This window comes from Arachis stenosperma, chromosome 10, assembly GCF_014773155.1.
Source record: "Arachis stenosperma cultivar V10309 chromosome 10, arast.V10309.gnm1.PFL2, whole genome shotgun sequence".
Classification (NCBI taxonomy): Eukaryota; Viridiplantae; Streptophyta; class Magnoliopsida; order Fabales; family Fabaceae; genus Arachis; species Arachis stenosperma.
Window position 1 is genome coordinate 33,957,456 of NC_080386.1, and position 72,089 is coordinate 34,029,544.

At 35.6% G+C, this 72,089-nt stretch overlaps 5 protein-coding genes and 1 non-coding gene across 9 annotated transcripts in view; 3 read left to right on the plus strand and 3 right to left on the minus strand.

Moving 5' to 3' along the window:
* LOC130954938 (uncharacterized protein At2g39920-like) overlaps positions 1-748 on the minus strand; it is a 1,740-nt gene extending 992 nt beyond the window's left edge. Inside the window, exons 1-2 of the mRNA XM_057881707.1 lie at positions 547-748; positions 1-247 (exon numbers count right to left, since the gene is read on the minus strand). The exon at positions 1-247 is cut by the window's left edge and continues 198 nt beyond it. Coding sequence (XP_057737690.1) covers positions 1-247; positions 547-610 — 311 coding nt within the window. The 5' untranslated portion in view covers positions 611-748. The remainder of the gene's footprint in view (positions 248-546) is intronic.
* Positions 749-21,943: 21,195 nt separating this feature from the next.
* On the plus strand, positions 21,944-25,866 carry LOC130955603 (uncharacterized protein At2g39910). Its single transcript, XM_057882497.1, is given in 10 exon segments — positions 21,944-22,156; positions 22,236-22,619; positions 22,793-22,961; positions 23,292-23,378; positions 23,543-23,733; positions 24,174-24,369; positions 24,836-24,900; positions 25,422-25,486; positions 25,489-25,522; positions 25,612-25,866. Coding segments are annotated over 10 exon segments (1,392 nt in total). The 5' UTR covers positions 21,944-22,115; the 3' UTR covers positions 25,772-25,866.
* An 82-nt stretch (positions 25,867-25,948) lies between these two features.
* On the minus strand, positions 25,949-37,847 carry LOC130955604 (probable sugar phosphate/phosphate translocator At3g11320). 2 transcript variants are annotated; one of them, XM_057882498.1, is made up of 6 exons: positions 37,610-37,847; positions 37,188-37,426; positions 28,918-29,394; positions 28,255-28,358; positions 27,918-28,146; positions 25,949-26,515 (listed from the first exon to the last, which is right to left on the minus strand). In XM_057882498.1, exons 1-6 carry the CDS (start codon positions 37,659-37,661, stop codon positions 26,369-26,371), a joined length of 1,248 nt encoding a protein of 415 aa, XP_057738481.1. In that variant the 5' UTR covers positions 37,662-37,847; the 3' UTR covers positions 25,949-26,368. The 2 variants fall into 2 exon arrangements, with proteins under 2 accessions (XP_057738481.1, XP_057738482.1); XM_057882499.1 differs by having other exon boundaries at positions 37,606-37,715.
* A 6,635-nt stretch (positions 37,848-44,482) lies between these two features.
* On the plus strand, positions 44,483-45,789 carry LOC130955579 (uncharacterized). 3 transcript variants are annotated; one of them, XM_057882470.1, is made up of 2 exons: positions 44,483-44,711; positions 45,233-45,789. In XM_057882470.1, exon 2 carries the CDS (start codon positions 45,242-45,244, stop codon positions 45,473-45,475), a length of 234 nt encoding a protein of 77 aa, XP_057738453.1. In that variant the 5' UTR covers positions 44,483-44,711; positions 45,233-45,241; the 3' UTR covers positions 45,476-45,789. The 3 variants fall into 3 exon arrangements, with proteins under 3 accessions (XP_057738453.1, XP_057738455.1, XP_057738454.1); XM_057882472.1 differs by having other exon boundaries at positions 44,514-44,704; XM_057882471.1 differs by having other exon boundaries at positions 44,517-44,711; positions 45,238-45,789.
* Positions 45,790-46,400: 611 nt separating this feature from the next.
* On the minus strand, positions 46,401-49,270 carry LOC130955578 (proline transporter 1-like). Its single transcript, XM_057882469.1, has 7 exons — positions 48,997-49,270; positions 48,543-48,767; positions 48,354-48,448; positions 47,954-48,143; positions 47,637-47,761; positions 47,333-47,548; positions 46,401-46,905 (listed from the first exon to the last, which is right to left on the minus strand). Exons 1-7 carry the CDS (start codon positions 49,091-49,093, stop codon positions 46,528-46,530), a joined length of 1,326 nt encoding a protein of 441 aa, XP_057738452.1. The 5' UTR covers positions 49,094-49,270; the 3' UTR covers positions 46,401-46,527.
* A 12,936-nt stretch (positions 49,271-62,206) lies between these two features.
* LOC130958999 (small nucleolar RNA R71) lies at positions 62,207-62,314 on the plus strand. Its single transcript, XR_009078097.1, has one exon. It is a non-coding gene; the product is annotated as a small nucleolar RNA R71 (small nucleolar RNA).
* The last annotated feature ends 9,775 nt before the right edge of the window (positions 62,315-72,089 follow it).

Sequence of the window (72,089 nt, forward strand, 5' to 3'; positions counted from 1 at the left end):
TAATTGCCTTCCAAGTTATTAAGCTCAGCATGCAGAAAATGCATCTTGCAATAAATGTAATAATCATTCACATTCTGAAGCCTAATAACTCCACTGCTTTTACTTTGACAAGATTGCAACATAATTGTCAATGAAACCACCAAAGTTATTAACAGAACTCCAACGGTCACAAGCGAAGCGACGAAGATTATGGCGGTACAGGATGTCATGTAAAATCTTGATTCTAGCTCATAATGGCTTCCAGATTCTGTAACAAGCAAGAAAGAAAGAAAAAGTTGAAATTCCTAGAAAGCCTATCATATAACAACTAAGAATCTAAGATATACACGTTATTTAAAAGCTTAATTAACCAGCAAAAGAAGAACAAGATAAAAGTTTTAGTAGCTTACAATTGATGACCACCATAATTAAAAAATAAAAAATAAAAAAGGTACTAATTAAGTAACAAATGAAAATTACTGAAGTTGAATTGTAATTCAAAGTACTACAAACATTAAGATATCTATGAGAACTATCTGAGATGAAGAAAGATGGTTAATTACCTACCCGAACTATCTGAGAGATTCCTTGTAGAATATTGCTGCTCCATTTGATGGCCATTAGTAGACATAACTTGAAAACTTTAGAAGCTAACCTCTAACCTACAATTTAACAGAAGATTTGATCACAATTCATGCAATGAGATAAGTAGTATTCAGAATGGAAAGCAAAACATATATTTGAAGGAAAAGTGAGGTTAAGAAAGAAGAGCACCATTTATAAATTGCATTGTACTAGAATGTACGGGGAAGATATTGTTGCAGGAGTCACACCAACCCATCAGAGGAAGCTTCCTATGATGTTTATGTGTTTTTCCTTTGTTTTGTAATTTTCCTGCTTGATTTTCGTGTGTGAACGGTGAGAAATAATTTTTTTTTAGTTCTAGTCCAATTATTTATTCATTTTGTTAAAGTAGTTTTTCTCATAAAAGCTGTGTTATAATTTTAAAATTCAGTTTTGTTAAGCCGAAAATAATTTTTGTGAATAATGAGTTTTAAAATTAAAAAGTAAAAAAAAAAATTATTTTAAATTATCTCTTAAATTTAAATATTAAGATAATTATTTGCATATTTAGAAAACTGTACATGAGTAAATAGAATAAAAAAATAATTATTAAATAATTAAAAATTAATATAATTATTTACGTACCTATTGAATTGAATATTTGATATATCTATTGTTTACAATATTTAGAATTCAGTCTCCAGATATTTTTTATTTTCAAAAGTAAAAAAAAAGTTTGGTTTAGTACCTTACTCCCTAAAATCTTTCGATGAGTCGGTTTCAAAACGCCAAGCTATTAATGGAAAGGACTTAAAATCAGATTTTTATCAAGTACTGAAGAACGACATAAAACAAACATACTACTTTAGTGTATGAAAAAAAATCAAAATAAAATAACGGAGATACTTAAACAAAATATCAAATGACCAAAATATAACAGTGTATTTGATTTGTATTTTTTGTTTTTATTTTTAATATTTTTTATTTTTAAAATTTTATAATAAAAAAAAGATAAAAATAAAAAATATAATTTTATTATTTTTTTCTCTTTTATAAAATTTTAAAAATAAAAAATACTAAAAAAACAAAAAATACAAATACAAATTAAACGTACTATTTTTTTTCTCTTTTCTCGTCAAAGAAAAAATAATTACATTTGGATGTAAACCAAATTAAATATCTTTTATAGCGGGCCAAAAAAAAGGTACACTTTTTCATACATAAAATATATTTAAGTCTTAAAAATATTATCACTATAAAATACAAAAAAAAAAGAATTGGTAAACTTTCTAATAAGTTACTCTATGCATTTTTTTTAACCTTGTTAAACGAGTTAGATTAATTCATCTAAATTTAAAATTCAAAAGAATAAGATTAAACAGATTTAGTAGGTCAATAAATTTTAAAATTGGCTCATAAATCTAATCACACAATATATTTATCTTTTGCTTCAAATAAAAATCTCATGCTCATTTGACACATACATTTAAAGTATACTTTTTGAGATTTTAAAAATCTTTTCAAAATTTTTTAAAAATTTTAAATATACAAAATATATTTTATCCCTAATTATAACACTAACTTGATGAAGTGATAAATATTAAAGTAAATAGTCATTTTTGACCATGAAAGATTCGGACGCAGATAAAATTGACCATAAAAGATTGAAACTAAAGTTATACTCATATAAGATAAGTTTTGTCTGACAAAAATGACCAATTATTAATCAATTAAAGTTTTCTATAAATTGAATCTTTGCATGATTAAAGTAATTGATAAAAATTATTAATTCGAAAATTCAACATCTTCAAAGCCTTAATTGTTTTTTTATATTAATTTCACAACTCATTTATTGTTTGTTTTCTTGAATTCTCTGAATTATTGTTTTATGCTATTTGTTTGAAACTCACAATATTCGTTTTTAACTTGTTTAACTAGCCTAATCACTTAATTATTATTGATTGATTCATTAATTTTTGTGAAATTGATACTTACTCACTTGAGTTATTATTTACAGAAAAGCTCTGCATACAAGTCCTAATGACTTGTATGGTTTACAAGTTCATTAACAAATAAAACCCCAAAACGCGCTCCAAGGGTTACGTTATATACACGCGCTATATAGGGATCCCACGTATATCTAACTACCAAATTTAAAAGATTTGTTTCCTTCTTCGTTTTTGTTATTTGCAGATTTGCTCGTTCTTCTTCTCGTGAAGCTTCCCCTGGTTTCTTCGATCGTTCTTTTCCTCTCCTTTCTCACTCGTTTCTTCTTCGTCATTTACGTTAGTTCCTCTCTCTGTAACTCCAGCTTCGTTTTCTATTTGATTTTTCGTTTTCTGAAATCAAAGTTTGAACTCGTTTTGAAGATAATGGATGATTCAACCTCAGATTGTCAGCTGAATCCAAGCGAAGTGGACTATGAATTTGAATCTAACAAAGTTCCTGAGGTTTGATTTACATAGGATTACTATGAATTTTGTTGCAGTAATTTGTATAGCATTGTGTAGGTGAATAATTCGTGAACATTGACTGTCAAAATAATGCATGAAGATAAATCTGTGGATTGAATGTAATGTATTAGTTTTGATTAATTTTCTGGAATTTATAGCAGACGATCAGGTGTAGATCAGAACTTTTTTGGGTGTATTTTTGAGGGAAGTGTGGGTGTATTTACAGTTTACTGGTTTTTCTGTTATTTTAACTGAGTTGTTGTGGTTTGGGTGTATTATATCAAACACGATTGGGTGTGTTTCTAGTTTTTGACATGGTGTATTCTGCAGCTTGTGTATTTACAGTTTATGACTTTTATTGTCATTTTAGTTGAGTTGTTGTGGTTCGGGTGTATTATATTAGACATGATTGGGTGTATTTTTAGTTTTTGACATGGTGTATTCTGCAGCCTCTCTCTGTTGTTGATGACCAGTTTGTTCCCAAGGTTACCCTTGAAGATGCTGGAAAATTTTGCAGGAACTACGCCAAGGCTGCAGGTTTTTCTACAAGAGTTCGGAGCACAAATAGGAAGGGAAACGAGATTAAGAATCAATTGATTACATGTAGTAGAGAGGAAAAATGGAAATCTAAAATATCTCCGACTGAGAAGACGAATCCGACAGCCGGTTTAAACTGTCCTGCAAGAATTTATATACACACATTGAAGGATGTCGGTGCTTGGATCATTTCAAAGGTTGTGCTGGATCATTCACACCCCTACTGTCCAAGTAAAGCAGAGATGCTCAAACAGCACAGGAAACTAAGCATGTACATTCGTCGTACAATAGAGAATAACGAGGAGGCCGGTATCAGACCAAGCAAAACCTACCAATCATTTGTTGCGGCTGCCGGGGGGCACCGCGAGTTAAATTTTATCGAAAAGGACGTGAGGAATTACATTACTAAGGAAGTGCGGAATGTTTTTGAATAAGAAGATGCAAAGGAATTCGGAAAATATTTATTAAGAATGAAAGACAAGAATCAAAATTTCTTTTTTGAGCTTGAACTCGAGGAGGATCAATCGATTAAGCTGGCTTTTTGGGCCGATGCAAGAAGTAGAGCTGCCTTTGAGTATTTCGGAGACGTCATTTTATTTGACACCATCTACAATACAAACAGGTAACAAACTGCCCCTGTTTATGATACTAAATTAATGTATTTTTATGAATCCGCAGCAGAGGTGTATATTGGCTATTTTTTGGGTGTATACGAAGCATGTGTTGGGGTGTACCTAATGATTTTGCATTCTGCACTATGGTAATTTGTTTCAGGTATAATTTGGTCTGTGGTTCTTTTGTCGGGGTGAATCACCACGGTCAGTCAACACTTCTCGGATGCCCTTTGATGAAAAACGAAGAAATTGAATCATTCAAATGGTTATTTCAATGTTGGCTTCGTTGCATGGGAGGAAACGCTCCGAAAGGGTTTCTCACCGATCAATGCGTATCAATGAAAAGGGCTTTAGAGGCCTGTATGCCAACAACAATTCACCGTTGGTGTATTTGGCACATCATGAAGAAGATTCCAAGCAAATTAAACGGGTACAAGGGACATGCAGATATTGAACAAGAAATGAGCCAAGTTGTTTGGAACTCTCATAGCAAAAACTCATTCGATAGGAATTGGAATGATTTTCTGCTAAATTTTGGTCTTATGGACAACAAGTGGCTTTCAGGTAATGTTTGTTTAAAATCTGCAGCAGAAGTGTAACTTGCATGTTTTTTCGGGTGTATTTATAGTCTGTGTTTGGGTGTATTCTGCAGATCTGTATAAAGACCGTCATATATGGGTTCCTATCTATCTGGATCACCACTTCTGGGTAGGGATGAGAAGCACCCAAAGGAACGAGAGCATGCATTCATTTTTTAACAAGTTTATCACCCGGAAGAGCTCGCTTATTCAGTTCGTCAAACAGTACGATAATTGCCTCGGAAGCAGGGAGCAAGCAGAGAGAGAATCAGATGTTGCAGAGTTTCATATGGTCATACCGTGTGCAACCAAATCCTCTATTGAAGCTCAGTTTCAAGATGTGTACACTCATCAAAAGTTTAGGGAAGTCCAAGCGCAATTCAGAGGAAAGGCGAATTGCATCACCAGATTAACGAATTCCGCTCTAGGCTATTCAGTATACGAAGTCGGAGAACAAGTTTCCATCTCAATATTCAACAAGTTTGTGATTACTTACGACTCAGTTGCAGCCGAGGTAAAATGCCAATGCTTATTATTCGAGTCGAGAGGGATACTGTGTTGTCACGCACTAAGCGTGTTAAGCTTTGAACAAGTAAGCCAAGTGTCACTTAGATATATACTGGAACGATGGAGCAAGAAGGTAAAGAGGCGACACACACACATCAAGAGCAGCCACGATGAGCCACTGATGGAGCCAAGAAGCAAGAGGTTTGACCAATTGGTTTTTCGTTCGCAAAATATTTGCGAATTTGCATCCGAATCGGAGGGACTGACTGCAATTCTGTACCGTGTGTACGATAATGCCATGGCTGAGATGGAATCATTAAAAGCCAAAAGGAAGGGGACATCTTCTTTATCCCATGAAGATGCCAACTTGGAATCCGTTAACGAGCTTCAAAGCCCGCCAAGGATCCGAACAAGAGGACGTCCAAAAAATAGGCTAGGTTCAAAGTTGGACAAACAGATTGCAAATGCCACAAAGAAGAAGAAACGAAAGTTTTAAGCGAGGTAAAAGTAATGTTCTTTAAATTTGTGGTGATTGAGTTTATTTTTCTCATTAATAGTTTAGCTAATATGTGAGTGTTATATTCAGATAAACCTGTTTGATGCTGCATCAGTGGTGCATTCAAATTCCAGCCAATATCAAGGACATGTTATGAATTATCAGTTTAGGGTAACAGCAGCAGGGGATAACTCTTTGGGTGTATAGTTTTATAGAATATGGGTGTAAAAGCACTGTTCTTTTGGGTGTATTTTTGTGAATTCATATTTTACATTTTAAGTGTTTAGGGTTCAGGGTTTTAGTCTCAAAGCATCATGGGGGGATAGATTTCAGGGTGTATATTCAACTTTATTTAGGTTTAAAAAATCGCAGGTTATGGGTGTATATTTGATTTGATGTTTTTCTTCATATTTTAGTCCCTGTAATTCATACATTTTGAATACAGCACAGACAGTTTAACAGCACAGACAGTTTGGGTGTATATTTTCAGTAATCTTGGGTGTATATTAAACTCCCGTTGGGTGTAAAATTTATAATCTGTGTTTAGATCTGCCTTGATGTTTTCCTTCATATTTAACCACTTGTAATACAGCTTTTGAATACAGCACAGACAGTTTAACAGCATATATAGTTTAACTATGGAAAAAAATTTCATTGAATAGAAGTTGTTTATAAATGGCAATTTTTTACAGCATTTGTTCAATTTACAAACTAGCTAGCAGTTGGATTACTCATTTTCTATATCAATAGAATTTATCTGACAAAACGGACTCAATAATACGGAGGATGGCTTCGACAGTCTTATTGCATTACTCGCTCTAATTGTTTCATCTCTCTCTTTACTCATTTCATTGAATAGTATCCGCGAAGCATACTCCACTCTATAGTGGTCCACCTCGTCCTACAATTAAAAAGTATATTTTGTTTAAACAGCAATATTAATTCAGTAAAGTAATACAGAGTTATATAGTTCTAAAGATAGTTACCTGTTTCCAATTATCCCATTCATACTTCTCCCTTTTAATGTTTCCCGACTCAATTAACTCAAACCACTTCATAACGTAGATAGCGCAGTCATATCTGAAAATAAAGAAAATAAATTTAAATCTCATTTAGGAAAGTTTAATGTTCAGAGTCATAAATTTATACGTTGATTTTTGGCCTGATATATTAACGTATGATGTTTTAATTTCCTTCTCCTTCTCGCCTTTCTTCAGAGGTTCCCCGCCGGCATATGCTCTTATTCTTGAAATTACATATCCCTTAAATACCAAAACAAATCAGTAATACACCCGAATGAAATACACCCAAATGAATGCAAACAATCATTATTTAGAACATACTAAAGATATAAAATACACCCAAATGAATGCACTAGATACAACCAACTGAATAAACAACATACACCCAACATGATCAACAAAATACACCCAAATGGTTCCACAAAATACACCCAAAGGAGAACACAGAGCCAACTTGCAGTGAATTTATTAAGCTGCTTTCTCTTATCGCTTGGAGCTTTCTTGTGCAGCGGGTCAAGTATATGAAATCTCCACTTTCTTGTATCAATCACCCATAACCACTAATGATCCGAGTGGCAAACAGGTGCAAAAATCTGAAGGATTGCCATATTTCAACAGTGTGTTATTTTATTTGGCATATAAGTAAAGAACGGTACTAACAAATTTTACAAATGAAAACTTACATATGGATGCGAAGTTAATTTTTTTGCATCTATGAAGGGAATAAAACTTGGGTAGTCTTCCACCCTGAATTCTTTATTGATTTTAGGTGATATGAATTCCCCGTTTGGGTGCTTCGAAATGGCCATGTTCTGCAAGAATTGTGAAACAACAAATATAATACTGAAAATACACCCAAGTGAATACTATAAATACACCCAAACGACTACACAATTTACATCCAATTGAACTTAAAAAATACACCCAAATGAATACAAAGAATACACCCAAAATTCATAGAAGTAACACTTACCACAATATCGGGGGGGGGGAGACAGTATACTTGTTCTTGAAATCTTTTATCATTTGTCTGGTTGAGGATGAGGCACATGGCAGATACAATCTAGAAATATATGCCGAAATCAATTTATATTAATAAACATTGCAGTAAACTTTGGTGTAAAAACATTAATGTTATTCTAATATTACCTCAGCTTCTATATAAGTTGCTGCCTGGAGTGATGCAATGTGCATTTTTGTCAAAATGTATTTATCTTGGGCCATCAGAGTGCACATGTTCTCACACTCGTTAGTTGTGCCATCTGCGTATGTCTTCACTCGCGTCCCCAGATGTAGCACTTCTGTTTCATATCATCCGTATTCTGATTTATTCCCGCAGGAGTTTCAAACTTCCCAGAACTTTCTCCCCCAGTCTCCCTTTGAATTTGTGGACTTTTACTTTCTTCTTTCGCTGCACTTTTTGCTATTTTTTCTACCAAATTCTCTAATTGTTCTAGCAAATTTGCAGCTTCTGGAGATTTTGCCCTTTCTGCCTCCTGCGTTTACACTCCCTCCTGCGTTGATGGCATCTGGAGATTTTTATATTCTTCTTGGCTTGAATCAGTGAGGCCAAGGCTGAATGATGGCATCTGATCTATTCTAGGAACATACGATGTTGTCCGTGCCATCATCAATAGGGCAGCAACGTCTTCTGTGGCTGAATAACTGCGTCATCATGTATAACGTATTATAAGAATAAGAATATACGGATGATAAGTAAAGATTGATTTTAGTCTGATGAACTTACATTTTAGTTGGAGCTGGGAGAAGCGTGGATGTGCTTTCTTCAAGTTGTTGGGGGGGTTCAGGAGTGCTGCACAGTTACACACAAATTAATCATGGCGTAAAAAAAACTATTCAGGAACAATATACACCCAAACTGTTACCAAATATACACCCGAACTGTAACCCAATATACACCCAAACTCTAAACAAATAATACTATTTCTTACGTTTTTGTAGTTCCTTCAATTTGTAGAAAAGGGGTTGGTTCAAAATCTGTCTCAGGTGTTTCTTGAAATTCCGGCACAGTGGTTGTTTGGGACACTGGCACAAAAACTTGAATCGGAACTCTAAACAAGAAGAAAAATGAAAGGTTAACAACGCCTTTGAAAATAATAAGGTTATAAGGTTGAAATATTCTTGAAAAACTCACATTGCAAGTGCTTCCGACGGTGTCTATTCCCTCACAACTATCATATTCGAATCAGCCGGCTCACTGGCTGATTGTTGAACCAGACTCAACCTAAAATACACCCAAAGAAAGTCAATAAATACACCCGAACAATTCAAAAAGAAGACAGTCTTTGTTTTTTGAGAACTTACATACTTGCAGTTTTTGCTTTTTTTTTTCCTCCCTTTTTTTCTCGAATAAAATAATAAAGGGCTTTTTTTCTAAAAAAAATATATACATAATTAGAAGTAGAAGGTAATAGAAGAACAAAAGTAACGGTTATTTGAAAGAGAAATTACATGCTCTCTGCCTGCTTGTTTACACTACTTTGTTCTGTGCGTCCTTGAGAGGAAGGATCATCACTTCCCAAGTTCACATCCGATATTCTAAACAGATTTCATGTTATTCAGAAAAAATATGATACAGGTATAAAATAGACCCAAATGAATGCATAAGATACAACCAACTGAATGGACAATATACACCCAACACAACAAACGAAATACACCCAATTTAATAAACAACATACACCCAACTTGATCAACAAAATACACCCAAATCATGATAACAAGATTTTATTAAATAAAGCTTCTTACGTTTCGGAGGAGACATAGTGACCTTCTGTCGATCGCAGGTCAGCTTTGTTCTGCCTGCGAAACAAGAAACAATTATTAGCAAAGAAAACACACTAAAATCTGAAATATACACCCCAACAAGACATACCCCCTCTGCAGCAGATTTTTCATCGATTCCCCTTAACAATTCATCTAGATCTTCACTTCCTATTTCATATCTCTCACTACATTCATAAAAGAAGATGTTAACAAAAATAATTATGATGATAGACGGTAATATAGCTTACGAGGTATTGTACCCATCATAGTATTGATCTTCTTCAGGAGATGAATGCTCAACAACAACCTTTTTCTTTTTGGATTGTGTTCTGTGTGGAAAAAACAAGTATGAATTAGAAATAAAAAATTAATTTTATTACAGAATATTATCCAAAGAAGTGCTTACTTTTTTGGTGTTCTTTGTGTCTTTTTCTTTTTCTTTTGCTTCTCCACCGGTGATGATTCTTCGCTTCTATAAGTTAATAAGAGACACTTCAGTTAATACACGAAATCTTTATAATGAGGCCAAAAGAAAGGAGTAATAATTTCATAACATTACTCATCAGTTGATTCAGATTCTGAATCAGAATCTGAATCCTCTTGACTCTTCTTTCTTTTTCTGGAGTCCATTCTGGAAGGCAAACAATCATTATTTAGAACATACTAAAGATATAAAATACACCCAAATGAATGCACAAGATACAACCAACTGAATCGATAATATACACCCAACTTAGTTAACAACATACACCCAACTTGATAAACAAAATACACCCAAATGGTTCCACAAAATACACCCAACTTGACAAAGAAATTACACCCAAGTATGGTACTTACTTTTTTTCTTTTTTGCTGGGTTATTTTCTTGGTGAATTCTCTGAGTCTTCTTGAGTCTCAGACTCAGAGGTAGAACTGTCACTGTCAATTGTTTCTGTCTCCGAAGACGATGTTGAACTCGCCTTCCTTTTTTTGTTTTTTTTCTTTTTTCTCTATTTTTTCATTTTCTCTCTTGTTTCCGCCATCTTTACAATCCCCTGAAACATTAGATATTTTAGTTAGCAGCATTCAGGTAAATAAAATACACCCAACATATTACGTTTACTTACCAAAATTTCCTCTGTTTCTGCACTCATTCTTTCGACCAACTGCTCCTTACTCCAGTTGGCAATCCAGGGTTTTGGCAGTCTTTCAGCCTTCTTCTTGCCCTTGTTTTTAGAAAGATGAAAGTAAATTATCATCAGGGCAAAGAGGCAGCCATCAATTGCTTTCTTCCTTTTCTCCTTGTAGTCGGTTATGCCTTTGACCATAAAGGTCAAAACATGCCCCCCCCCAGTTTCGCTCCGTTATGCTGTCCATCTCAAAAATTGGGGCCAAGTGCACAGGCGAGATTTTGTTTATTGTCGTTGGTAAAAGGAACGCCATTTGTATATGGAGGATGAAAATCCTCTTAAACATTAGACGTTCCTCTTCATTACCAACGCCAATATCCATCATCTCATCTGTAAGACTTTTGAGGGTCTTACCCTAAAATCTTCTAAAAATTACTTTGTCATCCTCAGAAAGTTTCTTATAATCGACTTTCTGAGGAAATAGATCTCCTACAAAAAGAAAAACAACAAAGTATCAAAGTCGGTTCAAATACACCCAAGCATCAACTTAAATACACCCAAGCATCAGTTAATATACACCTATAGTTTTTAGCGAGTTACCTGTTGCATTGATGCCAAGCGCATCACCTATTTTTCTTGGTGTTATTTTAAAAGAACCATATCCCATTTCCAGTCTGTTCTCCCCTAGTTTGAAGTTGTTAGCTAGCTCCCTTAACACTTGGTGATGCACCCTTAGTGGTGGGATGTGCATCAAGCCACTGAATCCCAAATCCCTCACAATTGTTTTCTTTTCCTCACTCATATTTCTGAATTTATCACTTAAGAGATGTGTTGCACACTTAAGGTCTTTTGTTTGCTGTAAACAAAAATAAAATTATTGTCAGATATAATTCTATTATATAAAACTGATTTCATGTAAGACATATATTTGTTCTTACATTTCTTCCAGGTTGGTTTCTCGCTGCCATTTTCTCTAAAATGAAAAATACACCCAAAGATATCAGTAAGATACACCCATATATATGAGCCAGATACACCCATTGATAATAGTAAGATACACCCATAGATATGATTCAGATACACCCATATATATCAGTCAGATACACCCATAGATATGAATCAGATACAACCATATATATCAGTCAGGTGTCACTCAAACATGCATCAATATCAAGCAACATTACAAGGTCAACCAATATACACCCAACAAATTGAACCATATACACCGATAGATATGATTCAGATACACCCATATATATCAGTTCAGAAATATACACCCAACATTTTATGCCATATACACCCAACAAATTACTGCATATATACCTACCAAACTACGGAATATACACCCAAAAATGAGTTACAAGAACAGTAACACCTACAAGAACGAAGAAGAACAGTGTAACATAGAAGCAAGAATAACAGTAAAACCTAGAACATTAAAAAATATAAAATGAGACGTAGAGCAAAAAGAACAGTAAAAACTAGAAGAACGTAGAAGAACAGTAAAACCTAGTTCGAAATCTGGAAAATATACAGGAATAGTAATGTAACGTACCTTGAGTATTATAGCTTTGTTTACTCTGGAGATTCTTGATCAAGAGTTTTATGGTGTGTTGATGGAGTTTTCGAATGTTAGCGACGAGTTGTATATCTTGAGTTTCGAATGTTGCTCGAAAATGGAAGGGTTGCGTTTTCTCTGAATGGCTTTGAGAAGTGGAAGAAGTGGAAGAGTCTTCCATTAAGGGGTGGTTTATGCGAAGAGAAGCGTAACCGTTTGAGTGGGAGCACGTGATGTTACGCTCCATTCAATATCAATACACGCGCGTGTGGAATGTTTGTGGGCTGGGGGCTTGCAACACTTGTAAGGCCTTATTGCTTGTATGTGTAGTAGGCCCGTTTATATAATGTATATTGACGAAATATATTAAATTTATTTTATTTAAATATTTTTTATATATTATTTAAATATATATTTTATATATTTAAAAATAAATTAAACATATTTGATATAATATGTTGAGTAAATAGTCATTTTTGACCATAAATGATTCGAATACTTACAAAATTGACTACAAAAAATTGAAACTAAAGCTATACTCATATAAAATAAGTTTTGTCTGACAAAAATAATTAATTATTAAATTTTTGTTTATAACTCTATAAATACCCTTGATTTTTCATCTTCCTTTATCTCTAAATCCAATCCCTAACTCTATCAATTTAAGCCCTTCCTCTTCTTCTACCCTCCAACCTTTTTCACTGTCACAATCTCCTTTCACCACCTCCATTCTCTCACCCTCCCTTCTTTGTCAACTATCACTAACTCCAACACCACCACCGCTTCATTTCCTTTTCCACCCCTCCCCTCCACCACTCCCTTTACCGCCGTTGAAGATTCTCCTCAGCTCCTCTAAAGAAAAAAAATTTTTCAAATTCAAAATCCTGTTGTACCTGCTATATATGTATTATCCATCATAAATAATTATTTTGCTTGCAAATTGGAATCCTGTTACAAAAATTTGAAGTACAAGTAGAATTAAAATTTTTATATTAATTTTCAATCTAATACATTATTTGATCGGCATTCAAAAGTGAGAAAGAAACTAATAACGTTCTTCTCATCAAACCTATTATTAACATGCAGATTGGTTTCTCCAGCAGCGGCGGCAATGATGGAGACAAAAATCCATTCATGCTAAAGACGTATGCACTGCGGTACTGGGACAAAGTCATTTAAAACACTTTCAAAGCCATCCTTCCTCACCTCCAAGGCCTCACCACTAACCGCCATCCAAGCCGCTAAGTATGCCAAACTTGCCGCCACCAACGCCCTCACCACGCGCCTCCTTAAGTTCTGTTCCACCGCGCACCTTCTTTGCCTCCCTGACATCAAGCCCAATTTCTCCAAGAAAGACAAGAGCCAAAGCTTCACCGACTTTGAAGACGGCCATAACTTTACCAACTACGGCATCGACAAAGCCGAAAGCGTCAACGACTTCAAGAACTACTCCGACGACTTTGGCAACCCCGGGTTTAACAGTTTCGCTCCTATAGCTGCAATTCCAACGGCGGAAACGAGACCTTCACGGGCTACGGTGAAAGCAACAATAACTTCGAACAATGCTTCAACACCTACAGCAAACTTTTTGGAGGCGGCATCGGCGAATTCACACAGTATGGAACCAACACAAACGACCCAACCCTCCAGTTCTTGTCGTATGGCAAGGAAACAGGCGAAAGGCAAGAGCATTGGGAGTGCGATAGAATCATCGATACTGGGATTTTTCAATTTGAAAGGTGTTTTCTCTTTGGAGGAGCTGAGGAGGATCTTCAATGGCGGTTGAGGAAGTGGTTGAAGGGGAGGGGTGGGAAAGAAAATGAAGCGGTGGTGGTGTTGGAATTAGTGATAGTTGACAGAGAAGGGAGGGTGAGGGAATGGAGGTGGTGAAAGGGGATTGTGACGATAGAGAAGGTTGGAGGGTAGAGGAAGAGGAAGGGGTTAAATTGATAGAGTTAGGGATTGGATTTAATGACAAAGAAAGATGAAAAGTTAGGAGTATTTATGGAATTATGAACAAAAATTTAATAATTGGTTATTTTTGTCGGACAAAACTTATCTTATATGAGTATAACTTTAGTTTCAATTTTTTATGGTCAAAAATGGTTATTTACTCTAATATGTTAATATATATTGTTTACATATATTATTTACATGTATATAAAATATAAGATTTGATGTCATATATTATTTAAATGTGCGAAATATATTTTATTTAATGTATTATTAAACTTATATTGAATAAATGTTAAAGTAGGACATGTTTATTTTAAACAGAACCAAAAAATTTTATATATTTAAATATATATTTTAATATATTTAAGTATATATTTTATATAATATTGAATATAATCAAATATATATTCAAAAGTATTTTAAATATTTATTTTACATATATAATATTAAAAGTATTTAAAATATTTTAATTTTGAACATAGATTTAAATGTATCTAAATTTTAGTATTTAAATATAAATGTATTTTAATTTTAATATGTATTTTTAATATTTAAATAATATTATATGTAATGTTATTTAAATATACTTTTATTTATTTAATGTTAGTTAAATATTGGATATATGTATATATATATAATATAATAGTTATTTTGTTTTAGAAAGAATAAAAATAGAAGATAGTTCATTGATACGCAGGCCATGTTGTTGGGTTTTCCAATGGCTTAAACATTGCTCTATACACTTTTTTTTATCTCATCCATCCTGTTTACCTCATGAACATATTGTTGTCAATCAAGTAGTTGGTTCGCACAACACGCAAAGATATAACAACAAGGAATTTGATCCGTCTAAAACTCACCACAATCACAATGTCGTCGATGGAGATTCACTGCATACTCCATACCGCTGGACATATCGTGCACCTCAAAGACCTCGTTCTGCCTATCAAACAAGTTAACTTGGATGTTCTCCACTACTTGCTTTTTTAATTGAAGTCTGTTGATCGTATATTCAGAGAATACATGTCCTGCATTCTTTCGAGCCTCAGCCTCAGCTCTCTTTCTAGTGAATAACTCATTTAGTCTGTAAAACGTTACTTTGACAAGTGATGTGATAGGAAGATTTCGCGCCCCCTTTAATACATAATTGATGTACTCTATTGTGTTTATGGCCATATGACCCAGCGATATCCATTATCAAATGCCAAAATATACTACTGTCATGGGATCCGATCGAGCCACTGAGTGTAAGCCTCATCATGCTCACATAATCTTGCATACTGTACAATAAATTCACGCACAATTCTACAATAACCTGTAAAAGAACAAGAAAACAAAAATAATAAGTATCACCACATAACATGAGCGTCAGTATTTTATTACAATTTACATAATCATATTTACAAATCAATTTCTGTAGATACGGTGTCTTGAAATTTTTCAAGAAGTTGGATGCTATGTGCCTAACACAAAACATGCGGCTAGCTCTCAGAGGCTCCCATGATTTATTACTACGTGCTATTGCTGAGGTAATAGAGTCGTGTCGATCAGAGATAAGCCCAATACCATCCCGAGTCACCACATGTGTGTGCAAATGAGTAAAAAAGAAGTGGCACGCATCAGAAGTCTCACCCTCAACAACGGCAAATGCAAGAGGCACAATATTGTCATTACGATCTTGAGAAACTACAACTAAGAGAACTCCTTTGTATTTACCATACAGATGTGTGCCATCTATTTAGACGATTAGTTTGCAGCTCCTAAATGCTCTAATGCAAGGATAAAAGCTCCAAAGCACCCGTGTCAGTATCCTAATATCCTGGGCTCTGTTTGTTTGCTATCTTAACCAGCAATAGACAGAGACACAAAGACACAACAACACATAGATATGAACATACACAAAATTTTTATCTTGTTTGGCAACATTATATATAACAGTACACTGGTATACACAAATTTATCAAAATGACAAATTTATCATCACCAGTAACACCATTGTATCCATAACTACCATCATCTACAGACACTATCACTATCTACTACCACCATCACTACCACTATCAGATTTATCATATTCATCATAATCTATAATTACCAAAAAATCATTGATAAATTTTTTAATAATAATCATTTATCTCCAAAAAAAAAGAAAAAAGACAAAGAAGACAGAGGCAATAATCACAGTAACTATAACCAAAATTAAAAAAAAAATCACAAGAGAATGAAAGAGATGAAGGAGACGGTGAGAGAAGGATTAGAAGAACATGTTATGATTTTCTGGGCACGAGCGTTGGATGGTGACAATGACTTGTTGTGTCGAGAGGGTTGGACGCTGCTGCAACTCGCTGTGAGTTAGACAGTGTTGTGACTCTGTGTCGCGAAGGATGGACAGCGAGGGCGACAGATCTGGACGAGTGGCAGCAGCGATGCAAAGGCAGCACAGATCCGAGAAAGCCAATAACAAAAGAGCGTGGAGGAGACACAAATTTAAGAATGCAACAAAGAAGAGTTTGGCGAGAGAGAGAGAGAGAGAGAGAGAGAGAGAGAGAGAGAGAGAGAGAGCACCATCGGAGGAGGGAGGCATGGTGGCAGCGATGGGATCTATGGCAGAGGAGAAGAATCTGGAAAAAGGTAGAAGACTGATGGAGAAGGAAGATGGAGTAGAGAAAGGGGTTAGAATAGGGTTGAGGTAGGCTGGATTTTGCAATTAACTACGAATAAAAGTAGAAAAAGTTGTGTCTCAGTGTCTCAACTTTAAAGAGAGACACTGAACACATGTATTCTGTGTATACCACCATGTCCATTCAAAATTCGTGTCTTGGTAAACAAACAGTGGACGTGTACCATCGTTTCTATGTACTAGCATCCATGTCTAAGCAAACAAACGTAGCCTTGGAGCACCTCATCCCCTTGGTATGTTGGTGTAGTTTCGATCTCAACTGCTGCTGATAAATCCTTTTTGTATACCATTGTTTTAAACCACGATGACAAAGTTTCATAAGAAGCTTTCCAACCACCAAAATTTTTTGCAATTGCCTTTTGCTTAGCTAGCCATGCTTTGCGGTACCTTATCATATAATTGAATTTCAGTTGCGCTTCAGCAATCACAGATTTTACCTTTAAAGATGAATCAACTTCAACCAATGGCTTTATCACCTCTGCAATCATTTCTGAGTTTAGCTTGGCATGATCTTGAGAAATTATCGTTTTGGTGCATGTGTGACTACTATTATACCACCTTATAACCCAACAAAACTTTCTCTTAATAAGACTAGCCTTGATAAGTAATGTTTTGAAAACCAGACCGAACCGCCTGGTCGAACCGGTTCAATCAGGAACTGGCGTATAAAATGGTCCGATCTTTCTCCTAAAACCGCCCTTCAAATCACTGAAAAACCGCTGAACTGGCCGGTAACTGGCCGGTTGGACCGGATCAGAAATTGACCGGTTCTTCTGAAACAACGCCATTTTCGTTGTTTAAAAAAAAAACAAAATCTCTCACCACCACACAAGTCCCTCACCCAGTTAACCGCCCTCCCCCAAACACCACTCCGTTGATACACACACTCCTCACAAACAAGCCTTAAGGAACCCTAAACCCAGCTTCATCAATGGAACCGTCGCCGCCATCCGTGGTTTTTGGCGTTTCCGCGGCCTCCTCCTTCCCCTCTCCCAAACCCAAACGGCCAGACCTTCTCTTCTAACTCGACACGTCGTCCATTCCCCCGGTGACTTCATTGTTTGAGGCTTCCAGCTGCTGCGCCATCGTGTCTTTGTCATCTTGCCGTCGTCGTCCTACTGTCAGTGGAAGGTTAGTTGCATTGTTTAACAATTTCCTTTGATGCTCTGTTGAGTCTGTTTCGGTGTTTTGAATTTGATTTTGATGGTCTCTAATCAATTATTTGGGATTTCTAAAACTGAAATTAATTACTTTGAGATCAGTGTTTTGAATTTGAAATTTATGATCAATGATTTGTTATCTTATGCTGATGTGCCGTTTAGGGGTTTTTTAGTATAATGTTTCTGAATTTTTGTTGAAATAGTTATTGATTAAAGGGTTTAGGTGTGATTATTTGTTGCTGGTATTTACTTTTTTTTATTGATTCTTTTTTATTTTTGGTTATGTTAAGTTCTGCTTTTGGTATTTGGTAATTTTTGTTGCTGATACTTTTTATTTTTGGTTCTGTTAAGTTATGCTTTTGGTACTTGGGTTTGATTTTTAGGCGGATTCGTATACATTCAAAAGGGAATAAAGTAAACTACTTGTCAATCTATTTGTCTGTTGATGATAATGCTAATTTTCCTATTGATTGGAGCAAAATTTGTCAATTGACTAATGGAAAGGAAATCATTATTCAAATTTTGTGCTGCTACTCATTGATTTTGTGCTGCTGCTATGTTTTTAATTTCTAAAAGTTTTGTTGAAATTTGGTTGCTGCTGCTAAACATAGAAATTAAATAAATACTGAAAATTTTATGCTTCTACTCATTGATTTTGTGCTGCTACTGTTTTTTCAATTTCTAAAATTTTTGTTAAATTTTTTTGCTGTTGCAAAAAATAGAAATCAATTCATTATTAAAATTTTTTATTTTTGTTTATCTTTATTGATTTTAGGTTTAGTGTGCCTACTTTATGCTCTGTTTAGTCTCTTGTTAATGCTGTTTTTGATTAGGTCTATCCTTTGAGAGCTGCTGTTTGTGTGGTCTGCAACAAGTTCTTGCAGATTTTGATGATTGATAAATCTTTATGTTAGCATTTAATATTTGATATTTTTTAACTATTTAAGTTGAGTTTGCATTTTGATAAAATTATATAGATTTGGCTAAGGATATTTTATATAGTGTTTTAAATTTGGAAAATATTTTAATATTTATATTAGACTATAATTATATTTTACGATGTTTATTTATAATTTATTTATTATTTTATTTTAAAATAGTTCTTTCAGTTGAACCACTAATTAGACCGTTTAGACCAATAAACCAATGAACCAGTAACTAAAACAGTTTGATAATCGATCCGGTTTTCAGAACCTTGCTGATAAACCAATCTCAACTCGTTCCATATTGTATACACTTAGCATAAAATGTGATTGGCTCAGATTCACACACTAGATAATCCACACCCCTATGAATGATATAATCTTTAATTGCTGCAATCACAGTTTCTATAGAACTAAACTCCATGCCGATGAGAAATTCACCATCCGTAACAACAACAGAGTCTACACCAATAATAATAATAATAATAATAATAATAATAATAATAATAATAATAATAATAATAATAATAATAATAATAGATGACTACTTATCTACATAGACAAACTCAGAAAATTATGATGCATTCATAGCATCTAGATCCAAAACGTGCATAAAAGAATGATTTCCAGATGGATGTTGGTTTCTAGTGCGTTTGTCACATCTGCAACGTCAGGCTCAGCTATGATATCATCTTCGTCTACATCTTTAGTTGGACCAACAATATGATAAGTGCCCTCAAATTCCTATTCGCTTTCAGTGTTATAAACCATCCAGTGGATGTTAGCCTCGGATAAATCAACCTCAACTAATTCTTCGAACTCAACATATAACTCGATAACTGACACTTGTGCTCATGTTTGCTAGAAGATCAAAAACATTCATTGCATACTTGCATCGTCAACCATATACATTATTTGAAACTAAACAAAACTACCAAATACTAACACAAGCTGTCTATAAAGAATATTTGTAACTCTCTTTAATATTTGACTATCAATACATTAACAAAGTATACTCTCAAATTTCTCACATTTATTTTAAAAGGAATAACGACATCGTATGAATTTTCACATACAAAACTCATACCTTTAGATGTTTGGAGAAATATTTGGCCATTGTAATATTTTCTCAAACTAACACATCCCTCCATTTTTATTCTCTTACTCTTTCAACGAAATAAATACTCTCACGCTCACACTCAACTTAACAAATTTGTTCCTCCTTTTATAATATTCGAGGTATATTTTTTAATCTGAAAATTATAATACGCCTCATGTGTAATGTCAATCCGCTCCCTGCGTCCTGACAATACGCCCCTTGTATTGTCAATACGCCTCTCTTGTATTGTAAGTTAAATATTAAATTAATACAATACGCCCCTTTGTATTATCTTTTTAAATTTAAAAAAAAATATAATATTCCCCCTGTATTGTGTTTCTGTATATTTAAAAAAGTGAATAGGACAAATAAGTCCTTAACCTTTTGATCCATGGACATTTAAATCTCTGAAGATTTGAAAATACATTTAAGTTCTTGACCTTCTTAAAACTTGGACATATCGATTCTTGGGTATAATTTGCCTCATTTTAAAAACTCTTCCACGTGTGCATCTGTATATCGGCCATGTCAGTACAACGGAAGTCAGGTTTGATTTTTTCATTGGGTCTGGCAGACCCAAGTGAACAGAGAGATCGATTTGTCTAAGTTTTGAGAATGTCAAGGACTTAAATATATTTTCAAATTTTTGGAGACTTAAATGTCTGTGGCCAAAAGGTCAAAGACCTATTTGTCCTTTTCTCTTTAAAAAAAAGAAAAATATAGGAGAACAATGTATATAGTAAACAACGTGAACAACAGTTTAAAAAAGAAGATAAATTTGAAATTAAAAAACATATTTTAAAATTTGAAAACATTAGAACTAGCACCTAAGCCACTATGTACGATTACACATCCATATATTATACGTTTTGCACCCCACCCCCTCAACGGCATCAGTCTCTCCCGCAATCGTCATCGTCATTGCCACAAAGGTCTTGACACCGCCGCCCCCCTCACCGCTGCAGCATGTTCTCTTCCAACCCAGGTAGTGACATCGTTTTGCACCCCTCACTGGCGTCGATCTCTTCCATCTCCGCCAACTATTTCTCGTTGGATGGTGCCATATCGCGCTAGAAATTCATGGTGTCGCGATAGTACCAACATTTTCTCGACAAGACCACGCCGCACATGCTCAGCCACTGGATTGGTTCCTTGACCATCGGTTGTATCTATGTTCTGCGCGTATACTTGATCCAAGACTTCTATATCGTCTCCTACAGCCTCGAAATCTACATACTCAACCTCCTCGTCGGCTTCCTTTTCCCTTAGGTTGATCTGGAAATTTAGGAACTCTAGGACGGTACAACTCTCCCCACCAGGGGCTCCAATGAGTTCCATCCCTTCGTTTGCCGCCTTCCTGAGTTCAAGTTCTGGTATTCAATCATGGCTAGTTCATGATGGTCATTTTAGTAGGTATGCAGATGATTATTTTAATTCTTATGTTGATGCTTATTTGATTGGATTGGATTTAGTTATATACAATTAAAATATACTAAATATTCAATTCACTAGATATGCAGATGATTACTTTTATCTTTAAGTGGATAGTTATTTTCACTAGGAGTGAGTGATGTCGGTGATAGTGCGTGGCAAGCCAAGCAGCGGCAATAAAGAGGAGCCTGACAGTGCTATTCATTTTTAGTCTGGAGCAATGCTGATGAGGGTCTTTATTAACGAACCAGTGGTAGTGAGAATGATTCTGGAGACAACGATAGAGCTGATGGAAAAAAAATTAGTAATTTAGTAAATTAGATTATAATAAATGGTAGTTTTTTTTAACTTCATTGAACCAAATTTCCAATCTATTAATATATTGTTCAGATTTTTCATTCTCTACTCGATAGAGCTGTTAAAAAAAATCAGACTAAAGCAATCCGCCTCCTACCTACAAATTATTAGTCCCCAAAAACTTTGTAAAATACATGACATCCAAATAATAAAGCATCGCAGCTAAACTAATCCAATATCCAAAAATATGAGCCGACTGCTGCTTCTCATCGGGGAAAAAAAAAAAAAAAACCTCGTTAGGGAGCAGCAGAGTTAAAGGCCCGCCGTCGTAAACGAACCAGAGGGGGAGAGAGAGCATCCACCAAATGTCGGATTCACATTCAACTCTCCGGGAGCTTCTCAATCGGTCGGATACTCTCTCTCTCTCTCTCTCCTTTATTGCCGTTTTCTCATACTGCAATTTTCTTTTCTTTAATTTTTATTAGGTTATCGAACGAAATCGCGGAGTGCCTCGCCGGAACTCCTTACACTGCTCCTGAGAGCTCCTCCGTCTCCGTCAAAGCATTCCTCCAACCACTCCTTCTTCCGCCGCCGTCCGATGCTTCCAACACCACCACTGCCCTAAGCGATTCCATCAAGAACTTCGCCCTCGCCTGCACGCTCTTATCCTCCGCTTCAACCTTCAAGCCCTTCACCTCCGACCAATCCACGCTCCTATCCTGGATCCCCACGCACCTCTCCTCACTCGCCGCGGCCTCCTTCCTTGAATTCTCCCAACAATACGCTGCCGCCGCAGCGGATGAGGGTGGGATCTTCGATAACGTTGCCGAGTTCGGGCTGAGTTGTGACTCGCTCCCGAAAGAGAAGAGGTGGTTTTAAAAATTATTATTTTATTAGTCAGTTAGATAGAGACTAATGTATTAGTTGAGAAGTTAATTTTCTGTTATTAGTTAGTTGGAGACCAAATTGGAAAGTTAGTTTTCTGTTAATTGTATCATTGGAATCAATCATTCACTCTCTTTGGGTAATTTTTTGTTTGAAGGTTGGTGGTGGAGCTGGTTCCTGAGGTGTTGCCGCTTCTCAAGGAGAGGATAAAGGAGAGCTCCATTGATAAGAGTGATGATAATGATGAGTTCTCCGCTGCTTCAGCTAGGGTGCCGGTTGGGTTTGCCGTTCTGGCTGCTTTTCAGTTACGATGGTTTGTCACTCAGGTATTATGGCTTGTTTTGATTTCAGTTATGACAACTCACACTGTAGTTCGAAAGGTTCACATTGAGTGTCCGTTGATTTCAACATAGTTGGCAAAATTATGTTTGGTTTTTAATGGTAAAGCGCATTTTGTACAAAAGGGTGCTACTTAGGTTTTAGTGTGATTCATTTGGAGTACGGTTTGTTTCTCTGGAGCTACTAGTGTTACAGAGATTTGATTATTGTTCAAGCACAAGGGGTAGATAAAAGAATGAACTTTGGCTCTGTTTTTTCCCTTTGTGATGCATTGAGAACTGAGCTGTTCAGGGGTTTGAACTGGTTTTGTGTCACAGGTTGATTATCCTCTTTTGGGCAAGTTTTATGGATTGGTGATTCCTTGTTCGCTGACTGCCATTGATCATTGGTCGCCAGAGGTGAAGGTATGGTATGCTATAACTGCAACTGAAACATGAAACTGGGTTTTAGACTAGTAGTTTCTTCTTTGAGGTTGTACTAATTTTCTAGGAAAATCGTTTAGAAGGTTTGAATCTTAAATAAAAGTTGGTCAATTTTTGGTAAATCTTTTTTCCTTGTACGATTTCAGGGGCAGGGGATGGTTTGTTTTGCACATCTTGGAAAAAATGTTGCTGCTGCTGAGATTGGTTCATATGCGGATGTGATTCTTGATGCTTGTTGCCAGAATATTGCTTCTACGGATGAGATATGGCAGCAGGTGGTTGAGACATCAGTAGTTATTTCAACTCTGACTCAGAGAAGTAATCCACGTAGTCCCTGGTATATTTCCATTTCTACACAATGTCCTTTAACTAATACATGACATATAGCGAATATTTTATGTCTGCATATACCACCTAGAATTGTGGCATTGGAATTATTAGCAAATTGAATTCCTATGCCTGTGAGAAAAATTTTGTAGTCAGAAAATGCAGTTCTTGTCATTTCTCCTGTCTGAATACTAATTTTGAAATGCTTGGTACTTCATTCTTTTTCACTTGATTGATCATGTTGGGTAACTTGCTGTTACCCAGAAAAAGCTGCATAACTTACCTGTTATGTATGTCAGAAAGGGTTCCACCAAATCTCTGATTTTGGAATTATAATCTAAAGTTGCTCATATCACATGTCTGCCTTTTAATTGGTCAATAATGAGACTTAAATGTTTCTAATTTCCGCTTTCTTCTATGTCGACTTCAATGTAACATTGCCTTGAACAGGTTTGAAAAGATGCTAAATGAGATGTTAAGTCACTTGGAGCGCCAGCCCAAAAACAAAGAACGCCGCATTGCATGGCTTAAATTTTCCGATTCAATATTTACTGCAGTTGGTCTTGTGTTATTAGCACACTTCAGGCGCATTTTCCCTTTATTTTTTCAGTGGATGCATGTCGATGACGATGAGACTCTTATTTTGGTAAGTATCTTTCTATGTCTATGGGGAAGTTTTAGGAATTCACCAGATTATGCCTTCAACATTTAGAAAACACATTCCAAGTTTATGTCATGATTTTGACTATAACATTTTCCAGCTCTGAACTAAAATTGTTGGGTGCAATTTGCAATGTTGAAATACATTCTGGACAATTGCAATAGTTTGTATTGGCTTTCTACTCTAGTATTCTATTTGTATGGATTGGACATTGATCAATAATTCAATATAAACAATTTTGTCCTAGTTTTTAGTGGAAATTGTAGTAATTTTTTACTAAGGTGCCCAAGAGATCTAAGGTGATGAGCTTAGTTAATATATGATATGGCAGGGCATAATATCATTATTCGATCTATCACCTTTGTAGCCGACCCACCCTATGGGATAAGGCTTCATTGTTGTTTTTATTGCAGTGATTTCTTATTAACCCTGCTGTTATGTTATTCTGCAGGTTCTAAAATGTACTTATGTAGTTCTGAGATTGACTTGGGTTAGGAACTCACCATATGTTGAAAGGTGAATTTAAATTTCAACTACATGACTTTTTATTTCAGATAAATGCTGCATTGAAATGCTTGATAAACAGGGTATCAATTAATTAATTGTTGGGTAGCAGTTTAGTATCTACTTTCTTAGTGTCAATGCCTCAGTTGTAGTGATTTCTTATTAACTCTGCTGTTATGTTATTTTTTTATTTTCTTTTTGGCAAGATCATAATGCTACTCTGAAATAACTGTCTGAAGTCAGTGGCCCTTCATTTTAAGATGTTAACAAAACAATAGAGGGTTGTAAATGAGGAAAAGAATAAATAAGAAAAGGGCTTGAATTTTAAGTGATGCTTTAGTAGTTAATTTTCCTTGATTAGTTCCTTGTGCACGATCCTTAAATTCTGGTTGTAGGCTTCCATTGACTTCCTAGATTGCAATTTAATTGTGTGGTTTCCCACTTATCCGGCTGGATCTTTGCAATGTGGATATTAAACTATTCCTTGATATTTCTTTATACCTTATTCCTGTTGGAACATGATTTGACTTCAGATTGGTAGATGAACTTGCCCTCGTTTATAAGGAGGCAGCTTTGAGAACGGCTAGAGAGGAGGTTAGATCAATATATATCAGATACTAATCCTACTTCAAGGGTAAGACTTTAACTTTTTTTATGGAATAATTTAACTATATACTTTATTAATCCCCTCAATTGGTCTCAAGGTTTTTTTTGCTTACCTAGAACCAAAGGCCAGCATTTCGCAGCAGCTTGGGAGAAGCATCGATCTGATCCAAACTTGGCCAAGCTTGATCTTCCATTAAGTGGAAGAGACAGCATTACTCCGCCTCCACAGCATTGCCATCAGCAGGGATCTACACCCCCTTCAAACATGATTAGATAGCATTCATGTATCTGGTTATGGAAGTGCTTGACATGGTCTCTACTAATTGAGGTACCTGACCATGAATGTTTTTGTAAAGTTTGATCTAGTTAAAATTTTGGGATCATTTCGAATTATGTGATTCAAAATAGAGTCTATATGAGAATCAGTAAACGAGACAATTTTGGGCATCAAGGCTATGAGAGCTAAAGATACGAATCATATCATTAATAAACGAATGTGGGTAGTGTTAACAACATATGAGTAGTGGTTCAATTCTACCACTCTTATCCCAAAAGAATAAAATGACAGAGAAGACATTCCTCTAAGTGAAGCAGGATAATAACAAGTCAATTATCGCAACTTTTCAACTGTGAGGACTATTTCTAAATAAATGTTTATACAACTGTTAACCCATTCAATCGAGGTTTTACGTGTGAGGAGTAAAACCAAAAAAAGAAAAAATTGTATACCAAGAGTCAGAAAAACTGAATCTTATGTCACTAGCATGCTAAAGAAATTTGCCTCTGTATAATCTTTGATTGAGGAGGTTGTCTGTGCAGTGCGGTCACCAAGACAAAATATAAGGAGTTGAATGTCAACTTCACAAGAATGGTGTCATTTGGTTCGCTTTTTCGCTTCACTGTAAAGGATAACTCCAAAGACTGTGAGGGTGTACCCCATCATTCCAGTAACCGAAACTGGGTTTCTAAATATTAGAATTGATACTACTACTGCTACAGCCCCTTTAGCATTCCCTAGTACCTGCATAAGCCAAAGTATAAAATATGAGTTTACAAGGAATCAACTTAAGCATAGATACAATATTTGGCTACATAAAATGCAAATCTAGCCACAGGTCCGCCGTTACACTTCTTTCATTAATCCAAAAGCATATATCTATAAGAACTAAGAAAAGCTAACAGCAACAAGAAATTGGTGAGAACTTGGGTCTTTGATATTTTATAACTAATATACAAGAATTTGGGGAATGGATCCTCTCAATTTCTTTTAACAATGAGGGAGTAAAATATGATTTCTCACCATTAATTTTATAAGTGGAACCAAGAAAAAACATGAGAGCAATGAAGGGTTAGAGATCACACTTTACTCCCTCAATTTTTTTAACAATTAAGAGGATCAATAATTTGTGCAAATTGTGTATGCATTTGACCATCTCCTACTCATCCTAAGGTCATATACACTAAATATGCAAAATGTGTTTGGGAAATCGGGTCAACATATTAATTATAGTTAAGAAACCATGGGGGCAAATAATTAATTCTAGTTCCAAATTCTAATCATGGTTAACAAGTAATCTCGGATATTGATGGCAAAATGTCAACTAGCGTGAATAGTATCTATATTAATTTTAGATCCTTATATACTACCAATAACCTAGCATCAGCATTAGAGATGGTCCAAAAAGTTGAGTGACATCCCATGAGCTAATTATGCAACAAGTTTGAATTGTTAGTGCCATCTTTAATAATCACATAGACATTTCCCAAGAAACTGCATAATTGATTAACTTTGATTAGTAAATTCTAATTTTAGTCCTCCAAATAAATAGAACTACAGAAGTCACCCAAATAATTCACCAAACTCCAAAAACCATTGTCACTACTAGTCCCTAAACGGAAGATTGTTGTGACAGCTAGAGTCCCTCAGAGATTCAACATGTCATCATATTCATCCCTGTAAATCACTAAAGTAATGACTGAACAGTCAAATTTTAGAACCGTTTTGGATCTTGCTTATATGGTGACAATAACATTTGAAAAACTAATACTATAACTTTCTAGGACTAAAATAGAACTTTGGCATTTGATAAACTATATTATCATCTATATGACTAGGCAATGTGAAAATTCTAATAACCTCAGGAAAATTGTGGTCAAAGAAGAGAAACGGGTAGTCAGGGAACAGATATTCAACAAGCAGAGACAACCCAGCACCAACCAATGCACATTGCCAATAAACTAATAAAAAATTAATGGTGACTAAGACTATCTAATGATTGGATAAATACATGACAACCACCGAGGTCTGATTTCCCAACTACCAAAATTTTAGGAGTGGAAAAAAATTTAACTTTAGAATGGAATGGAATAAATAAATAAGTAAAAAGGGAGGTCTGAGTGCAATCTGAATTATGTGGACATACCTGAAGGGTCAGAGCACTTGTATGTTTTGTGACCAAGAAATTGGTCAGGTTGACAAAATATGCGAGCGCCGAATTGAATAGCAGATACCAAATGATCTTGGAATCATCTCTGGCAAGCGCCAAAGTGATTCCAACCACATTTTCTTCCATTATAAGTGTAGCGGGAAGAAGGAAAACCACCGCCATAGGAGCCATGTAAAGGAGAAGATTCATAGAATTGAGCTTCTCTCTGATGCAGAGGGAGAAAGGAGGTTAGCAGTTATTTGAATAGATAACTTGAAAACCAAGTAGAGACTACACATTAATGATTATAATGAATTAATTAGCGACCCCTTACCCTTCGGAAGAAAGCAAAATTCCTTGTAGCACTGATTTCAGGGCTCTTGCAGCTGTAGCAGCAACACATATAATGAATCCAAATAAATGGAAACTTGGTTCACCCTATTGACCAAACAGGAAGATGAAAACACATAAAAAACCAATGCGGTTTTACATTTTTACCAATCAATCCCCATTCATCGGGCATACATCAGAGAAAGAAAGATCAACCACTACTTAAAACTGGATACTAAAATAATAGTTGAGCCTTGAGAGAGCAATATAAATGGAAAACAGAAGATGAACTAAACAAGTTTCTTTTATCTATTTTCTTCTACTTTGAAACTACTTCATTCATGAATGGAATCTACCACTTACATGGGACCTAAACAATGACAAATTAGAAAGCTAAAGATCCAAAAAGTAATTCCTATATAATTTGCAATTCCAATTCAACAAATCACAAGATCATCAAATTGAATAAACCCCTACACCCTAAACAAATCACAAAATCATAGGGAAGCTGAAAACAAAAAATAACAAAGCATAAAGAAGCTAAAGTCCAAGTATTTCCTATACCTTGCTATAATGCTATTCCAATTAACATATCAAGAGATCAATCAAAATGCACAAAAATCCCAGTAACTTGAAACTCACAACTTTGTTGAAGTTACTTACTTACCCCGCTGGCAATGATGACACCAGTGACAACCGGAACAAGTGTGAGATATGTGAGCCAAGCCTCCCTCTTAAACGTCATTAGGTAAGCAAAAACGGCAGTGAAGAAAGGCGTTGTGGCACCAATTGCTTGGTTAAACGACACAGGAAGGTACCTCAACGACACGTTCCCAAACACAACGGAGACACAAAAAATAAGGCTCAAAGCAGAGATCTTGAAGAACTGAACCCTGGATCGTATGGTTTGCAAAGGCACCACCTTCATCCACGCTATGGCAACATAACTGAACAAAGAACATGCTGTCATGTGGCACATGGTGAGGAAGATCGGGTACTTGAAGCCATAGTTGCTGAGAAGGTACTTGTTGAGAAGGAGAACGCCAATGTTGGAGGAGTACCATGAAGCTACAAGACCCACCGTGAAGAAACGGCTCGAACCCTTCATTCTGGGAACTGGGTCTTGGAGTTTTTCTTCTGGGTCCTGCGATTTCAATATAAAGTTGTGAACTTTGTTGTTATTTATTGCTGGGTGCTGGATCTGGGCATTGCAGAAAAGGTGGTAGCTTTATGGGTGCATTTCATGGATCTATGCACCCAACAGTGTCATTTGCAATGAGAATTTAAGGATGGTGTTATGGGTCTGTGTCGGATGAAGAAAATTTTGGGTCTCTGTGTTTTGTGTGTGAATTGTGATCGAGTTCTCTTAATCTGCAGCAATGGAATTGCTAACTGGGAGAGAGAGAGAGAAAGAGAGAGAGAGAGAGAGAGAGAGAATTTAAAGCTGAAGTGATGAAGGGGTTGTGCGCGTTTATACTTATTCTAATTCTTAACGCGTATAGGAAGAAGATTCATTCGAAGTTTAGAACAGTGATTTTGTGATTTTGCAACTTTACGATACGGTTTTTATGTGTTTTATAAGGGAAGTCATTAAAAAAAAAGTGAAAATTCACTTACAGTTTTAGACATATTTAATTAAATTATTACCTAATAATTTTTAATTATTAATTTTATATCAAGATAATTATACTTAAATTTTTGTCTTAAAAAAGAGTAAGAGTATATTTAAAGTATTTCAAATTTTAATTTATTATAATCATTTTTATTTATATATATTTTTTCAAAAAAATAATCGATTATATTACTATTGATTTATGTTTGAATTGCTGTAATTGAAAATTGGTTTTAAGATAATTTATTATATTTAAAAATATTAAAATATTATTTTAAGTAGTACAATTTTAAAAGTAAGTATGAAATTATTGTATATATTATTATTTAATATTTGATACCGGTCGTTAAATAGTATAGTTATTATCGGGGAAAAAAAACAAATTTTTGTTCATAATCATAAGTTTCAAAATGCTGCTTTTGCTTATAATAGTTTTAAATTTATCAATTATATTCTAATTTATTTTAGATTCTTATCCCAAATATAATTACTTTGCGATTTTTTCTTTTAAAAAATCTTTCCAATGATTCACGAACATGGTATAAGAATTAAACTTGGGATAATAAGCATGGTAATATGGTGCAATATCCTCCTACTCTAGTTGATATTAAGTAATTGATTAATATTAATATATATTTGCCATATTTAAGTGTAATTTATCTGCATGATTGGGGGGAGGTGGGGGAATAATCAAATATATATTGTATCTTTAATTAGTTTAATTAAAGGGCACATGGTCAACTGGTTGAGGAAAGAGTTAAGAAATGGAAAAGTGGAAGAATCAAATTAAATAAATAAGATATATCCATGTTAATAATTTGGTTTTAAACGAATGAAAGAGGGGATGGCATTTGGGAACTTGAATAAATAAAAAAGAGCATTGGATTCATGATCCATCCACCCACGAGCCACCAATCTGAATGTGGACAACTGGAAGATCAGAGATCGTAGGTGACGAGTGGAGTTAAGATGGAATAGAAGAATATTAGTATCTTAGAATTAGTCAAATTAGTCCAATTTAGATGCAAATTTGGACTAGTATTTACTATTTAGTAGTATTGTGAATTGGAGGAGAGAGGATATTATATTACTTTATTATTTAGAGTTTAATTTTAATATGTTAAATATTTTATACAGTTATATAATTATATTTATTTTTTATAATATGTATTTATTTTGTTATGATATGTAGATATGCTATTTAATAATTAGATATACCTATAAAATTATTTTATATTTTATTAAAATTAAATTTTATTATTTATTAGTTATTACTATTGTTGTTGATTAACACGACACGGTTTTCACATCGATTAGGCCAAGAGGAGGTGCGAGGAAAGGCTGGTCCAAACGCCGCCTTGTCTGCTGTTCCACGTTTGAATTTTTCTTTTTGAAAAAAAATCTCATGCATAGAGTATTAATACATATTAAAAACAGTTTAAATTATAATATACTAGCATTCAATTAAATTTATATATTTAAATTATTTTTTAAATAGTAAATTTAAATTAGATACTTTTACTAATATAGTAGATATAATCATACAATTCATTATGTGACCATGTATAAAAATTAAATTTTATAAAGAATAATTAATTGTTTGAATGTATAATCATTTAAATTCTTGATTCTGATTAAATAAATATGTAAATGTATTGAAATTAAATTAAAAATATAAAGTACATTTAATTTTCACGTAGAATATAGAATAAAATTACTTCATAAAAATTTATGACTAGGAGAATGGAAAAGTGAAAGTTTATTTAAATTTGACAAATTTAAAATTAAGAATACACGTTACTTTATTAATTTAGGACTACTTTATTATATTTTGACATAGTCCATGCAAAAAAATCATGCTTAAATTTGATTGGAATGTGATCCAAAGTAAAAAGAGTCTTGTATTGGTAGAAAAAAGACTATGGTTAAAATTTCTAAGACCTATGTTAGAGTTGAATCATATAACATTAGTACTATGAGTTAAATATTAATTTGGTTCGATACTCAATTTAATTTTTAAAATTTTGTTACTCCCAATTAGAATTTCTAAATTTATAATAGTGATTTTTGGTTGTCTCTGCGATTATTTCTGTTACTAAAACATTGATATGACATATTTACTTGACATGTGTTTGGTAATAATTATATGGTGTAGAGAAGCTATTAGATAACTCAATCTGACCCTACAATTAAAATGAATATCTAAATAAAGTCCCAAAATTTTCAAACTGATCATCTATTATCGTCTTCCCAGAAATGATTGAGAGTAGCAGTCAAAATTTCGCTAGGTTACGTTCACATAGAACCAACCTTTCTCATATGTCTCATCACATCAATCACACTCACTACTCCCACCGCATTCTTATCCAAACCATCGATTCTCCCCTCTTCTTTAAATTATATGCCACCAATAACTCTAAACCCACCACACCCTAAACACATGAAATTCGTAGTGGTTCGTGATAGCAATAACAACAAAAGAGAGAGGTATGAGTGGCCTTCAAATTTCGTAGTGCCTTGCACCTCTCTTTTTTCCCAACTTAGTCGGGATCGTAGATCTCGTAAGAGTGACATTTGAAATCCTTATTCTTTTTTGTTCCTCCATCGATGTTCGAAAACTTTCACTCACAGTATCGCCTCGAAATGGCATCATTTCAGTTCCTCTCTTCAACACAAAGACTCATCGCAACTGCAACAACATTAACATCGCTCAAATCATCGGTGCGTTATGGTACAACATTAACTCTGTCTCTCTACTCCTTTTCCTGTTTTTCAAAAAAATTCGAATATTTTTATTGTTGTTGTTGATAGTGAAGGGAGTTATAGTGAAGCTTGTACATAGAGAGAAAAACAATGGTAGTTGTCATAGTGGAATGGTTAAAAATCTTTGATGTGTAATGCGGTTTGGAAGGAGAGTTTTAACACCCATCCACACTTAAACAATGTCGCTTTCATAGGATTTGGACATGAACACGAAGTCGTCTTAGATGTATTCTATGTGTTAAGTAAATGTACCAGATCAGTTTCTGGTAACGTTTGGGAGTTCTAATTAGAGCTAACAAAATTGTAAGGGTTAAATTGAATATCAAGACAAATTTCAGGGCCAAATTAAGATTTAACTCACTCATTGATTCTTCTGATAGATAGATTATGGAGTTAATAAAGAGATAAATATATTTTTTGTCTTTTAAGTTTGTTTAAAATTTTTAAAATATTCTTAAATTTTATTTTTTAATTTTTATTTATAAAATTTTTTATTTGTATCAAATACATTTCTATCAGTTAAATTTTTAAAAAATTTAAGATCAATTTAGTAATAATATATGATAATTATGTTTGATTTGTTTGTATTAAAAATTATTCTTGTGAAATTATTACTGAATTCGTATTAAAGACATATTTAATATAAATTGAAAATTTTTGAGATAAAATTAAAACAAAATAAAATTTAAAATTATTTTTAAAATTTTTAATAACTATATATATATATATATATATATATATATATATATATATATATATCAATTATTCTCCACATACAAGCTATTTTACCATACAAGTTTATACAAGTCATTTTTTCCTAAATCACTCTCACGTACACGTCTTACGCACACACATTTCACACACCTCCTAATTTAACGGATTTCAATCAACGCGTGCACTTCTTCTTCTTCTTCTTCTCTTTCGTTTATCGTCGTTACCAACATCACTTCTTCTTCCTCCTTTTTTCATTGAAATTTCTTCTCCTCCTTCATTTTTCTCCTGCTCCTCCTTATCTCGTTCTTAAAGATAATGAAGAATTCAAGTTTAGATTGTCAATGGAACTAAAACAAAATTAATTATTATTTTGAATCCAATCAAGTAGCTAACGTGTGGTTTGATTCAAGTTAATTTTTTTCTTAGTAGTTTATAATTCTGTAGATGAATAATGTTTCATCATTGATAGTTTGAATTGAATGTAATGTAAAAGTTCTGCATTAAAGAAAATATTTTTCTGTATTTGCAACAAATTTGGGTGTAACATGAAGATATTTAGATGTAACACGAAGACATTTGAGTGTATTCTTTAAGAATTTTCGGTGTATGTATGCTGATAAATTCTACATAATTCAAAACTCTTCTTTTTCCTCTTCCTTATCTTCTGTTGCTTCTTCTTCTTCTTTTTCATCATCATCATCTTTTTCTTCTTCTTCTTTTTTCTTATTAATCTTTTTTTTCTTTTTTTATCTTCTCAAACTTCTTCTTATTTTACTCTTTTAATAAGAATAAAAACAAAAAAAATCAAACAAAGAAGAAGAAGAAACACATAATGTTACAAAATTACTTTGAAAATGATGAACTTACATTCGTTCAACTAAAAGAAAGAAAGAAATAAGGAAAAAAAGAAGAAGAAAAAATGCAGTATTAGAGGAAATATTTTTCTGTATTTATAGCAAATTTGGGTGTAACACGAAGATATTTGGATGTATTGTTTAATAATTTTTGCTGTATATGTGCTGATAAGTTCTGCATAATTCAAAACTTTTTCTCTTTCTCATCCTCATCTTCTACTGTTTCTCCTTCTTTTTTTCATCATCATCACCATCTTCTTCTTCTTTTCTTATTTATCTTTTTCTTTTACCTTCTCAAGTTTCTTCCTGTTTTACTCTCTTACCAACACCACCTCTTTCTCCTCTTTTTTCTCCTTCTTTTTTCATTAGAATTTCTTCTCCTCCATCATCAGTTATCTCGTTATTGAAAATAATGAATAATTCAAGTTCAGATTGTCAATTGAACTAGAACGAAATTGATTATTTTGAATCTAATCAAGTGGATGAGGTGTGGTTCGATTCTAGTTAATGTTTTCGTTAGTAGTTTATGATATTGTTTTTGTTTGTAAAAATTGTTATTCATTGTTGATGGTTTAAATTGAATGTAATGTAAAAGTTCTGCATTAAAGAAAATATTTTTCTGTATTTGGGAGCAACATGAAGATATTTGGGTGTAACACGAAGACATTTCGGTATATTCTTTAAGAATTTTTGTGTATGTGTACTGATAAGTTCTACATAATTCAAAACTCTTATTCTCCCTCCTTATCATCTTCTGCGGCTTTTTCTTCTTTTTCATCATCATTGTCATCATTTTCTTTTTCTTTTTTTCTTATTCATCTTTTTTTTTCTTGTTTTATCTTCTCAAGTTTCTTCTTGTTTAAATTTTTTAACAAGAATAAAAACAAAAAAATCAAACAAAGAAGAAGAAGAAGAAACACATAATGGTACAAAATTACTTGGAAGAGGATGAACTTATATTCGTTCAACTAAAAGAAAGAAAGAAATAAGGAAAAAAAGAAGAAGAAAAGAAATGCAGTATTAGAAAAAATATTTTTCTATATTTGCAGCAACTTTGGGTGTAACACGAAGATATTTGGGTGTATTGTTTAAGAATTTTCGGTGTATGTATGCTGATAATTTTTACATAATTCAAAACTCTTCCTCTTCCTCCTCTTCATCTTCTGCTACTTTTTCTTCTTCATCTTTTTATTTCATATTCTCATAATTTTTTTTAGAGGAAAAAAGCAAACAAACAAGAAAAAAATATATAATATTGTAAAATCAATAGAAAGAGAAGGAAGAAAAAAATGCAACAACAACAGTAATAAAAAACGACGATGAAGATCAAACACGTAAAGAAAAAAGAGAAAAAACGTAAAAAAAAATAAAAAAGAGAAGAAGATGGAAGTAGAGGAGAAGAAGGAAAAGTAATGCGAAGCGCGCTATAAAATCGTTAAGTAGCACACGTGTTAACATGCTCATTATTAAATTTAGTCTAATTTAAATGATTTATAAACTAAAATGACTTATATATGTAACACTTATATATATATATATATATATATATATATATATATATATATATATTACGGTTTTGAGGCGGCCCCGATTATATGCCATACTACAAAGGTTTAAGAGCAGAACAAGGTTTCATTCAACTCAAGTTTATGTTATTATGAGAAATGGTTATTTTGACACCAATACTAGTACTAAAAAAAATAAATAAAAAAAGATGATATGAAAATTGTACGATGGATTTTTTTTTTCTTTCTCAAAAATTATAATACATTCATCTCTCTTTAAACTTTACTAAAATTTGCTTAAGTGATAAGTCTATACAAAATTTTTACTTGCATAGTATATTTCAGTTACTATGTATTCATATATAAATATATGTGATATATTTAATTTATTTTATTAAATATTTAAAGTGATTTTTCAGATTTACAACTTTTATTGTTTTAGTTTTTTAGATTTAAAATTTATTATATTAGTTTCTAAAATTTAATTTCAAATATTATATTAATTTCTAAATTTTTTTGGTGCTGAATCAACAAACAAAATACTTTTGATAGATAAACCAATTTAATTCACTATTAGATTTTTTAGAAATCTATTTGAGAAGCTTTAATCTTTCAAAATCTAAGTTGACACACATATGATCTAAGATTATTTTACTATTAGCCGGTAAAATACTAGAATAGAATTAATTACCTTTAATAAATAAGATATTTTTTTTGGACTTGGTAATAAATAAGATACTTAAGTAAGAAAAAGAAATCCTTTGGACGTTCTGTTTTTTTTTTTTTTTTGTCATGGACATCCGTTTTTGTTTGGTGAGCATTTCCTTTTTTGTGGGTCATGGAAAAGTTTTTATTTTGTCGTGGGGTGGTGAGCATATTAAACCTTTTTGTTATGACACTACTCCCAAAACACCTTTACAGCAATATCAGCCCAAAACGAATGAAATACTATCATTAGTCCAAATACAAAAGACATTAAAAAACTTATTATACCAAAAGTTAGGTTCAGCCGTTAAATTAGGCCCAACAGTATATATAACAAAAGTGAGGGAAAAAAATGTCATACAAAAGTTTTCAATTTAAAAGCAAAACACATGTTAAATAAGAAAACAAAAGCAATAATATAACATGAGTTTTGCTCTGACCAAAAAAAAAAAAAAAAAGTTTTGCTGACGAAAGTCCTTTAAAATTATTCATCGATAAATATTTATAACAAATACAAAATTTAAAATTTTAATATATTTATTAAAAACATTTAATAATAATAATATAATTTTTAATTTTAATAGACTGATAATATAAAATATTTTATAATATCATCTAATTATATTTATTTTTTTAAATAATTATTTACGTAATTAATATAAAAAATAATTATTTTATTAATATGACATTACATAATTAAATGTATATATATAAAATTGTTTTTAAATATTTTTGAGTGAAATTTCATATAATATTATGGGGTAATTAATAATTTGCAAATTACCTTTGAAAGTGGCCAATGCTTAGGTAGAGAGATAGCTCCTCCTTCAGAAGCAGCCTTCACTACCATGGAACCTCTGTTATCCCCAATTACTTTTGAATCATTTCTACTCCAATTACCAAAACATTGAACCTTTTGAACCCTCCAACTTGGAAGGACCAACAATGGTGGCAATCCCACTCTATAGCTTCTTCCACCACCAAAAGAGTACTTTCCCCTCATCACATGCTTCTTCACCTTTCCTGAAATTAAAATTAAAATCCAATCCAATCCCACAAAATCAGCAATTTATCATTATTATTAGTTTGACACATAATCAAACATGCCTTGTTCCTTGGAAAATATAGATGTGAAGATAGATTGAAAGAAATTAAAGGGTGTTTTTGACAACAAAGTAGTAGTAATAAACTAATAATAGTACATGCCAGTTATAGTTGTGACACTTGTTGCTGGGTTGAGAAGCGCAATTGGAGCCATTGGAGTAGGAAGCTCAAGAATCTATGTTGGAATTGGAGAGAGAGAAGATGGAAGTTCTAAGTTCAAATAAGTGGGGGATGGATCAAAATTTAAGAGAGGAAAGAAAACAAATAAGTGAATATAGACTATGATTGAGTGTAGATTCAATGCTGAAAGCGATGATTTAGGACTTTAGGTACTTTACAAACAACAACACACGAATATTTTTCAGTTAGTAGATAAATCTCCAATAATAATCAACGTGCCATTAACGTCCATGGGTCCAAGCTTGATGAATAATAATTCTACATGGTACTTGGTACATTTGCTAAGGCAATAAAGTTACAAAATAAATATCTTGGAAAATAATTAAAAAGTGACTCTTTTCTACGTTTTTTCTACTTTAGGATCTATCATCTCATCATCATTAACTGTTTAATTACAAGTCCGTGAGTGAATAAATAATAAATGAATGAAAAAAAAAAAGGAAAAAACGTCCCACCTCTAAGGACCAAGGCAAGCGTTGACGAGTATGGGACTTCGGAGAATTAAGATTTATTCATAAATCCACGTGGCAGCACGAGAGTGGTCGATAGATATTCAAATGTAGATTTCTCTTTAGTCTTTAGCAAGTAACGGTGACGTACGTGGACAATATTTACTTAGAAGATGTAACATAGATGAATGAAGAACCTTAAAGTTTTGGTTTAAGTTTCTAAATAAAATGTTGCTTCCTTGCTTACAGCTCTCAAATCTTTTTTATTAGGTCATAAAAAGCAAAATAAAAGAATATTAAGTGCATAAAATTTTATTTATTAAAAATTAATTATTAAATCAGTTATTACATATAAAATAATTAACTTTATAATAGATAAATAATGATTTTTTTACGATTAATATAATAAGAAATAAAAAAAAGTATGACCTGATCTGACAGTGACATTCCTCGCGTGGGGTATCTTCAGAGAGGATATTCGAATCTAATACCACTGCTTTCTTGCTCCTGTCTCGGTTCACCCAATTGTCATCGCAATTCGCAAGTAGTGGTTTTTTTTTTTTTTTTTTTTTAACTCGCTTAGTTGTATAATTAATTAGGACAAAATGTACTATTAAACCAAATAGAAGATAAAATTACACGATTTTACTAAATTCAAAAAACTTTACTTAAATTTCAAAATCATCTTCTTATGTAATTTGAATAAGTTTCATTCAAATTAGAAAAACTAATAGTAGTTCGAATTAGATCAATTCGAATTAGTAGTAATGTTTGTAATTCGAATTTGATCAATTCGAATTATGCATGCATGTGGTCTTAGGGAAGTTTGAATCAGTTTAATTCGAATTATATATGCATGAGTGTTAAGGTAGTTCGAATCAGATTGATTCATGCATGTAGTGTTAGGGTAGTTCCAATAAGAGTGACATAATTTAAATAAATTTATTAAAAAAATTAATAATTTAAAAATTAAAAATATATATTTTATTCCATGTATTAAAAATAAAGCTAACAAAATATTTAATTACGAGACTTATTCAAAATATTTATGAGCCATCTTGATATTTATGATGGCTTCAATACCGTATGTCAGGCGGAACGGGGTTTCTCCCGTAGAAGTTTGGAGGGGTGGTTCGATATGACTAGAGGACCGATCAGAGCTCGTCGGCCCAGAGTCCTTTGGCTTCGTCGAGCCGTTTCTTGAGTCCTTTAACTATTATCTTGTTTGCTGACTCCGCTTGCCCGTTTGTCTGGGAGTGTTCTACCGAGCTGAAGCGCTGGTCTACGCGCAGCCCTTCCAAGAATTTCCCAAACTTCTTGTCGGCAAACTGGGTTTCATTGTCTGAGATCACGATCTCGAGGATCCCGAATTTGGTTATTATGTGTTTCTAGACGAACTTTCGGCATTGCGTCGCTGTGATGGAGGCCAGGGGTTCGGCCTCGATCCATTTGGTGTAGTAGTCGATTGCGACAATGAGGTATCGGAGTTGTCCGGGGACTTAGGAAAGGGGCCAACCAGATCGATGCCCCATGTTCTGAATGGCCGGTCTGCCGTGTTGGTGCTGAGCTGGTGCGGGGCTGCTTGATGGAAGTCGGAATGTATTTGGCATTTGTTGCAGCTTTTGACCAACTGTATGGAGTCCCTGACGACGGAGGGCCAGAAGTATCCAACTCGGATAACCTTCTAAGCCAGGGCTTTGCCTCCCATGTGGTGGCCGCAGCAGCCTTCGTGGATTTCGCGGAGTATGTATTCCGTGTCCTCGAGCTCGATGTACTTGAGCAGGGGTTGCGAGAATCCACGCTTGTACAGTTGTCCCGCCACTATGGTGTAGTTGGCGGCTTCCCTTTTTATCCGTTTTCTTTCTTTGGGGTTTTCGGGTAGTATTTCATTGAGGAGGTATTGTAGGATAGGGGAGGTCCATGAGTCATGGTCGGAGATCGGAAGGCTGGTGTTGGTCGCAGTTGATACCGAGGGTGTTTTAATGACTTCCTGTATCAATGACCGATTTCCTTGTCCTGGCTTGGTGCTAGCCAGTTTTGATAGTAGTCGGCCCTCGTGTTTCGTTCTCTGGGAACATGTTGGATGGTGACATGATCGAATTCTTCAATTAGCCTTTTTAATTTGGTTAGGTATTGTTGAAGCAGGAAGTCTCGTGTTTGGTAGTCTCCATTGATTTGGGAGCTGACTACCTGGGAGTCACTGCATACCTCCAAGATTTTTGCGCCGACCTCTCTGACTAGTGTCAATCCGGCCAGAAAAGCTTCGTATTCTACCTGGTTGTTAGAGATCGGAAACTCGTACCGAACGGATTGTTCAATCATGATCCCATTTTGGTTTTCGAGTATCACCCTGGCTCCACCGGAAGTGGTGTTAGACGAGCCGTCTACATGCAGCTTCCAAGTTTCGGTGGCGGGGTTTCCTGGAGTCATTTCGGGGATGAAGTCTGCTAGGGCCTGTGCTTTGATCGCATTCCGAGGTTCGAACTTTATTTGGAATTGGGACAATTCGATGGACCATGCTAACATTCTCCCCACCAGGTCGGGCTTTTGTAGGACTTGCCTGACCGCTTGGTCGGTTCGGACTGTAATGGGGTGAGCCTGGAAGTACTGTCGAAGACGTCGGGAGGCCGTGAGGAGTATGAAGGCAAGTTTCTCAAGGCGGGAGTATCGCAACTCTGTGTCTTAGAGGACTTTGCTTATGAAGTAGATAGGCCGCTGGGCCTTATTCTAGTCACCTCGGATAAGTGCTGCTGCGAGTGCTTCTTCTGTTATAGATAGGTATAGGTAAAGAGGGTTTCTCCCGTTTGGAGTTTAGCGAGAATGGGAGGTTCCGCTAAGACTTTCTTGAAGTGTTGGAATGCCTCTTCACATTCTGTTTCCCATTTGAAGATTGCCTTCTGGGCCGACGCACCGAGAAATCGGGATAGGGCTGTTAGTCAGCCGGTAAGTTTCTGGATGTCCTTGAGGTTTTTTAGACTTGCCATTTCGAGGACGGCTCTACATTTCTCGGGGTTTGCCTCTACCCCGCACTGCGTGATCATGAACCCGGGAAATTTTCCTGCTTCCATTCTGAAGGCGCATTTTATCGGGTTGAGGCGTATTCGTTGTTTTCACAGAGTGTTCATTGCGAGCTCAAGGTCGCTGATGAGGTGCTCGCCGGATTCGGTCTTGGCGAGCATGTCGTCTATGTAGACTTCCAGCTTGGTCCTAGACAGGACTTGGAATATCTTGTTGACGAGCCTTTGGTAGGTGGCTCCGACGTTCTTCAGGCCGGAGGGAATGACCGTGTAACAGTACGTGCCGTCGGAGGTAATGAAAGCCGTTTTCTCCTCGTCGGGTCAGTGCATGGGTATTTGATTGTACCCGGAGTATGCATCCATGAAGCTGAGATATTGGTGGCCGGATGCGGCGTCTACCAGGCCGTCGATGTTTGGTAGGGAGAAGGCGTCTTTTGGACAGACTTCGTTCAAGTCCGTGTAGTCGACGCACATCTGCCATTTTCCGTTAGCTTTCTTGACCAACACGACGTTAGCCAGCCAGGTTGCATAGGGTAGTTCTCGGATGAAGCCTGCCTCAAGGAGGGCCTTAACTTGTTTCCTGACTTTGATGGCTTTGTCGGGTGACATTTTTCGTTTCCTCTGTGTCACAGGTTTGGCCTTAGGGTCCACGGTTAGCCGATGGGATATTAAGTAGGGGTCTATTCCCGGCATGTCGGCGGGGGTGAATGCGAACAAGTTTCTGCTCTGTTTTAGGAGGTGTGTGAGATCTTCCTTAAGGTCGTATGGGAGGTTCCTGTTGATGAATATGTATTCCTTTTTAGTGTGCCCTATTTGCAGTTTCTCCATGTCTCCTTCTGGTTCCGGTCTGGGTTGCCCGTCTTGTCGGGCATCCAGGTCGGCTAAAAATATCCCAGCCGCGTCGCGGGATCTCTTCCGTAGGGCTAGGCTTGTATTGTCGCATTTTACTGCGATTTCCCGGTCTCCATGGATTGTTCCGATGGAGCCGTCTTCTGCAGTGAACTTCATGAGTAGGAATTTGGTGAAGATGACAGCGGAGAGGTCGTTGATTATTTTTCTTCCGAGGATAACGTTGTAAGCAGTGGAGTCCTTGAGGACCACGAACTCGGATAGGATTGTCTTCCTTTGGTTTCCTGTCCTTATGGTAAGGGGGAGGGCGACGGAATCGTCCGGCTTGAGGAAGTTGTCTCCGAGTCTGGTTACTCCGTTGCGGACTTGCGGTGTGTCTGTAGGTTTTCATCGCGGAGTCCGAGCTTGTCGAAGGCTCCTCTAAAGAGTATGTTGGAATCTGCTCCCGTGTCCACCAGTATTCTTCTGACTAGCCCTGTTCCAATCTTTGCCGAGATAACGAAGGGGGTGTCCCCCGCCGAGGTGCCGTGTTGGCAGTCCTCGGGGAGAATGTTATCGCATTACTCGTGGTGACGGTTGGGGTTTGGTTTCTGACTGCTAAGATCTTGAGATCCTTTTTGAGTGCCGATTTTGATTTTTTCGGTGTGTCCTTGCCTGTGATGACGTTCACGATTATGGTCGGGTCTATCTCTGGGCTTTCCCTGGGGGCTTGTCTCTGCGTCCTCGGGTTGCACCCTTCCCTCTCTAGAGACCTTTCTCTTTCTGCGCGTTTTGGTTCTCGGATGATCTTGGCGAACTTGGGGGAGCTTGCTGTCTCGTATTGCCTGTTCGAAGGCGTCTTTTAAGTCAAAACAATCTTGTGTCCTATGTCCGTAGGCTCAGTGATAATCATAGTATAGGGTTTTGTTGCTGCCTATTCTCTCATTGAGTTGTCGGGCCTTTGGGAGGATACGTCGGTCTGCTATTTGGTGGTATATCTCAATGATCGGGGCAGTCAGAGGGGTGTAGTTAGAAAATTTTCCAATTCTGGGAGGTCGGTTCATGTTTGATGGTTTGGGATGCTCCTTTTGGTTTTCTCTTGGTGGTGGGTTATGTCGAGGTGCCGTGCTGCCGTTTATTGGCGGTTACGACCTGGCTCACCTCTTCGTCATTTTATGTACTCCTGTGTGACGCCCTGAATTTCGTGCATGTTCCACACCAGTCTGGTGGTGAGGTGTTTCCAGAAGTCTTCATAGATAAGCCCGTTAGTTAGGCAAAGGCTTGCGACTGAGTCCGTGAGTCCGTCGACCGTCAGGCACTCGTCGTTGAACTGGTCGAGGTACTTCTTTGTGGATTCATCCTGTCTCTGGGTGACTCCCAACAAGCTGATGAGGTGTTTGGCTTTTGTGATTCTGGTGGTGAATTGGGCTATAAATTTCCACGAGATATCGTGGAAGCCAGTTATGGATCCGTTGGGGTGGGCGTTAAACCATTTAATCGCGGGCCCAGCTAGGGTTACCGGGAAGGCCCTGCATCGGACCGCGTCGGCGGCTCCTTCCAGGTTCATCCTAGCCTCGAAGGCCGTTAGGTGTTCCTGGGGATCCTTGGTTCCGTCATATTTCATATCCGTGGGTTTGTCGAAACCCTTAGGGAGTTTTGCTTTTAGGATTCTTTCCATGAAGGGAGTCGCTCCAATTATCACATGCTCGCTCCTCGTGCGTTTGGCCTCTCGATGGCGCCGATCGTCACTTGTGTCGCGTCGGAGTTCCGGGTCGCGGGATACGCTGCGCTCGTGCCTTTTGCCGTGACGCTGTTTGGGCAACCTGTGACGGGCGGCCTTACGGCGGAATTTTGATCTTGAGGTGGCATGGCTTCCATCCTCTATGTGGTGTCCTTCCTTGACGGTAACCCGACCTTCAAGTTCCTGTACTCGGAGGCAGAGGTCTTGAATTATCTGGGCCGCCTTACCTCCTAGGTTTTCGGGAGCCCGTGTTTCAATGATCACGGCGCCGTTTTCTTTGTTTTGCGGAGGGGTGGCCTGGCGAACAGCGCTTGCTATCTTTCCATGGGTATGGGGAGTAGTTTCTCGGTGTTCGGGAGTCGGGTTCTTCGTTCGGGGTTGTTGTGGTAGCTTGGAGATTGCTCCTTGGAGATGTCCGCCATTTCGTCGCGACGTTGTAGGTTCCACAGATGGCGCCAATGTACTTGATCGGGGACCTTCGGGTCGAGGCGGATGCCAGATTATTCAACTGGAGCAATGGGGGGACAGTACCTACAAAGACACTCCGACGCTCAAGTCAGAATGTGTCTGAGAGGTATAGGGTGTATAGAGTGAATGACATACCTGAAGGGCCTGGGGCTCCCCTTTATATAGGCGCTGGTAATTATCTTTATCTTATCTTATTTGGTTAAGATAAGGGGTATTTGAATTTGATTGTTAATTAGGAGCTCTAGTGGACCAATTTCGAACTTTCTAAAAGGGCGAAGCGGGTCGGACTCGGATAACTAAATTCGGGGACGGTTTTGGATGCAGGATCCGTGGGCCGGATCCGTAACGGGACAGCAAACGGTGCGTTTGTTTCGAGTTATTCTCTTTCTTTTCTTTCCAAGTTTTCCATGGATATGAAACGAATGAACATGATCTCTCAGTGACCGTGTCTGTGTCCGTGTGTAACCCCTTTTCCTCCACTGTTCACTCCTCGCCGAAGCTACCCGCCGTTCCGGTACCAGGTTAACTCCTGCGCTCCAATTTCATATTCACTTATTTCTCTCTTATGTATCTCCCTACTTTATTTTAGCTGTATCTTCAATTGTTTGCACTGAAATTCGTAGATTCTATGCCCAAAGTCTAATTCAGGATATTCTTTTTTTTTATAAAGTTTATGAGACTTTTTGTTGGTGCATTCCTATGTTTGATGATATTTAATTAGAAGATAATTTCATAATCTGTTATTTGGATTTTTGATGTTCTCCAAGTGTTTGTAACTTTGCTAGTGAGATTCTGGTTCTACAAAAATGCAATTTTTTTTTTTTTTATAAATGGCACTATTTGCTATTAGTTGTCCGTGTCTGCAATGCAAGCTTACCGAATTTTGAGACTAAAACTCTACAACATTTGAACCCTGAAACTGAACTTGTAAACTTGTAATTTCAATTTGGGAAAAAGTTTATGAGGTAATTTAAGAATTTGTTAAATTCACTACAGTGTGTTATGTTTAATGGATTGGATGAGTTCTATCTCTTTTTTTCAGTGCAGGGAGATGGGTTTGTGGACACTACTAGAGGGGTTCTTGCTCCTTGCAAATGCACTGGCAATAATAAACGAGGACCGGTTTCTTGCACCGAGAGGGTGGGGCTTCTCAGATTTCTCAGTTGGGAGGACAAAGTCCTTGAAAGGCCAGATTATAGGTCTAATTCATGCAAGTCAGTATATAAGAGTTCCTCTCATACTTCTCAACACCATCTTCATTATTGTAAAGTTTCTGTCTGGATGATGATGATGATAGGTGCGATTATGCCTGATCCAAACATTATGTTGATATATATATATGGGGTTTAATTTGTTGAGTTTAAATGCTATGCTCTGTACGTGTGTGTCATCCGATTAGATGCTTGTGTTTCTAAGACTCAAGATAGTGGTTGAGTTACACATATCATCTTATGCTCACTCTTAAGATCAAACCTGCTTTCTGAAAATTATTTTTTTGTAAAGCCCCCAACTAACAGGGCAAGACTTTGATTGGTGTTACAATTGTTCTATATGTTATGTAATACATTCGTGTACACTTTAAACAAAGTTTAATTTGCAGTTTCAGGGATTATTTCTTTTATGCTCTCCTTCAGTTTAGTGATTGGTCATCATAATTAACTGTATAATAACTCATTGAATGTGCCTTGATTTAGATGCATCTTATCTGAATTTGTATAGATGTATAATTTTGGATTAAGCATGTAAGTCAATGGCTATGATGAGCCCGAGTGGTTAGAACAATGTAGACTTCGTCTCTCAACTTCCTTTCCCAGATGAGTAGATATATATAGTGTGGTAATAGTGGAAATAGCATGGCCTTTTAAACTAGATCTGTTTCTTAAATGGTTGCAGGTTCTAGATCTTTAATTAGAGATTTCAGCGAAGCATTATAGGCAACCTAGTTTACCAAATTCTACTTTAGAAAGGCCTATCAATGTATGTCTCTGTATTATTTTCATCCACACAATTATGTTCTTTACCATACATGTATAGGAAGAAATGTATGTCATTGTATATTCAATTTTTTTAAGAAGTTACATATCGATTATCACCTTTTTCTTTAAATTTTCATTTTTTTTTTTGTAAACATCTTGCCTACTTAATTGTTGGAATTTGATCTTACTGATGCTGCTAAAGTAACTGTCATCTCTCCTGATATGCTCAGTTCATTATTAAATCTCAACTCTCAACTCTCCAGATATTTTCATTTCATTTTATTTTGTTTAGCAAGCTTAGAACTTGTACTAAGCAAAACTGGTACACTGGATGAAAGACTACAGAAAAAAAAAGACTAAATCATAAATCAGCAAAAAGATGGTATGTTTTGGAGTCTACGGAGATAAGCCGTACGGCCGAAACTGTTGCTACAAGAGACATGATGCTAAAGAAAACAATGTTGAGCCAGTGCCAAAGCTGTTGCATGGATGATTGTTTGTCCTTCTTTGCCGTTAGGTACATATGGTTTGCAAGAATAAATGTGAGTGGGAATGTGCTTATTGCACCTGTGAGGCTCATGAAATCTCCAAGAAATGGTAGCAAAGCAGATACAAATGTATTGAAGGTGAGGTAGCCACCTCTTAGTAAAATCCTGAATGTTAAGTTCTTAATTTGTAGGGCACTTCCGGTGATCCCATATTTGGTGTCCGCATACTCATACATAGGACTAGCAAATATCTAGCAGAAGTGAAAATAGATGATCATTAGGACACTCAAACAATTCGAGTAAACCAAATTTCATCCCTGACCAAAAACACAAGCTAATAAAGGGTATGTTTGGTTTGCGCTTTTATTTTCAGTTTTTTCGTATTTTTAGAATTTTGTGAATAAAAAAGTAAGCAGAGGCAAAAATAGAAAATATGATATTATTGTTTTTACTGTTTTCTCTTTTCTCTTCATAAAATCTTGAAATAGAAACTATTGAAAATGAAAATGCAAACCAAACACCTTAGTTTCTCAAGATTTGAAAGCCCCGTTGATCTTTCTTTAACCAGTGAGAGACAACTTTGTTTTCCTTAAATTGTAAGATATGATTTTGGCCTCTATTATTTATCAGGATTAAAACAATTGATAATAGCAGAAGTTCAAGTTTAGATGTAAGTACATGCAATGCAATGACTGATTGAAGAAAAGCTGTAATGTTAGCTACAGCTTTAACCCAGACAGGACCATTCACATTGTTCAGCAAATATGCTGATGTGGAATTTCCATAAGCCCAGTAACCTGTAAATGTAACCAGGTACAATGGAAGAACACCAACTGTGAACTGAAAATACAGGGCTTTCATCATGTTCGTCACAACTGGCTGCTTAATTGTTGCCTGTCATATACATCAATCAATTTATGTTGTGCATCAGTATCCATTTGTACATTAAATATGTTTTAAAAAACATGTAAGTGTATGGGACCTGTATTTCGGGAAGCATGCCAGTGTTATATGCGAACACGAGATTAGCGCTCGCTCCGATGATCGAAAATATTTTACCGGCGCCATTGCCCGGAATACTGAAATCTCTAGGTGGTGCATTCAATCCTGATGTTAATAACAATCATCTTGTTTAATGGACAGTTAAAAAAAAAAATTTTTGAGATGCAAGATTTGTATTCACATGAATAGCAAGCTGGCAATAAGACAAGCAGTGCAAGGGTGGAGGGGTATGTGTTAACTTGGTGGACAAAAAAAAAGGGGGGGACACATAACGTAATAGCAGAAATGAAATATTACCATCTTTAAGGGACAGCACAAATGCTATAACAATATAAGCTAGACTCAAGAGAGTTGAAAAACCCAGCCAAACTCCAAGAGCTGAAAGAGAAGGGATTCCAAAAGCAAACATTGCACACACAAAGCCAGCTATGGCAATAAAATATGGAAGTTTCATTGTGTGATCATCCCAAAATAGAAGATAAGTAGCCTGCACCACATCGAACATATAAAAATAAAAAAAGAATTCATGAAAACAACCCTCTGGAAATATCCAAAAAAAAAAAGAAATTCAATTACCAAATTAACCAATGCATATTGTTTTTATATATTTTTTGTATGCATGTAACAAAATGGCTAGACATACACACTATCTAAAGAAACATATTCTAAACTGAGGAAGAGATTGAATTTGTGTTACTTTCAAGGCTGAACCGGCCAAAATGATGTAGCCAGTATTGATCATGAAAAGATTGACGTATTGTAGAGCCCATGTAAGAGTATACGCCCATCTTCCTGCGGTAAGAAAGGGATGAAACATGACTACATGAGAGAAAAAGAAATATTTGCATGTTATTGAAAACATTTGTAAAAGATGAGTATTTGTTACCGTATATGAATCCAGCAAGATCTCTATATCTGATGTGCCTTCTCCCCCCATACTCATGGAGCATAGCAACAAGAGCATTTGCATAGAGCGAAATCATGGTGGCCAGGATTAGACCAACCACGCCACCAACCCAACCAAGCGGAACCATGATGGTCCCGGAATATCCCAGCACATAAGCGCTGTTGATTCCGGTGGTTAGGACAAAAGCCACTTGAAACCATGAATCTGCCACCAAACAAATTCCAGAGGAAAAACAAAATCATGTATTTACCGAAGTTCACAAAGTTCCAATTTCAATTGCACCTGAAGTGCCAGCTATATTGGGTTACAAATTGCATGTTTAATTATGTCTCAATCTGCAATATTTATGATATATAAGCATCATTCAAGAAAAAATCTGCAATGCAAAGGGTACGGTAGCAAGCAAATATAAGCAAAAGCGGTTATTACTAACCGCTACTAATCTGGTGCGCGGTTTCCGGTGCTTTAACGTTGCCTTTACCATCCTTGTGATTTTCATGTTCACTATCGTTCCTTCCCACGTTAGGCATTGCAACGGCTAAATTGCATAAGAAGATAGCAACACAATCACGCCGAGCTCCTCCTCGGTAACCTTTTTTATATTACAAAACATTCAATTCCAACCAGCCAATCACTTTTCCCCAATTTAGAATCACCTCCTTTTTCCTCTCTGACCAGTGACCACCCTTCTTTTTGCATATCTTCTCTCTTCTTTTTTTTTTTTTTTCAAAGTTGAGTGCTTGTATTGATGAAATGACCAAAACAGCCTTAGCAATGTCATTACCAAGCATAGAATTTTGAAGAAAAAGAAAGGGTATTCCCAAATGCAATCAGAAAAGATTGCTAAAGAATAGAATAAAGAAATAGAGAGAAAAAAGTGATTTATATTTTATAAATAAAAGTAGGTTTTATTTTATTGATAAGAAATAAATAATAGTAGTTCTTAATTGAACAACACATCACACAAATAAAAAGAAAGAGTGTTTTCCTAAATAACAATTACAATAGAAAAAAGAAAAAGAGTAAAACTTAAAGAAAAGAAGAAAGTGGATCTTCACTCTTCAATGCTCATAATTTCTTCCCTTTTTTCTTCCATTATTCTTTGGATGTATACCTGATTTATTTATTCGTTTGACCACATGAACATTTCATGTTAGATGCCGATATTTTAGTCATTTATTTATTTATTTATTTTATATTTATCCGCTTATAAGGTTTTAGATAAATATTTTTGTATGCTAATATCAACATTATTTAAGAGAGAATCCCAGCACGGAATTTTACTTTGTTGAATTATTTCGCAATGGGTTTCGTGTGGGCCCCACCTATAAATCTTTATTTCAATGAGAAATGTTTGGTAACCAAAGAAAATTAGGCAAAAACAGCCATAACTTGCTTTATTTATTATTTATTAATTGTTGCGACAATTAATGAATGTTAAATAAGACAAGTTCTAGCTGTATTTTTTGTCTCCCTAGCATTACCCTATTTCAATGCATCAAATAGATCTAAATTGTCACTCTTATATTTGATGTTTTTTTTAAGAGAAACTCTTCTTAGTTCTCTCCTAGTTTATTACACATCGGAAGAATTAGGTTACAAGGAAAAGGAATTAAAGCTTGAAAAATATTAGGAGGAATATGAAATTGCATTGCTTGAGCTTTCTATCTGATTCTACCCATGCAAGATGTCAATTTCTAAGATAATATTGTTCATCCTTGTTCCTTTCTCATTTGAATTCTCTATCTTGGTGCCTTGAGTTCCCTCTACATTGTTAAAATTATTTCTAAATATTTTTAGGTTATAGATAATGAAACAACACCTTCAAAGTTCTGAGCTACCAATCTCAAATCATGCCAATTTTTGTACTTCAAAATGAATAATATCTTAAATTGTTCTCTGAAGTATTAATGTTAAAAAATTAAATCAAGAGGTATGCAAGTAACAAAAGTTTAGAAAAGTCAAAGGCAAAATTCAATTTGAATTCAAAGTGGTTACAAGTTCATGGTTCATTACTAAGATTCTACAAACTTCTTGTGCTATCTATCAACTTTCATGGACTAGAATTTTTATGAAGCATGGTTAAAAAATTGAAGAAGCAAAGTTTGAGTTGAATACAATAATCATCAATTGGCTAGATATTGCTAGAAGCTAATATTGGAAGCTTGAAGATTTTCTAAGAACATTCAAGAGAATAGCACAACTACAATATTCTACAACATTGAAGAAATTCAAAATCAAATTGAATTGAAATTAGAAGATTATGGAAACTACATGAATGCAAGTTGAAAGAAGATTCATGAAGCCAACTCATAAAATGGTGGTCATTACAAAATTGATTTGTGATTCATAAATTATTATTTTAGTAGGAAGCATTGCCTATATAAAGGCACATATGTCTTGTGTATTTTGTGTGTTCCATAATGAAATGTGTATGTTTTGAAATGTAAAAATTTTCTCCTTTGTTTCATGAGTGTTAGTGAGTTTGAGAGATGAAAAATATGATAGTGTCATTTATATGAGTGAGTGATCCTAGGACCAATTAAGTGTGGGTATTTTACTTACATTTGGTATCAGAGCTGGTTAATCCAGCGTCTGGTGTTTGAGAGTTTGTAAGGTGTGGGAGAGTTCTCACATAGTTGTTGATTCATAGAGCCGGTATGGCAAACACTTTTAATATTGTGTGGTCCGGTCCCAAGTTAGATGGAAAACTTGATTATAGTTATTGGGAGACTTTGATGCCTACCCATTTGAAGGCCCAGAACCTGTGGAATTTCATTGAACCAGGTTTGCAAGAAGGAGCAGATGCTGCCCAACAGAGGAGAGATCAATTGGCGCTATCTCAAATTCATCAAGGAGTAGATTATATGGTGTTTGGCAAAATAGCAAATGCCAAAAGTGCAAAGGAAGCATGGAACACGTTGAAGTTGTCATACAAAGGCGTAGATAAAGCTCAGAAAGCAAAGCTACAGTCTTTCAGAAGAGAATATGAAAGGTATGAGATGTCTAGCTCAGAAACCTTTGAGCAATATTTTACTCGTGTTACAGACCTTGTCAAAAAGATGAGAGTCTATGGAGAAGATATGCCTGATAGCAAAGTAGTGGAGAAAATTTTTCGCACCATGCCAATGAAGTATGACCATGTAGTGACTACGATACTAGAGTCACACAATATGGATACCATGATGATTGCAGAGTTGCAAGGAAGCATGGAAAGACACATCAGTAGAATACTGGAGAAATTAGAAAAATCAACTGAGGAAGCCTTGAAAAGCCGAGTGAATTTTAACAACATTGCAGAATCAAACCGTACACAAGAAGGACGAGGTCGTGGTTTTAATTTTCAAAGTAGAGGTAGAGGAAGTTTCAGAGGTAGAGGTCGTAGCAATTACAACCAAGGAAGTTACAATAATTTTACACCACCTAATCAAGGAAGAGGTGGAACGAATTTCAGGCCTGTCAACCGAGGAAGAGGTCGAGGAAATTTTCATCAAGAAAGAACCAATTTCAACTGCTTTCATTGTGGAAAGTATGGACACAAAGCAGCAGATTGCAGATTCAAAATGGTGAATAACAATCAAGCACACGTTGCAGAAAATCAGCATCAAAATACTGATGATAATCCGGGTACTCAGACTTTATTTTTTACAAGTAATTCATGTGCTGAAGATGAAAATATATGGTACTTGGATAATGCTTGTAGTAATCATATGTCTGGTAGAAAGGAGTTATTTTCTTCAATAGATGATTCAGTTAAACTATTATTGAAGTTCGATAACAGTATAAAGATCCCTATTGAAGGAAAATGGCACATACCAATTAGATTGAAGGATGGTTCTCTGAGTTATATTTCTGATGTTTTATATGCTCCTGAACTTGATTACAATTTATTGAGTATGGGGCAATTATCTGAGAAGGGATATAAGATGATAACTTATCGTGGATATTGCACTGTATTTGACAACAATAGAAGGTTCATTGATAAAGCAAAGATGACTTTAAACAGAGTGTTTCCATTAAAAATTCAACATGTTAAATCCTCTTGCATGAGCTCTGTGATACTTAATGATAACTGGCTGTGGCACATGCGGTTTGGACATTTTCATTTTTCTGGTCTAAACTACCTGTCAAGGAAAGGACTTGTTTCTGGCCTACCACGGATTCATATTCCCAATTGTGTTTGTGAGATTTGTTAACTGGGAAAGAAGCACAGAGATCCATTCCCTACAGGAAAGTCATGGAGAGCTAGAAGATTACTTGAAATTGTGCATTCAGATCTCTATTCTGTAGAAGTTCCAAGTAATGGTGGTAGCAGGTACTTTATCACTTTTATTGATGATTTTAGTAGATATACATGGGTATACTTTCTGAAGCAGAAATTAGAAGCATGTGATGTCTTTAAGACATTCAAGGCGTTTGTCGAAAAACAAAGTGGCTATAAAATCAAAATTCTCAGAACAGACAGAGGCACAGAATATCTTGCATGTTCATAATACTTTAAGCAACACGGAATTCAACACCAACTAACAACTAGATACACTTCTCAACAAAATGGAGTTGTTGAAAGAAAGAATAGAACCATCATGGATATGGTCAGATGCATGCTCAAGTCAAAACAAATGCCTAAAGAATTTTGGGCAGAAGCAGTTGCAACAGCAGTTCATATTTTAAACAGGTGTCCAACAAAGAGTGTTCGTGATAAAATTCCATAGGAAGCTTGGAGTGGAAAGCAGCCTTCCATTCATCATTTCAGAATCTTTGGGTGTATTGCTTATGCCCACGTACCAGATCAATTAAGGAAGACGTTAGATGACAAAGGCGAAAAGTGTATCTTTATCGACTATAGCACAGACTCAAAAGCATACAAGCTATACAATCCAGAAACAAAGAAAGTGATCATCAGCAGAGACGTGACGTTTGATGAGAAAGACATGTGGGATTGGAACACAAAGACAGAAAAGCAACATACTATAATTCCAAATACATGTGATGAAGTAAAAGAAAGGCAACCTGACACAACCGAACAACTAGAATCATCTAGAAGACCTCAAAGAGAGCGGATACTACTTGCTAGATTAGCAGATTATGAAGTTGACAATGACAACGACCTGTCCGATGAAGAAATCATAAATTTTGCTCTATTTTCAGATTGTGAGCCGTTGAACTTTGAAGAAGCCTCTAAAGACAACAATTGGAAGAAAGAAATGGATGAGGAGATTCATGCCATTGAGAAGAATGACACATGGGAGCTGACAGATTTACCAATAGATAAGAAGCCGATTGGAGTAAAGTGGGTTTACAAGACTAAGTACAAACCTAATGGTGAAGTTGATCGTTTCAAAGTAAGATTAGTTGCAAAGGGATCCAAAAAAAAGCTAGAAGAAGAAGTGTATGTTGAGCAACTTGCAGGATATGAAGTTCTTGGAAAAGAAGATAAAGTTTATAAATTGAAGAAAGCTTTGTACGAGTTAAAGCAAGCACCAAGAGCATGGTACAAGAAGATTGATTCTTATTTCATTGAGAAATGGTTTTAGAAGATGTCCGTTTGAGCATACTCTTTATATCAAGTTCGTTGAACCTGGAGATATCTTGATCGTATGTCTTTATGTTGATGATTTGATCTTTACTGGGAACAATTTGAAGATAATTACAAAATTCAGGGAGGCTATGATAAAGCACTTTGAAATGATGGATATGGGCTTGATGTCTTACTTTCTTGGCATTGAAGTGGTTCAAAGAGATGATGGAATTTTCATTTAATAGAAGAAATATGCAAATGATATTTTGAAGAAATTTCAGATGGAGCATTCAAAGCCAGTTTCTACTCCAGTCGAAGAGAAGTTCAAGTTGCTGAGAGAAGATAAAGGAAGAACAGTGAATCCTACATATTACAAAAGCTTGATTGGAAGTCTAAGTGATTGGGCTGGAGATATAGAAACAAGAAAAAGTACTTCAGGATTTGTATTTCATCTTGGTTCTGATGCAATTTCATGGTCTTCAAAGAAACAACCAGTAATTGCTCTCTCTACAGCAGAAGCAGAATATATAGCAGCAGCAAGTTGTACAACGCAAGCAGTTTGGCTAAGAAGAGTTCTTGAGGAATTGAACGAGAAACAAAATACTCCAACAACAATATTTTGTGATAACAAGTCAGCTATTGCACTTTGCAAAAATTCAGTATTTCATGGAAGATCGAAGCATATTGATATTCGAGTTCACAAAATCAGAGAGTTAGTGAATGAAAAAGAAGTTGTGATCGAGTACTGTCCAACTGAAGAACAAGTTGCAGATATATTTACAAAGTCATTGAAGACTGAGTTATTTTACAAGTTGAAGAAGATGTTTGGAATGATTAATTCTACAAGCTTGATTTAAGGGAGGCAATGTTAGAAAATTAAATCAAGAGGTATGCAAGTAACAAAAGTTTAGAAAAGTCAAAGGCAAAATTCAATTTGAATTCAAAGTGGTTACAAGTTCATTGTTCATCACCAAGATTCTACAAACTTCTTATGCTATCTATCAACTTTCATGGATCAGAATTTTCATGAAGCATGGTTAAAAAATTGAAGAAGCAAAGTTTGAGTTGAATACAATAATCATCAATTGGCTAGATATTGCTAGAAGCTAATATTGGAAGTTTGAAGATTTTCTAAGAACATTTAAGAGAATAACACAACTACAATATTCTACAACATTGAAGAATTCAAAATCAAATTGAGTTGAAATTAGAAGATTATGGAAACTACATGAATACAAGTTGAAAGAAGATTCATGAAGCCAACTCATAAAATGGTGGTCATTACAAAATTGATTTGTGATTCATAAATTATTATTTTAGTAGGAAGCATTGCCTATATATGTGTGTTCCATAATGAAATGTATATGTTTTGAAATATAAAAATTCTCTCCTTTGTTTCATGAGTGTTAGTGAGTTTGAGAGATGAAAAATATGATAGTGTCATTTATATGAGTGAGTGATCCTAGGGCCAATTAAGTGTGGGTATTTTACTTATAATTAATAATAAATTCTAACTGTACAACAAAAAAATAATAAATATTAATTTTGTTATGTGAAATTGTACATGTGTGATGAAAATAATTTTTCGTTTGTTAAATTAAAAAAATCATTAAATTGGATTTTTTGAAAATTCACAGTCGGTCAATATCTCTTATTTTCTTATCTACATTACATTCTTTTTAATATCACGAATTTCTCTCATATGTGAGCTTAACTAGAAAAATATTTCAAAACATAAATTAACAAAAAAAAAGTTCTTTAATATCTGTATTTTGCCTTTGGGTATTGGTGCGCGAAATTGTGAACAATACTTTTCACAACTCTCATAATCCCTGGTCATGAACTCCAAAAACTTGGTGGTTCAATTCCATGGCATTACACAACTTCGCACAACTAACCAGCAAGTGCACTGGGTCGTCCAAGTAATACCTTACGTGAGTAAGGGTCGATCCCACGAAGATTGTTAGTATGAAGCAAGCTATGGTCATCTTGCAAATCTTAGTCAGGCAGACTCAAATGGATATGATGATGAACGAAAATAACATAAAAGATAAAGATAGAGATACTTATGTAATTCATTGGTAGGAACTTCAGATAAGCGCATGAAGATGCCTTCCCTTCCGTCTCTCTGCTTTCCTACTGTCTTCATCCAATCCTTCTTACTCCTTTCCATGGCAAGCTTGTGTAGGGTTTCACCGTTGTCAATGGCTACCTCCCATCCTCTCAGTGAAAGCGATTTGCATATGCCCTGTCACGGCACGCAGAATTCAGCTGTCGGTTCTCGGTCAGGCCGGAATAATATCCATTGATACTTTTGCGTCTGTCACTAACGCCCCGCCTGCTAGGAGTTTAAAGCACGTCACAGTCATTCAGTCATTGAATCCTACTCAGAATACCACAGACAAGGTTAGACCTTCCGGATTCTCTTGAATGCTGCCATCAGTTCTTGCCTATACCACGAAGACTCTGATCTCACGGAATGGTTGGCTCGTTTGTCAGGCGAGCACTCGGTTGTCAGGCGATCAACCATGCATCGTGCAATCAGGAATCCAAGAGATATTCACTAGAGCCTTGATTGCTTGTAGAACAAAAGTGGTTGTCAGTCACCTTGTTCATAGGTGAGAATGATGATGAGTGTCACGGATCATCACATTCATCAAGTTGAAGAACAAGTGATATCTTGGACAAAGAACAAGCGGAATTGAATGGAAGAACAATAGTAATTGCATTAATACTCGAGGTACAGCAGAGCTCCACACCTTAATCTATGGTGTGTAGAAACTCCACCGTTGAAAATACATAAGCATAAGGTCTAGGCATGGCCGTGAGGCCAGCCTCCCAATGATCTAAGAACTAGATGTCCAAAGATGATCAAAGGATCTAAAATAATCCAAAGATCCAAAGATCCAAAGATGAAAATACAATAGCAAAAGGTCCTACTTATAGAAAACTAGTAGCCTAGGGTGTACAGAGATGAGTAAATGACATAAAAATCCACTTCCGGGCCCACTTGGTGTGTGCTTGGGCTGAGCAATGAAGCATTTTCGTGCAGAGACTCTTCTTGGAGTTAAACGCCAGCTTTTATGCCAGTTTGGGCGTTTAACTCCCATTTGGGTGCCAGTTCCAGCGTTTAACGCTGGGATTTCTTGAGGTGACTTTGAACGCCGGTTTGGGCCATCAAATCTTGGGCAAAGTATGGACTATCATATATTTCTGGAAAGCCCAGGATGTCTACTTTCCAACGCCGTTGAGAGCGCGCCAATTGGGCTTCTGTAGCTCCAGAAAATCCACTTCGAGTGCAGGGAGGTCAGAATCCAACAGCATCTGCAGTCCTTTTCAGTCTCTGAATCAGATTTTTGCTCAGGTCCCTCAATTTCAGCCAGAAAATACCTGAAATCACAGAAAAACACACAAACTCATAGTAAAGTCCAGAAAAGTGATTTTTAGCTAAAAACTAATAAAAATATACTAAAAACTAACTAGATCATACCAAAAACATACTAAAAACAGTGCCAAAAAGTGTATAAATTATCCGCTCATCACAACACCAAACTTAAATTGTTGCTTGTCCTCAAGCAACTGAAAATCAAATAAGATAAAAAGAAGAGAATATGCAATGAATTCCAAAAACATCTATGAAGATCAGTATTAATTAGATGAGCGGGGCTTTTAGCTTTTTGCCTCTGAACAGTTTTGGCATCTCAGTCTATCCTTTGAAATTCAGAATGGTTGGCTTCTTTAGGAACTCAGAATCCAGATAGTGTTATTGATTCTCCTAGTAGAGTATGATGATTCTTGAACACAGCTACTTTATGAGTCTTGGCCGTGGCCCAAAGCACTCTGTCTTCCAGTATTACCACCGGATACATACATGCCACAGACACATAATTGGGTGAACCTTTTTAGATTGTGACTTAGCTTTGCTAAAGTCCCCAATTAGAGGTGTCCAGGGTTCTTAAGCACACTCTTTTTGCCTTGGATCACAACTTATTCTTTCTTTTTCTCTTTCTTTTTTTTCGGTTTTTTTTTTTCGCTTGCTTTCTCTTTTTTTTTTTTGTATTCACTGCTTTTTCTTGCTTCAAGAATCATTTTTAATGATTTTTCAGATCCTCAGTAACATGTCTCCTTTTTCATCATTCTTTCAAGAGCCAACCTTCATGAACCACAAATTCAAGATATATATGCACTGTTTAAGCATACATTCAGAGAACAAGAGTATTGCCACCACATCAAATAATTAAACTATTATAAAATTCAAAATTCATGCAATTCTTTCCTTTTCAATTTAAGCACGTTTTTATTCAAGAAAGGTGATGGATTCATAGGACATTCATAACTTCAAGGCATAGACACTAAGACACTAATGATCACAAGACACAAACATGGATAAACATAAGCATAAAATTCGAAAAACAGAAGAATAAAGAACAAGGAAATCAAAGAACGGGTCCACCTTAGTGATGGCGGCTCTTTCTTCCTCTTGAAGATCCTATGGAGTGCTTGAGCTCCTCAATATCTCTTCCTTGTCTTTGTTGCTCCTCCCTCATGACTCTTTGATCTTCTCTAATTTCATGAAGGATGATGGAGTGTTCTTGATGCTCCACCCTTAGTTGTCCCATGTTGGAACTTAGTTCTCCTAGGGAGGTGTTCAGTTGCTCCCAATAGTTTTGTGGAGGAAAGTGCATCCCTTGGGGCATCTCAGGGATCTCATGATGAGTAGGGTCTCTTGTGTGCTCCATCCTTTTCTTAGTGATGGGCTTATCCTCATCAATGGGGATGTCTCCCTCTATGTCAACTCCTACTGAATAACAGAGGTGACAAATGAGATGAGGAAAGGCTAACCTTGCTAAGGTAGAGGACTTGTCCGCCACCTTATAGAGTTCTTGGGCTATAACCTCATGAACTTCCACTTCTTCTCCAATCATGATGCTATGAATCATGATGGCCCGGTCTAGAGTAACTTCGGACCGGTTGCTAGTGGGAATGATTGAGCGTTGAATGAACTCCAACCATCCTCTAGCCATGGGTTTGAGGTCATGCCTTCTCAATTGAACCGGCTTGCCTCTTGAATCTCTCTTCCATTGGGCGCCCTCTTCACAAATGTCAGTGAGGACTTGGTCCAACCTTTGATCAAAGTTGACCCTTCTAGTGTAAGGATGTTCATCTCCTTGCATCATGGGCAAATTGAATGCCAACCTTACACTTTCCGGACTAAAATCCAAGTAATTCCCCCGAACCTTAGTAAGATAACTCTTTGGATTCGGGTTCACACTTTGGTCATGGTTCTTGGTGATCCATGCATTGGCATAGAACTCTTGAACCATCAAGATTCCGACTTGTTGAATGGGGTTGGTAAGAACTTCCCAACCTCTTCTTCGGATCTCATGTCGGATCTCCGGATATTCACCCTTTTTGAGTGAAAAGGGGACCTCGGGGATCACCTTCTTCAAGGCCACAACTTCATAGAAGTGGTCTTGATGCACCCTTGAGATGAATCTATCCATCTCCCATGACTCGGAGGTGGAAGCTTTTGCCTTCCCTTTCCTCTTTTTAGAGGTTTCTCCGGCCTTGGATGCCATAAATGGTTATGGAAAAACAAAAAGCAATGCTTTTACCACACCAAACTTAAAATGTTTGCTCGTCCTCGAGCAAAAGAAGAAAGAAGAGAGTAGAAGAAGAAGAAATGAGGAGAAAGGGAATGGCTTTGTATTCGGCCAAAGGGGAGAGAGATGGTGTTTAAGGTGTGTGAAAATGAAGGAGTGAAGGAGGGTTTATATAGGAGAGAGGGAGAGGGTGGTTCGGCCATTTGAGGGTGGGTTTGGGTGGGAAAGTGGTTTGAATTTGAATGAAGGGGTAGGTGGGTTTTTATGAAGGATGGATGTGAGTGGTGAAGAGAAAGAGGGGATTTGATAGGTGAGGGGTTTTTTGGGGAAGAGGAGTTGAGGTGATTGGTGAATGTAGGGTTGGTGGGGATCCTGTGGGGTCCACAGATCCTGTGGTGTCAAGGAAAAGTCATCCCTGCACCAAATGGCTAACAAAATCACGTTTTGTGCCATTTCTGGCGTTAAATGCCGGGCTGGTGCCCATTTCTGGCGTTTAACGCCAGCTTCTTGCCCTTTTCTGGCGTTTAACGCCAGTCTGGTGCCCCTTTCTGGCGTTAAACGCCCAGAATGGTGCCAGACTGGGCGTTAAACGCCCAACAGCTTACCTTACTGGCGTTTAAACGCCAGTAAGTGCGTCCTCCAGGGTGTGCTATTTTTCTTCCTGTTTTTTATTCTGTTTTTGCTTTTTCAATTGATTTTGTGACTTCTCATGATCATCAACCTACAAAATAAAATAAAATAACAAAGGAAAATATATAAAATATAACATTGGGTTGCCTCCCAACAAGCGCTTCTTTAATGTCATTAGCTTGACAGAGGACTCTCATGGAGCCTCACAAATGATCAGAGCAATGTTGGAACCTCCCAACACCAAACTTAGAGTTTGAATGTGGGGGTTCAACACCAAACTTAGAGTTTGGTTGTGGCCTCCCAACACCAAACTTAGAGTTTGACTGTGGGGGCTCTGTTTGACTCTGATTTGAGAGAAGCTCTTCAAGCTTCCTCTCCATGGTGACAGAGGGATATCCTTGAGCCTTAAACACCAAGGATTCTTCATTCACTTGAATGATCAACTCTCCTCTATCAACATCTATCACAGCCTTTGCTGTGGCTAGGAAGGGTCTGCCAAGGATGATGGATTCATCCATGCGCTTCCCAGTCTCTAGGACTATGAAATTAGTAGGGATGTAATGGTCTTCAACTTTTACCAGAACATCCTCTACAAGTCCATAAGCTTGTTTTCTTGAGTTGTCTGCCATCTCTAGTGAGATTTTTGCAGCTTGCACCTCAAAGATCCCTAGCTTCTCCATTACAGGGAGGGGCATGAGGTTTACACTTGACCCTAAGTCACACAAGGCCTTCTTGAAGGCCATGGTGCCTATGGTACAAGGTATTGAAAACTTTCCAGGATCTTGCCTCTTTTGAGGCAGTTTTTGCCTAGACAAGTCATCCAGTTCTTTGGTGAGCAAAGGGGTTTCATCCTCCCAAGTCTCATTTCCAAATAACTTGTCATTTAGCTTCATGATTGCTCCAAGGTATTTAGCAACTTGCTCTTCAGTGACATACTCATCCTCTTCAGAGGAAGAATACTCATCAGAGCTCATGAATGGCAAAATTAATTCCAATGGAATCTCTATGGTCTCATTTTGAGCCTCAGATTCCCATGGTTCCTCATTGGGGAACTCATTGGAAGCCAGTGGACGCCCAGTGAGTCCTTCCTCAGTGGCGTTCACTGCCTCTTCTTCCTCCCAGAATTCGGCCATGTTGATGGCTTTGCACTCTCCTTTTGGATTTTCTTCTGTGTTGCTTGGGAGAGTACAAGGAGGGAGTTCAGTGATTTTCTTGCTCAGCTGACCCACTTGTGCCTCCAAATTCCTAATAGAGGACCTTGTTTCAGTCATGAAACTTTGAGTGGTTTTGATTAGATCAGAGACCATGGTTGCTAAGTCAGAGGTATTCTGCTTAGAACTCTCTGTCTGTTGCTGAGAAGATGATGGAAAAGGCTTGCCATTGCTAAACCTATTTCTTCCACCATTATTGTTGTTGAGACCTTGTTGAGGTTTCTCTTGATTCTTCCATGAGAAATTTGGGTGATTTCTCCATGAAGAATTGTAGGTGTTTCCATAGGGTTCTCCTAGGTAATTCACCTCTTCCATTGAAGGGTTCTCAGGATCATAGGCTTCTTCCTCAGATGAAGCATCCTTAGTACTGCTTGGTGCATTTTGCATTCCAGACAGACTTTGAGAAATCAAATTGACTTGTTGAGTCAATATCTTGTTCTGAGCCAGTATGGCATTCAGAGCATCAATCTCAAGAACTCCTTTCTTCTGACTTGTCCCATTGTTCACAGGATTCCTTTCAGAAGTGTACATGAATTGGTTATTTGCAACCATTTCAATGAGCTCTTGAGCTTCTGTAGGCGTCTTCTTCAGATGAAGAGATCCTCCAGCAGAGCTATCCAAAGACATCTTGGATAGTTCAGAGAGACCATCATAGAAAATACCTATGATGCTCCATTCAGAAAGCATGTCAGAAGGACACTTTCTGATTAATTGTTTGTATCTTTCCTAAGCTTCATAGAGGGATTCTCCATCCTTCTGTCTGAAGGTTTGGACTTCTACTCTAAGCTTACTCAATTTTTGAGGTGGAAAGAACTTTGCCAAGAAGGCATTGACTAGCTTTTCCCAAGAGTCCAGGCTTTCTTTAGGTTGAGAATCCAACCATATTCTAGCTCTGTCTCTTACAGCAAAAGGGAATAGCATGAGTCTGTAGACTTCAGGGTCAACCCCATTAGTCTTGACAGTGTCACAGATTTGCAAGAATTCAGCTAAGAACTGATGAGGATCTTCCAATGGATTTCCATGGAATTTGCAATTCTGTTGCATTAGAGAAACTAATTGAGGCTTAAGCTCAAAGTTGTTTGCTCTAATGGCAGGGATAGAGATGTTTCTCCCATAGAAGTCGGGAGTAGGTGCAGTAAAGTCACCAAGCGCCTTCCTTGCATTGTTTGCATTGTTGTTGTTTTCGGCTGCCATGTGTTCTTCTTCTTTGAAGAATTCGGTCAGGTCCTCTAAAGAAAGTTGTGCTTTAGCTTCTCTTAGCTTTCGCTTCAAGGTCCTCTCAGGTTCAGGGTCAGCTTCAACAAGAATGCCTTTATCTTTGCTCCTGCTCATAAGAAAGAGAAGGGAACAAGAAAATGTGGAATCCTCTATGTCACAGTATAGAGATTCCTTGAAGTGTCAGAGGAAAAGAAGGGTAGAAGACAGAAGTAGAAAATTCGAACTTATCAGAAAGAATGGAGTTCGAATTTTGCATTAAGGGATATTGTTAGTCCATAAATAGAAGGATGTGAGGAGAAGGGAAGTAATTTTCGAAAATTAAGTGAAAGATCTTGAAAATATTTTTGAAAAACATTACTTGATTTTCGAAAATGAAAGTGGGAAAGAAATAAAATGATTTTTGAAAAAGATTTTGAAAGTAGAAATAAAAAAGATTTGATTAAAAACTATTTTGAAAAAGATGAGGTTAAGAAGATATGATTGGTTTTTTTTTTTTAAAAAATGTGATTGAGAAGATATGATTTGAAAACAATTTTAAAAAGATTTGATTTTAAAAACTAGTAACTTGGCTATCAAGAAAAGATATGATTCAAACATTAAACCTTTCTCAACAGAAAAGGCAGCATACTTGAAATGTTGAGTCAAATCATTAATTGATAGTAAGTATCTTTGAAAAAGGAAAGAAATTGATTTTGAAAACTTTTGATTGAAGAGATATGATTTGAAAAAGATTTGATTTTGAAAAACTTTGAAAACTTGAAAAAAAAAATTGATTTGAAAACAAAATTCTCCCCCTTGTGCCATCCTGGCGTTAAACGCCCAGAATGGTGCACATTCTGGCGTTTAACGCCCAAAACTATACCCTTTTGGGCGTTAAACGCCCAACCAGGTACCCTGGCTGGCGTTTAAACGCCAGTCTGTCCTTCTTCACTTGGCGTTTTGAACGCCCAGCTTTTTCTGTGCAATTCCTCTGCTGTATGTTCTGAATCTTCAATTCTCTGTGTTATTGACTTGAAAAGACACAAATTAAAAATATTTTTGGATTTTTAATAATAAAGAATAATCAAAATGCAACTAAAATCAAATAACAATGCATGCAAGACACCAAACTTAGCAGTTTGTATACTACTGACACTAATGAGAATGCATATGAGACACACAAAATACTTCAAGTCAATAGAATTCAAAGATTAGAGCACGGAAATCATCAAGAACATCTTGAAGATCACTAAGACACATGAATGAATGCATGCAATTGACACCAAACTTAAGATGAGACTAGTGTCTCAACAAGAAACATAACATATTTTTGGTCTTTTTATGATTTTTTTTTTATTTTTTTTGTTTTTCGAAAATTAAGTGGAAAAAGATATCAAAATTCTTAATGAGAATTCCAGGAATCAGTGCAATGTTAGTCTAAGACTCCGGTCCAGGAATTAGACATGGCTTCACAGCCAGCCAAGCTTTCAAAGAAAGCTTCGGTCCAAAACACTAGACATGGCCAAAGGCCAGCCAAGCCTTAGCAGATCACTGCTCCAAAAGCAAGATTGATAAAAATCAACAAGCTCTTGTGATGCTAAGTTGAAACCTCGGTCCAATGAAATTAGACATGGCTTCTCAGCCAGCCAGACTTCAACAAATCATCATGAAACTCTAGAATTCATCTTCAAGAATTTCGAAAAAAAAATATACCTAATCTAAGCAACAAGATGAACCGTCAGTTGTCCAAACTTGACAATCTCAGGCATTGTTACCAAAAGCTTGCTCAAAACTTGAACAATCCCCGGCAACGGCGCCAAAAACTTGGTGCGCGAAATTGTGAACAATACTTTTCACAACTCTCATAATCCCTGGTCATGAACTCCAAAAACTTGGTGGTTCAATTCCATGGCATTACACAACTTCGCACAACTAACCAGCAAGTGCACTGGGTCGTCCAAGTAATACCTTACGTGAGTAAGGGTCGATCCCACGAAGATTGTTAGTATGAAGCAAGCTATGGTCATCTTGCAAATCTTAGTCAGGCAGACTCAAATGGATATGATGATGAACGAAAATAACATAAAAGATAAAGATAGAGATACTTATGTAATTCATTGGTAGGAACTTCAGATAAGCGCATGAAGATGCCTTCCCTTCCGTCTCTCTGCTTTCCTACTGTCTTCATCCAATCCTTCTTACTCCTTTCCATGGCAAGCTTGTGTAGGGTTTCACCGTTGTCAATGGCTACCTCCCATCCTCTCAGTGAAAGCGATTTGCATATGCCCTGTCACGGCACGCAGAATTCAGCTGTCGGTTCTCGGTCAGGCCGGAATAATATCCATTGATACTTTTGCGTCTGTCACTAACGCCCCGCCTGCTAGGAGTTTAAAGCACGTCACAGTCATTCAGTCATTGAATCCTACTCAGAATACCACAGACAAGGTTAGACCTTCCGGATTCTCTTGAATGCTGCCATCAGTTCTTGCCTATACCACGAAGACTCTGATCTCACGGAATGGTTGGCTCGTTTGTCAGGCGAGCACTCGGTTGTCAGGCGATCAACCATGCATCGTGCAATCAGGAATCCAAGAGATATTCACTAGAGCCTTGATTGCTTGTAGAACAAAAGTGGTTGTCAGTCACCTTGTTCATAGGTGAGAATGATGATGAGTGTCACGGATCATCACATTCATCAAGTTGAAGAACAAGTGATATCTTGGACAAAGAACAAGCGGAATTGAATGGAAGAACAATAGTAATTGCATTAATACTCGAGGTACAGCAGAGCTCCACACCTTAATCTATGGTGTGTAGAAACTCCACCGTTGAAAATACATAAGCATAAGGTCTAGGCATGGCCGTGAGGCCAGCCTCCCAATGATCTAAGAACTAGATGTCCAAAGATGATCAAAGGATCTAAAATAATCCAAAGATCCAAAGATCCAAAGATGAAAATACAATAGCAAAAGGTCCTACTTATAGAAAACTAGTAGCCTAGGGTGTACAGAGATGAGTAAATGACATAAAAATCCACTTCTGGGCCCACTTGGTGTGTGCTTGGGCTGAGCAATGAAGCATTTTCGTGCAGAGACTCTTCTTGGAGTTAAACGCCAGCTTTTATGCCAGTTTGGGCGTTTAACTCCCATTTGGGTGCCAGTTCCAGCGTTTAACGCTGGGATTTCTTGAGGTGACTTTGAACGCCGGTTTGGGCCATCAAATCTTGGGCAAAGTATGGACTATCATATATTGCTGGAAAGCCCAGGATGTCTACTTTCCAACGCCGTTGAGAGCGCGCCAATTGGGCTTCTGTAGCTCCAGAAAATCCACTTTGAGTGCAGGGAGGTCAGAATCCAATAGCATCTGCAGTCCTTTTCAGTCTCTGAATAAGATTTTTGCTCAGGTCCTCAATTTCAGCCAGAAAATACCCGAAATCACAGAAAAACACACAAACTCATAGTAAAGTCCAGAAAAGTGATTTTTAGCTAAAAACTAATAAAAATATACTAAAAACTAACTAGATCATACCAAAAACATACTAAAAACAGTGCCAAAAAGTGTATAAATTATCCGCTCATCAGGTATAATATTTTAAGGTATAATTTTGAAAATACATCTATCGAAAAAATATATAGACTATTGAACAAAATTCTTAATAACAATATATTAAAATTAATCTATTTTTAAAAATAAATAATCTCTCTACTTTAAGAAGACATCATTTTTTGTTTTTAATCAAAAGAAAAGTTTCTTATTTGTATTTAATTAACCTTACAAATTCATGATTCTACAAACTATAGACCATCTACATCCTAAACTGAATTTTACAACTTCAACTTTTTTCTTAATTAGTGGATCCTTGTCATTATTGAATAAGAAGCGAAAATAAAAAAAATACTTTATATATACACTACCAGAAATACGGGTATTACCAACGGGAAGATACCTACGAATAAAAAATAGTGGCAAATTATATGATCGTGATAATCACTTGCAACGTCTTGTATCTCCGTGGCTAAATTTTGTAGATTTTTTCGACGGTTTTATTTGTTCGTGGCTAACTTGAGATGACTTTCCTCATTTACCACATACCTAATGATCACCGTGACGAATTCAAACGATTTTCACTTTAAAATTTTGTCTTTAATTTGGCGTTTTTCTCCATCTCTTTCAAAATATTTTTATGTAGTTTATACTTTTTCTCAATTTTTATGCAGGCTTTTCCAATTCTCCAATTGTTAGTTTTTTCTCCCTTCTTCCTTTCTAGTGCTGCCGCTGAAAAATTATACTTTGCCATATCTCCGAATCTTTTTTTTATTTTTCTTTCTTGATTTAAAAGTAATTTTTTTTGTGTGGTTGTGTTGTTCATTACTTTATAAAAATCATATTGTAATATAATAAAAAAAACTAATTCATATACATACAATTTTACTATTTATATTTTTTAGTTGTCACTTTTTTTTATTCGTACTCTTTCTGGCCAAATACAATTTCAGTGTTCAATTCTACATTATGCATTAATTTAGAGACTTTAGTAATGAAATAAAATGATTCAATTAAAAATGAATGTTAAAATTATAAAAAGAGTATCAAAAGAGTACAAAAAAAAAAGTACAATCTTTAATAAAATAACTCTAGCTAATTCTAAAAAATAAAAAATATTAACTATGATTGATTGGAATAATAACTAATTTAATTACTCACTATTAATTTAGTACAATATTAATGAACAAAGTTTTAACTCTTAAAATTCAGAATATTAGTTTTATAACTACATCTTATTATTCTATCTATTTATTAACATTTTATTAATTTAATAAAAAAATAAAATAAAATAAACTTTATGGAAGTTCATTTTTTAACTATGTACAACTTTTTTATTCTTTTTTAATCCAAAGGTATCAAATTTTTAAGTTTTAAGTTTATTTATTTTAATTTTTATTGAAGCCTTTTTTTTTAAATCCAACGGGTCAAAATTCTAAATTCTAATTTGTATGTAAAATTTTTAAAATATAATTAAAGTTATAAAATTTACAATTTAATATTTTTATTAAAATTAAATTTTATTCTAAATTAAAAATGATAATTACTTCACTAAACAAAATTCAAATTAACATTTATAATAAGATAAATGAAATTTTTAGCGGTAATGTTAAATGTAACTAGTAGCCCACTCACCCAGTTTTTACGATAACTCCCTCACACTATTTTTTTTTCCAAATTCCTTATTTGTTAGCTCCTGTAATTGATTCAAGTTTGATAACATGCAACCAACCCCTCTCGCTAATAACAGTCTCTTCAGTTTCTCCAAATCTGTAATTTCTTAGCTCCTGCAACTAACCTTCAGAATAAATCCGTTATGCTCAATTCGTTCCTGTTTAAATTCTGAGTACGATCGCATTAGACATTTTGTGGAAGAGAAGGGACCATGATTTGCAGCAGTTCGAGTACCGTCAGTTCGAGTCGCCGAAGAAGCAAGCAAAATCGGTGGAATCCGATTCTACGGCAAATCGCGAAGAAGACTTGAAGGAACCCTAGGTTGCTTCATTGCACCTTCTTCACTGTCACTCTCTCTGGAGGTAGTGCTCTGAATCTTGCCTCTCTAAAATACTAGTCGATTTAAATTTTCTCTTCTTGTTGTTGGTGGAGATGAGTGCATTGTCTTGGATTTGCATGTTTTATTCATTTATCCTTTTCATGGTATAGAGAATGAATTTTTGGTATAAAGTATAATTTAAATGTATAAATATAATTATCTACTTAGTAGTACGTACTAATGTGATTAATTATATTCCTAATTAACTTTAGTTCTCTTTTATATGCTAAAATTCCTAAAATCAACATTATTTTGGTAATGCTCATAGCCATAGCAAGGTAGCAAACAAGGGTTATTATTTACATTTCTTATCATTTCTTGTGTTTCTTACTTTTGAGTCTAACTTTATGCATTTAGTTCTGTATATTCTAAACCACTTCATAAGAAGAAGTTTCACCATTTAGATCACTATGGTAGCATCCATTCTTCAAACATGTAATTTTTTATATACTTAACTGTTTTAAAAGCCTAATCTTTGTGAATATTTCTTTTTATATGAGTGTTATTTTGTGATCATAACAATGTTAATCAGTGTAGATCAAACTATCTCAAACGAGAGAGATTTTAGTTTGATGTATGAAGAAGAAGGAAGTTCCAAGAATGGTAAGAAACATTCTATACGTTGATCAATAGAAATGAGGTGGCAGTAAAAAAAACTTCTTAAAAAATTGTAAGGATACTTTATTTGATTTGCTTCTTTCAACCTTTCTTTCATTATAACACTAGACAGTAGTTGAGACTATTGATTCTTTCAATTATTAAAGCGAAGTTGTTGTGTGATTGAAATTTGAAATTATTTAATAGAGAATAAGAAAAGAGAATTCATAATTGAAGTGGAGGCCATAGGTCATGTTAGACATAAACATCTTATGTGCCTGCTTGGAGGGAGTTAACAGGTATTTATTTTTAGTAAAGTAAATCATTTTAAGTTATTATCTATGCTCTCACAACTCCTGAGTACATAGTATCTATTTCTTTCTATTATCAATAGCATTTTTATTTGTTTTTGTTTCAATATTTAAGCTACTAATGGATGAATATGTGAACAATGGTAACTTAGAGTAATGGATGCATGTTGCCATGGAATAAGGGACACTTACCTGGAAGATCCGCATGCTCGATATGCTCGATATGCTCGATAGTTACCTAGTAAGTTCAACTTTCTACTCTAAAATATTGATCTTGTTAATTGCTAATACATTTCTATTTTTTTTAAATTCTGTCTCTAAATGATTTTGACTGTAATCTGATATCTTACTTACTTACATGAAGCAATTGAATTGAAAATTGTTTAGCAGGATATAAGTCTAGCAATATATAATATATTGATTGATGAGGAGTTTAATGATATGTTTTATGTTGTGAAAATGAAAACTCAGCTTTATTGGGTATGCACTTTTACTTTTTTTTTTTTACATTAAACTATTATTTTAAATAATGTCTTGGAACATTTTTTTTCATGAATTAAGAGATAACACAATCTTATTTGAATGTTTTTGCAGGTACTCCAATGAAGACGTTAGAGATCTAATAATGATGCATTCTGATACTTGATTTTGTAATAGTTTAAACTCATTTAGTTCAGGATATTTGCTTTTCAACATTGTTTCTTAAATTTCATATTTTTATTAATAAGAATTCTACTTATATGGATATGGCTGATTTTTTTTTTAATTTTATACGATATAATTTTGTACTAAGTAGCATCTTTATTATATATATATATATATATATATATATATATATTTTAATTTATCTTTTATGATTAGCCACGGAAAAAATCATGGCTAAATAACCCACTAACATTAGCCACGGGCAAAATTGTGGCAAAAAAACCCAGCCCACCAATATTAGCCACGGACAAAATTGTGGCAAAATTATACTTGTTGATTATATTGTTGTCATTTAGCCACGGTTTAGAGCGTGGCTAAAATAGTGAAAACCGTGGCTATTTAAATGTCTCCACGGGTCACAAAACCGTGGCTAACAGGCCAAAAACCGTGGCTAACTGAAAATGCGTCGTCCTTGTTAGCCACGGATACCCATTCGTTGCTAACGCTTCATTGACACGGTTTTTCTTGATTTTAGCCACGGTTTTTTCCGTGGCTAATCACCGTGTTTCTGGTAGTGATATATATATGATCCACTATCCTCTATCCTTTTCAGCATAAAGTATTATTTTACACTATTTGATAATTTCATGGTATCAACTTGCGCATTAAAAATTCAAAGTCTAAATTATATATGAATCGGAGTATTTCAAGAAATGAATTACTTTTTTTCAATAAAATACTTAAACATCTTGCAATGCAGCACCGGTGCCAATGATTATTATGAGATTAATTATTTTAAAATTATAATAATAAAACTTACGTATGACAAATTATAAATTTAATGATGATTAATTTATTAAATTCTTCATTATATATATATATATATATATATATATATATATATATAAAGTGATTTTATGACCTTATTTTTTCGTTAGACCTTTTAATTTCGTTAAAATTAGTTAATAGAGTATAAAGATATTAGTGTATAATAGTGAGTTAGTTAAGTTGTGGACTGAATAACAAGAATTGGTTATTCTGTTATCTTGTTACTGTAACTGTGTTGTTATTGCTATAAAGGGCATAATGCAGTACTCTTGTAACAGAGCTCAATACACTTTTCAATTTTATATCCTTTTGTTTCTATGATTACTCTGAGTCTTCTCTCAATCCTTTCATGGTATCATAGAGCCAGGTTGTGAATCCATGGCTTCTATCATTCCCGCCCAATCAAACCCTCCCACCAACATTTTTTCTGCACCCGTTCTTAAAGAACTTACTGAAGATACATTCAAAACGTGGAATCAATTAGCCTTACACGTTATTCATGCTAACAGGCTGGGCTCTCATCTCAGCCAAGATCAGATTCCTCATCAATATGCAAATGATGCTGCGCGCCTTGCCGGTACCGAATCTGAAGCATTCAAGGATTGGATCACCAAAGATCACTATTTGTTTACATGGTTACTCACCTCCATTGATTCTTCCTTCAAGAATCGCATGTTGGACTGTACCTACGCTTATCAAGTCTGGAATAATATTCAAGAATATTTTTTCAAGATCTCCAAGATCAAGATTCAACAGTTGAAAGCACAACTCAAACTGGTTCAAAAGCAAGGACTTTCGGCTACCGAGTATTTGAAGAAAATTCGCACAATAGTTGATGCTTTAGCTGCAAATGGATATGTTCTCTCTGTTGAAGATCATATTTCAGCAATTACTGATGGTTTGACAGAGGATTATGCCTTGTATCTCTCTAGTGTCATGACAAAATCTGACTCTTTAACACTCATGAAAGCTGAAGCCCTTTTACTGGGTCATGAAGACATGCTTACAAGATTCAGAAAGTCTAATCTCTCTCAATTTCAAGCTCATTACACTCAAGCCTCTTATCCACCAAGAAGATCTACTGCTACATTTAACAATGGAGGCCGAAGAGGAAGAGGTTTTCGTGGAGCACGTGGAGGTCGCACCTTCAATTCCAATTTTCGACTCCAATGTCAGGTGTGTGGTCGCATGGGACACACTGCCCTGAATTGCTTTCATTGGTTCAATCAAGCATACCAGGCTTCCTCCTCACCTTCTCAATCATCCTCAGCTCCACAATCTCCTCTGCCACCTCCATCGACTTATCATCAACCTCAAGCTTACCTAGCCACACCTTCAGTTCTATCCGACTCTACATGGCTCCCAGACACTGGTGTGAGCCATCACATCT

Bases quoted from the DNA above. Each gene is read 5' to 3' on its own strand.
- LOC130955604 (XM_057882498.1), bottom strand. From the start codon at position 37,661: ATGGCTCCAATTGCGCTTCTCAACCCAGCAACAAGTGTCACAACTATA. The intron at 28,359-28,917 runs GTAAGTAAGTAA...TTTGGTCAATAG, and splicing joins GTGTCATCATTGCCAGCGGG to GGTGAACCAAGTTTCCATTT. The intron at 26,516-27,917 runs GTATGTCCACAT...TGGCTTATGCAG, and splicing joins CAAGTGCTCTGACCCTTCAG to GTACTAGGGAATGCTAAAGG.
- LOC130955579 (XM_057882470.1), top strand. From the start codon at position 45,242: ATGGGTTTGTGGACACTACTAGAGGGGTTCTTGCTCCTTGCAAATGCA.
- LOC130955578 (XM_057882469.1), bottom strand. From the start codon at position 49,093: ATGCCTAACGTGGGAAGGAACGATAGTGAACATGAAAATCACAAGGAT. The intron at 47,549-47,636 runs GTCCCATACACT...TGTATATGACAG, and splicing joins GCATGCTTCCCGAAATACAG to GCAACAATTAAGCAGCCAGT. The intron at 46,906-47,332 runs GTACTTACATCT...CACTTCTGCTAG, and splicing joins AATCAGTCATTGCATTGCAT to ATATTTGCTAGTCCTATGTA.